This window comes from Athene noctua, chromosome 27, assembly GCF_965140245.1.
Source record: "Athene noctua chromosome 27, bAthNoc1.hap1.1, whole genome shotgun sequence".
NCBI classification, from domain to species: Eukaryota; Metazoa; Chordata; class Aves; order Strigiformes; family Strigidae; genus Athene; species Athene noctua.
Genome location: NC_134063.1, coordinates 2948959 through 3015574, shown reverse-complemented (window position 1 = coordinate 3015574; position 66616 = coordinate 2948959). Strand labels below are relative to the sequence as shown.

General features: G+C 52.7%; 4 protein-coding genes across 6 annotated transcripts; all 4 read left to right on the top strand.

Moving 5' to 3' along the window:
- Positions 1–1331: 1331 nt before the first annotated feature.
- On the top strand, positions 1332–3980 carry UQCR11 (ubiquinol-cytochrome c reductase, complex III subunit XI). Its single transcript, XM_074927974.1, has 3 exons — positions 1332–1461; positions 2187–2321; positions 3711–3980. The coding sequence occupies exons 1-2, from the start codon at positions 1370–1372 to the stop codon at positions 2305–2307; spliced, it is 213 nt and encodes a 70-aa protein (XP_074784075.1). The 5' UTR covers positions 1332–1369; the 3' UTR covers positions 2308–2321; positions 3711–3980.
- Positions 3981–9029: 5049 nt separating this feature from the next.
- MBD3 (methyl-CpG binding domain protein 3) lies at positions 9030–27128 on the top strand. 3 transcript variants are annotated; one of them, XM_074928067.1, is made up of 8 exons: positions 9030–9111; positions 13941–13997; positions 17004–17163; positions 18627–18764; positions 21444–21534; positions 22030–22207; positions 23430–23627; positions 25229–27128. In XM_074928067.1, exons 1-7 carry the CDS (start codon positions 9056–9058, stop codon positions 23620–23622), a joined length of 873 nt encoding a protein of 290 aa, XP_074784168.1. In that variant the 5' UTR covers positions 9030–9055; the 3' UTR covers positions 23623–23627; positions 25229–27128. The 3 variants fall into 3 exon arrangements, with proteins under 3 accessions (XP_074784168.1, XP_074784169.1, XP_074784170.1); XM_074928068.1 differs by lacking the exon at positions 9030–9111 and adding an exon at positions 9502–9626; XM_074928069.1 differs by lacking the exons at positions 9030–9111; positions 13941–13997 and adding an exon at positions 9502–9626.
- A 9295-nt stretch (positions 27129–36423) lies between these two features.
- Positions 36424–47603, top strand: MEX3D (mex-3 RNA binding family member D). Its single transcript, XM_074927864.1, has 2 exons — positions 36424–36962; positions 46175–47603. The coding sequence occupies exons 1-2, from the start codon at positions 36434–36436 to the stop codon at positions 47437–47439; spliced, it is 1794 nt and encodes a 597-aa protein (XP_074783965.1). The 5' UTR covers positions 36424–36433; the 3' UTR covers positions 47440–47603.
- Positions 47604–50211: 2608 nt separating this feature from the next.
- On the top strand, positions 50212–66351 carry LOC141970809 (unconventional myosin-Vb-like). The gene is made up of 37 exons (XM_074927693.1): positions 50212–50238; positions 52839–52949; positions 53391–53553; positions 53639–53783; positions 53916–54072; positions 54423–54563; positions 54785–54866; positions 55042–55149; positions 55346–55458; positions 55563–55828; positions 56018–56099; positions 56402–56542; positions 56639–56761; positions 57146–57229; positions 57817–57966; positions 58098–58195; positions 58354–58440; positions 58528–58639; positions 58852–59063; positions 59192–59348; positions 59439–59678; positions 60424–60633; positions 60796–60889; positions 61027–61172; positions 61409–61552; positions 61708–61935; positions 62020–62117; positions 63041–63227; positions 63421–63514; positions 63711–63866; positions 64038–64189; positions 64476–64565; positions 64772–64922; positions 65339–65609; positions 65686–65860; positions 66031–66111; positions 66193–66351. The coding sequence occupies exons 1-37, from the start codon at positions 50212–50214 to the stop codon at positions 66349–66351; spliced, it is 5235 nt and encodes a 1744-aa protein (XP_074783794.1).
- The last annotated feature ends 265 nt before the right edge of the window (positions 66352–66616 follow it).

The window sequence follows — 66616 nt, the reverse complement described above, 5'->3', positions numbered from 1 at the left end:
GTCCTGGTGAGAAAAAACAGGAGCTGGGTTTTTGCAACAGGCTCCGCTCTGTGAATCTCAGCTCCTGGCAGCTGGTGTAGGGGGTGAGGGAAGCCGACGGCTGCTGGCGTGGCTGCAGGACACTGTTACTGCAGGTGAAGGGGAGCTGCTACAAGTGTTCTTGAAATTGCTAATGTACAGGGACCTGTAAAATAAGAGATTTAGTTTTAATGTTAGACATCACTTATGTTTAACTAGCTTTTTATTTTTCCTGTATTTTACTGTAATGCGTATAATTTAATTTATACTTTCTCCTGGCTACCCTCTGCAGTCATTACCCACTTATAAGATGTTTTGAAACCTTTAACTCCTTGCCTAGTAAAGGTAAGATACACCTTGGACAGTCTGAAAAAAACTCCCCGAGTACATCCCCAATAGCAGGAACCTAAAGAAAACAAGTGTTTAAGAAGACACCAGTGTGAAGAGAAATGCTGAAAGTTGGTCTAAACGAACCTGCTTGGAACAAACAGGAGCTGAAGGAGCGGTGAGGTCGCTCTGTGACCAGAGATGGACACAGGAAACCTGAAGTTCACTGAGGGACGGTGTGAGAAAGGCTGTGGGGACCCCTAAGGAGGGGAGAAGACCCTCACTCTATTTTTACAACGCATGCTCGGACTATGTAAATGAATTCTAAACCACCATTAGCATAACATTTCTTTTGCTAAGAAATCTAATGCATATATATGTTTTTTGTGTATATTAGAGAGTTTTGTGAGTGAGTGCGGCACTTGTGGTGGAGCGATCCCCAGCGCTGTAAGCAGAATCCCTGCCGATCCGCTGTACCCAGTCCTGACTGCGGAGTGACGCTCTTTCTCCGCAGGTTTGCGCAGGGGAAGCGTTCGCAGCCCTGAGGCTTCGGCCGCGCAGCCGCGGGGCTCGGGCCCACGGACGCTCCGGGTTCCAGCGCCCCCGGAGGTTCACGGCGGGCTGAGCCGGCCTGGGGCGGAGCCTGGGGAACGCTATGGAACTGATGGTGGGTTTAGGACTCTCTGCTGAAAAAATCGGGCGTGGAACTCCCTCTCCTGTCGGGAGAGGCTGGGGGGCAGCGATGAGGGGGGTGCGTAGAGGCACCGCTGGGGAAGCTGCTCTGGGAAGGGGCCACTTTCCTGCGGCAGGAGAAGCGGTGCCAGCTCAGGACGAGGACAGGCCCCCAGGGCTCGTGTCCCCTCTCCAGGCGGGGCCGGGGACGCGGCGCCATGAGGGACGACGACCGAGGTGGGGATGTGTTGCCATGACAACGCCGCTTGACTCAGGCAGCGCCGCGGGCAGCCCCGCTCAATGCGCCCGCGCGGGCCGCGGGGGCCTTTGTGGCTCAGCGGCGCGCCCGCGCATGCGCGGTGAAGGTGACTTTGACGGCGGCGGCGGCGGCGGGATGCTGAGCAAGGTGGTGGGGCCGCGCTACGTCCAGCTGTTCCAGAACTGGTGAGGCCCGGCCCGGGGCTGCCCGCTCGGCCCCGGGGCTACTTCAGAGTGGGGTTTGGGCGCGCTTTGCGGGCCGCGGCCGGTCCCGGCGTCCACGGTGAGGAGCGCGCGGCCTGCTCCGCACGTCTCGCCGTGGACCTCAGGACGGCCGCGGCCCCCGCCGCTCACCGAAGGGGCCTGAAGAGCTTCTCGAGCCCTTTCCGTTCCCCTCCGCCTTGTTCCGCGGGTCTGCGTTCCGTGTGCGGTCCGCTGACCCCGCCGAGCCCGGCCCAGCGCTAGGGCAGGGTTTGAAGGGCGGAGAGGGGGCTGTCTGCCTGGCGGTGGTTTGCCTGAGGTGGATTTGCTCTCCGGATTGCTCTGGCTGTCGTCAAAGTGTTTCAGAGCTCAAATGTTTGTCACCGTGCCAGCGAGTGCTTGAGGGAGAATGAAGTAGCTGCGGGCCAGAATAAAGGGGACATGAGCTATAGCAGTAGAATAGGTGGACAAATAAGTGTGTCTTTGCTGAAGTTGGTGATGCTCTTTTTAAATAAAAGCGTATCAGCCTTTTCATGTAAAACACCTTACTGATCTTTTTCTGTGTATGTGAGATTCTTCCATGATTTCTGCCAAGCTTTTTTCTTGATTGAAATTACTTTCCCAGGTACCTTAGTGATGAGCATTTGCCAGACCTTTCACAGTGGAGAATTAATGTTGTTTACCTGCACATGTGTGTGTCTCCTCTTTAGGACTCCCACCCTCGTTACATGGGGTGGTGTAGCTGGTACTGGTATAATATGGCTCACAGACTGGAAGCTGGTCCTTCAGTATGTTCCCTACATCGGTGGCAAGTTTAAAACTGAAGACTAAGCTTCCCTCTAATGGTAAGTTTTGTTTGTGCATCTGTTAGCTTAAGGAGTAGCATTGTGGTTATGTGACAGTTGATGTGTCCTGTTTGTCCAGGGCACAGTCATATCATTGGTCCTAAACAGAAGTGCTCAATTCGATTGTTCAGGACTGACTTTTTTTTTTTTTTTTTTATATGGGGCTTCACAGAGTGCCAGAAGGATGTAATATTAATAAGAATATGTTTTTCAAGGGATTATTTTGCAAGCAGTGGATTTTTCAAAATGTAATGTGGATCTTGAGAAGCCAAATCAAGTTTTTTGTGGTAATTTGGAACTTTTGACAGATGTTCCTAGGTAGAACAGCTTCAAGCTCATGACTAGTTTTGTTGCTAGGCAAATTCAGGCTCCGTTCTGTTCCTTGTGACTGTTATTAAAAGTAAGTTGAATGTTCAGAGCTGGTGACTAAGTACCATGAATTCATTGGAAATTTAGCTTCTTCAGGGGTTGGTTGGGTCTTTTTCCCTCCTTTAATTGCATATGAAATATGCTGTTCTGAATCTTCTATAAGACTGACCATCCATAAAGCTAGAGCAGCAATTAGACAATGCCTTCTGTTGGGCCTCTGAATGCATATTTGTGTAGTAGGCAGGCTTAGAGCTTTTTTATTCTTTGCTGCAGACAGAAGGGAGTTAGGAAGGTGTTTGCCTTTCATGAAAGGATACTGATAGGAAAAGGTCCAGAGGAAACTATATACATCTCAATACTTGTTTCTTCTGGTCAGAGTAACAGTTACAGTTAAACGTTGATAAATGAAAGTAAGATAGTTGCCTTCAAGCCACACAGTGGTTGAGTCTGGAAGTCGCAAAGCAAATTGTTACTACTTTTGTAAGTCTCTTTTTCCATACTTGTTGCAGTTTAATCAATTTACTGTGTTTTCTCTGTTGTCAAAAAATGTATCACACAGATCTTTTATGTAACCGAAGGATGAAAGAAACTTCTCAAGAAAATCAGCTGCACTTGTAGCATCTTGGGTGACCATAGATGTTTATGGACGAGTCAGTGGAAAAGCTCTCAAGTCATGTAGAGGCAATTAAACTACCTAGTAAGGGCTTTCTTTACTTAAAAATTCTTAGTAGTAGGAATGCGGATACCTTTCTGAGACCACAGCGTGTGTCCTCTGTTTTGAAGCAAGAGCTTTGATGTGTCATTGGAAAGAGCATATTCCTCTACAGGAAGAGAGGAAGAGGATGTTTCTATGGTGGCCTGTGATTCCCTCCAGAGTGACCACAGGTCTGCCTTCTGCTGTGCCTGGACCAGCTTCTATAACAGAAACCTCGGGCTTTTGAACTCTGTTCTGTCTGTAGTGTTGGCTGCGTAGCACTTTGCAGGAAGCACTCCTTAATGACTGCTTTGTGTTTATTGTAGGAAATTTATTGCTGGATAGAGTGTTTTGGAGCCATCCATCCGCTGAGACCCTGCTTTGAGGTGAACTTGAAATGCCCAATACAGATTCTGCAACAGGTCACGGTGTCCCTCTCTCTCCCATGAACATTTGTGACCGCTTGGTTGTGAACAAATTTAACTTCACTGACCAGCCTGCGTTAGTACCCTTCCTCTGATCACTGTCACAGCAGAGCTTGTCCCAATGGGAGTAATTTATAAACCTGATGAATGAAATAAATGAAATGAATGATATTTTTGGGGTTTTTTGTGTTACCTTCTTAGTCCATATTAGACTAGACTCCTGGTTTGGGTTAGGCCTTCAGCTTGTTTGAACGTGTGTCCTAAGGAAGGCCTGCTGTGTGTTTGCCTCTCTTCCTGTGCTGGTTCCTCAGGCATCAGCCAGTGGCTGCTGGGATGCTGTGTTTGATGAGCCTTTTGTTTGTCCCTGGGTAGTTGTTGTTTATCACTCTTAATACCGCTGTAGTTCTTGAACTATTCTTAGAGATGTGTTGATTTTAAGCTAATCATTCCTGGGTCAGTAGTGACTGTGGACTCTTGCATGCAGTTCACTTTTCATAGCCAGTAGAGCAGAGTTTCATACAAGATTATACAAGATTCCTGGCTTTTAGTTTAAAGCAAGGTTTTGATTCTTTTTAACATCAGTTTGTGGACCTCTTAAATTGCCTGATTTGGCACACACCATTTTAAAGCAGTATATGCTGTCTGAGAACAGGCTGGCTTTTCTGGCTTAATCTAGGGGCTCAAGGAAGGCAGTCTGCAAACCCTGGGGGGCTTTCTGTGTACCAGGGTGGAAATCAGTTTAGAGAACTGCTCCATTACTTTCTTAATGTGGGTTTTGAGTAGGAAAAGAATATGTATCTATATGTCATAGGTATAGTTACATTTGTCAACATAAATTAGTGATGAAACAACCCACTATCAGAGCCCTTTAGTTGAAAAAGTCTTTAGCTGTTAGAAAAAAGGAAATCCAAGGGTTGTTCTTGATCTGGTTTCTGCCACTAAGCCACAGCAGACAACTTGGACTTAACAGGGAAAGTTCATCCCTTTCCAGAAAGACCAGAATTTGTAAACAAACTTACTTCAGTGTAAGAACAGGATCACTGCTTTCTCTTTGTTTAGTGTCAAATTTCACCTAGTTATAATTTTTGGCTGTAATGAAAGGTTTGAATCTCTTCAGGGAAAATTCTCAGTTGTAGTCTAAGTGCTGCTTGGGTGTCACCTTAGGGCTGAAGGCTTCTGAGTGATGTTTCTATGGAAAACTGTTGTAAAACCTGCCTAAACGCTCTGCAGGACACTTGAACTACTTATTTAACAGAATAATTGCTTTAGCAGCATCACTGATAATTAATTGGAGGGGTGGGGAATATCATTTTTGCATGCAAAACTTGCTGTGCTGCCCTGCTATGTCCAATCAGATGGGACAGAAGCTTAGGGTGTGATGGGATAACCGTGCTGTTCCCTCAGTCAGTCCCACTGCCCTGCTCCAGCAGTGCTCTTGAACTCCTGGTGACCACTGTAACTTGAAATGCTGAGAGTGTAGGTTTGACAAACAGCCTCGTGCTATACATATAGGGTTATTCATCCCTTTTTATCCAAAGTATGACTTGGAAGTGGACATTATATTCGCCGGTACTCGCACGTCATCAGGGTTGTAAGCTCAGCCTTGAGTAGATACAGTCTGCTCTTACCTGTTTAATAACACGTCTAGACAGGACAGGCATCACACACTGCTGCTGACTTCGGAAATGACCTAGTTTTGGCTGCTCCCACGGCTGAGGGTTCTTCAGGAGGCCTTGAACCCAGGCTCTGTCCGTGTTGCCCATTCCCCTGTGGACCCCGGTCTCCCCGAGCTGTCAGGCAGCAGCTCTCATTAGTGAGAATTACCTTTAGCCAAGTCCCAGCAATAGCGTTGTGCACAGCAGATGAGATTAGAAGATACTTAAAACATATTTAGAATACCACTGCCTGCACACGCAGGCGCTGCAAGAAATGCACGGACCTTGCATTTGTTTGCCCTTTGGTGATTGTTTAGCTCCTTGTGTTCTCTGCAGTGTTTCAAATGATGGCTTTGTCTCTAATTAACCCTAAGATTAGCATATAACTGATTTAATTTCTAGTATTTGTCCTTCCATAAGAGCGAGCACTCTTTGGAAATGCTCTATTAGAAAGATCTGCATTTTTCGGCAAATTTCTGTTAAAATTCAAATAAGTTACTGTTCAAGTGTGATGAACGATCTTTCTGGTTTTTAGTGTCCTAGCATTGCCTCTTTTATAACAATTGTTTTTCAGAATGAGCTAACCAAATGTTGCATACATTATATGAACAAATTAGTTAAAAGACTACGACTCGACAGAGGAGGAAAGGCTTCCCCTTCACAGCCGGGAGAGTCCCACTAGAGGGCACAGCGGCGGCCGAGCTCACGGGGTTTTGGATTTACAGAAATCAAAAAAAACCACCTTCAGCTCTGGCTTAATGATGCAACTTCAAAACCGCCTCTAAGAAAAGGAAGGCTTGTGTTCCTGCCTGTCTCCTCCAAGTGTTTCTCCACACTGGTACTTCCACTTCACTTTCATCATGAAAGGTGTAAGTGGAGACGGCACAGGGGGTCGATATCGCAGCCACCCTGTCAGTCTCTTCTCCCGCGGTCGCCTCCTGGACCAGCCCCCGATTCTGCCCCTCTGCAGGCCCTCCTAGGTTGGGTGCTGCCTAGTGAACCCTGCACTGAAATAAGCTCCTCTGTTGTGTCTGGGATCTTTGGCTGCGGAGCAGAAAGCTTTCAACGAGCATTATCTACAGGGCTAAATGGAAGAGTGTTTTCTATCAGGATATCCTGTTGCTTCCTTCCGTGGCTGACAACAACCGATTTTTGGTGATTTTTTTTGGATTATATGCTAGTCCTGGAACAACGTGGACTGTCTGGCAGCTGAATACACTTTCAGCTGGTGGCAGTATCTGCAGAGACCTTATCCTCTGTACCTTGGCTGTGTTCCCAAAGGAACACTGCAATATTTTCCCTTGGGCTCAAGAGATAGTTTCTACCCAAACATTTCATAGAGTCCTGGGAGAGTAAACGACTTGAATTCTGCAAGCTGTTGCTACACCAGCTGGCAGTGAAAACTGATTTTCAAACTACGGTTACCCTGAGGTTGAGGTTCAATGGATATTTAAGAGGTCACCTTCTCCATCCCCACCCCGCAGCAGGATCCGCTCCCCAGCTTTTCCAGTTTATTCTTAAAAAATTGCAGGAGATTTTGCAGTCCCTCTAAATGGTCTGTTTCTGTGCTTAACTTCTCAGTTTACATGTTTGGAAAAAAGAATTTCACTCCCCTCCTGCAATACAAGCCCAGTAATTCTTTCCCTTTTACATATTTGAAGGCTATTATGAAATGTCAGCTGTTTTCTCACAGAGACTAAACAACACTGGTTCTTTCCTCTTCCCTCACAGGTCACTCTGTAGACAGCTGATGATTTTCATTGCTCACCTCTTGGCTTCCTTCCAGTCACTCCCCGTCTTTCTCAAAATGCAGCGTACAAACATGGACGGTGTGTCTTGCACCATCTGATTTCTTGGTGAAAAGTTTGTTCCTTTTCGTGCCCTTGATTTTAATCAGTGAAAGAGGAAACAACCAAGTGGTTCGTGTGAAAGAGAGGGCTGCCAGGCTTCATCACTGTTGGAGTGGAGCAGCGGGATAGCTACGGGCAGGACTCTGCTCCTGCTTTTGCTCCCAGGTGTAGTCCCCGGCGTGCAGGGGTTGGGACGCTGCTTTTGGGTGCACAGTGCTGAAGTCTCACCCTTCCTCAGTTCTGCTCCCAGTTTCCCCGTTTGCTGTACCAAATGAGAACAAACTGCATCACTCCGTGCCTCAGTTTCCCTTTAGACACTTCATTTTTAATCAAGAAGCTGTGTTTCAGTACAAGTTTTTGGTTAGAATAGTATGAGTTTGGCTGGGTTGTGAGGTTTTGGTTTGTTTGTTGTTTGTTTGTTTTTCAAAAAGGGAAAGTGCATTTATGAAAAATAATGTGGTTTTGATCAATACTGGCAATGAGAACTTTTCATATCTGTGTGTTCAAAATTACAGGAAATAACAGCGATAGTAAAGTATTTCATCAGTGTGAGCCCAGAAGGAGACAATGTTAAACACAAACCAACAAAACCAGAACCAGTCCTTAGACAGAGTGCCTTCAGGGCAACAGAAAGCTCCGTATCGATTAAATTAAAGCCAAAATCCCCACTATCGCATATCTTAAATATAACAATTTTCCTGTACAAAGGAATTGTAACCCAGCACCTACAGGCACACCCAGCTCTGAAGTTGTTTTTTATTTCCACCTCTGAGTCTGGACAAGTGTGGGGGGGGACTCTGGGTTTCCTCTCGCCTGTGACATGCGTCTCTCATCCTTCCTCTGCTCCCTGCTGCTTATCCCCAGATAAGGGAGTCTGAAACAAGTGAGCGAGCCCTGTTTTGTAAAAAAACCAAGTAAAACTACCGAGAGATGTAGGCTGGAGGAAGCTCCGTAAGTTCAAACAAAGTAAGTTGGGTGTCAGAAGATGGCTGGAGCGTGTGCCCGAGGGCGGCAGCGAGACGCTGCCACTCTGAGCTCCCGTGGTGATCGCTTCGGGTCTGCTGGTCCGTGCAGGAATCTTAACCAAAACCCACTGTGCCGTTCATTCGTTAAGAGGAATTAATGTGACTCGATTTGGAAGGCGGGCTGCCGGGTGGCGCTTGGTGATGTTCAGCCTGTGGCTGCTGGCACGGCAAAAGGCGGGTGCTGGGTTGTGCGTGATCGGAGTTGGGGTTCCCGGGGGGGTGTTGCGGGAGGCAGCCCCCTCTCCCGGGGTCGCTGCCTGTCTGTAACAGGTTGTGGTTGACACTTTTTCCCGAAAAAACTTTTTATTGCTTTGCCTTGACGCCAGCTCCTCCAGAGCGCCTTTTCTTCCTTCTCGCTCCTTGGGTCTGTGTGTGCGTGGATCTGGTTTTGGACGTCGTCCCAGGAGAAGGGCCGCGGGGGCCTCCGAACACGCCAAGCGAACCCCGAAAAACCGCCGCAGGAGAAGCCCCGGCGCGCGGGCCCGTCTTGCGCCGCAGCCCGCTTCGTCCAAGCAGGGTCTCCCCGGGACACGGGCCTGGGCCCGGCAGCCCCCGGGGCGGCCGGTCCGTGCCCGCGGTGCCCGGGGCAGGGCGGGGGGTGCCGGCGGGCGGGCCCGGGGCTGCGCCGCGGGGCCGGGGCTGCAGGGGGCGCGAGCGGGCGGGGCGGGGGGCGCGGGGCCGGGCCGCCAGTCCGGCCGGGGCGGGCGCGGGGGAAGATGCCCAAAGCGGCGCTGCCGGGACACCGCGGGGGGCCGCGGCGCCCGGCGCTGGGGTGAGGCCGGGGGGGACGGTCTTGGCGGGGGGAGCGGGGGGCCGGCAGGAGGGCGGCGTGACCGGCTTCCCGCCGAGCGGGGCGGCGGGGAGGGACTATATACCCGCGGCGTGCGCGGGCGGAGGGATCCAGCCGCGGCGGGAAGGTGGGAGGCGGCGCGGTGGAAGGGGCGGGAGCGGAACCGCGGGGGCGGGCGGAGCGGAGCGGCCGCCTTCGGCGTGGAGGAGGCGGGAGGGCCGCGGCGGAGCGCGGAGCGGCGCCAGGGCCCGGCGGGCGCCCGCGGAGGCCGCGCTCGGGGCGGGAGCGGGACGAGCCGCGGCGGCGCCGCCTCCCGGGGCGGGCGGGGGGTGGGTGGGTTGGGGGGGGGGGGTGCGGCGGCGGGAGCGGGGAACAGCCGGCGGCGGGAGGAGAGCGCGGCGGCCGGGAAGAGCCGGTGGAGGCGGCGGGAGGCGGCGGCGGCCGGAGCCAGGAGGGAGCGGCCGCGGGCCGGGCCGGGCCGCGATGGAGCGGAAGAGGTGGGAGCGCTCGGCCGGGCTGCGGCGCCTCCGCCTCGGGCCCCCGGGGTGGGCTGGGGGTGGGGGGGAGCTGGGCCGCGCTTCCTCGCGGCGGGGTGCCGGGGGCAGGCGCCCGCCCGGTGGGAGGCCGCGCCGGGGCACCGGGGGAGGCGCCAGCCCTGCCTGTGGCTACAGGTGGACGCGCCGTGGGGGCCGGTGGGGCTGCGGGCTCCTGGAGGGGCCGCCGGGGCCTGCGCTGGGGTCTCGGGGGGCTGCCGGCCCCCGGCCCGCCGTGCTGTCAGCGACCCACCGGGAGGTGACGGGCACCGCGGGAGGGGGCAGCGGCCCTGCGGGAGCCCCTCTCCTCCGCTCAGCGCCGCTTGTGCCTGGAGCATATACAGTTATTTTTTTTTAACGTCAAATAAATACGGTGTTTGCGAAGTAGCCAGGGTAGCGGCGAGAGCGGTTGCCCGCCTTCTCGGGGCTCTGTCTGCCGCTTTTGCTGTGCATGAGGGAGTTTGGGGTAGGGTGGAGGGAGAAGCATTTGCCTGCCTGCGGTGATGGCTGTTGCTATAGATGAGAGGCCGGGGCAGGGCTCGGGATGCGTTATCCTGTGAGTATTGCTGTTGGGGGAAGCATATGGCCAGGGAGCTGCTTGCTCTGCCTGGAGGATTTCTATTAATATCGATGTATGTCTCATATGGCTGTAGGTGGGCCATATGGATCCTTCCTGCACCCATAAGAGGCAGCCTCAGTGCACCCGTGAGCTGATGTGTGAAACTTGGGTCCATCGGGAGCTGGAAGAGCAGAGCAGAAGTTACCCAGGTGTCCTTATCTGGCCTTTCTAGTCGGCAAAATGTATGCGATCAACTTCTGCACGTGCTCGGTTTCGTTGTTTTTTGTTTAAATCAGGTTACGGTTGTGAGAAAAGCGTGCTGTGCTGGGTGGTGAGTGAACCAGCAAATATCAGTCTCGAGAGCGTAAAGCTGGAAGTGCCGGCTCCACCGCTGCGGGTTGGAGTCTGTAGGGAGAAGGAAAAACCAGTGGCAGCAGCTGGAGGAGGTGCAGCTGAAAGCTTGAATGATCCCTGGTTTTCCCAGAACTTATTTTATTGGTGAAGTTGCAGTCCCAGTGTTGAGCTTTAAAAAGAGGGCGAGAGAGGAGAAGTAGCATATTTTTATTCCCAAATTATAATGGATTTTTCCCTTTATATCAATTTGGACAGAGATCAAAGGTATAGTAGGGCCCTGCTGCACTAATTTTTGGTTGCTGTTGCATTTTACATTACCTCAGAGTGGAAAATATGTGTGTGGCAGTTTACTAATACCTCTGCTATTTCTGCCTGTTGTTTACCTGGATGATTTTTTTGTCCAGTTACCCTGAATGTACAGATGCAATAAGTGTTTGTGGAAAATTGCATGCGTGGTTTGGAAATGAGCTCTCTCGTGTGCAATAACCAGCCTTGAGAATTAACGCTGAGCCGAGGTGCTCAGCGGCAGGGTGGCAGTTCCTGCTTTTCCAAACCGTTGTTTAGGGCTCCGGTGCTTTCTGTTTGGTGGTTTCCTTTTGTAACCCTGAGCACTAGCAGCAGATGCTTTCTGCACGAAGGTTTTTGTCGAATACGAGTTCTGCTTTGGGCGACAAGACAAATGGGTTTTGCTGAGTGTGTTCAGCCTGTGAGATGTTGAATCTGTGTGAGCCGGTTGCTGGCTGGAAATTAAACCCTGCTTGAGGTGTCTCTGGGCAGATTTTTAGAAATGGTCGTATAACCTCATGTTTACCAGCTGTTGATTGTGCAGAAATTTTTTAACTGGTCTCTTGTCTGTCTGTGGCTTAAGAGGTGGGAAACCCAAGAGGGCGTCTGGCTGATTGTGGTGGGGCTTGTGGTCCCAAATTTGAAGTGAGCAGAAAAGGTGCAGGGGTGCAGGATTTCAGGAAGGGAAGTGTAACGGAGATTTTTTGAAAGTGGTGGGCTGTTCTTGAGAGAGTTTTGGCTACAGACGCTCTCTTCAAACTCAGTGTTCTCACCTAGGGGAAGGAGAATTTAGTGCTGCTTTGTGTGGCTTTTCTGCTGAAAGTTTGGTGACCAAGGTCTGAGAAGTTTGGGATCGCTGCTGGTCTCTGCTTCAAGGAGTTGCTGACATCACTATTCTGGAAAACTTAACAGATCAGTGATTTTGTTGTGAATTTCTTACCTATGTAGCAGTTGTGTAAAAAATTGGAGAAAACATTTTTAACATCCCCCCAAGTATATTTTGGTCTGTATACTTTTTTTTTCCCCAAAAAAATGGTGGAGCAGAATGGTTTTACTGAGACTGTACTTTGCTCTTTCTTGGTTGTTCTGTTTTACCCACAGCTCCCCCAGGGAAGCTCTCATGGTGCTCAAGATGAGCCTTGTAAAAATGGCTGGTTATATTTGGGCACATTCCTGTGTTATGGGATGGCCACTCTGCTTCTTGTTTAGGGGCGGGGTGCTTCTGGAAATTTGAGAGATTTTATAAGTTCTTTGTTTTGGGTTTTTTTTTTTGTGTGTGTGGTTGGAGCCCAAGTTACTGAACAAAGACAACCCTGTTGCCCTGCGGGGCAGGGAGCATCCCTTGGACACTGCTGCTGGCAGTGGTGCAGGGCCTCCACGTGCCTGTAAATAATGCCTGGGACAGTTGTGACTAGGGACACCTCAACGCCCCAAGGCTGCTTCATGCAGAGCCAAGGGCACCCACTTACAGAGGGACGGGGAGATGCTGCTGCACGGATGTGTGAAGACGTGGGGTGGGTTATGGCAGCTGGAGGAGTCACCTGGTCTTGTGTGTTCACGCCGGTGCTTTGTACGTGCACACTGGTGGAAGCTGCAAGTACGTCTGTGCTGGCCCGTGCCGGGATGTTGGAGTGTGGGGCCACTGAGGCAGGGCTGGGTGCCGATGCTGCACCCAGGGATAATGTGAAGATGCTGCGAGAGAGGGGGACTAACGGTGGCAGCGTGAGGTGTTCCAGGGAATCGTCTCTCCCTCGGGAGCAGTGTCGGGGGGTGGACAGCACCCCAAGGGCCCTCGGTGCCGGGCTTTGCCTGGGCAGAGAAGTGCAGCAGAGGGATGCTGGGGTGGGCTGTGACTCCCCAGCTCCATGCAGGAGGGATCACGATTGAAATGGAGAAGGAAAGACATTTTGCATTGTGCCTGTCACCCCTCCACTGAGGAAATGAGGCTTTGGGCATACGTTATCGATTCCCCTGGGTTATTGATTACCTTAGGCATGTGCTGTTGATAACCCAGGTTTTGCCTGTCTCTCTTTCTTTGGAACGCAGGCGACGTCTGGGTTGGTCCTGGCTTTTTTTGTCTTTTGTCCCTTGCTTTCCCAAGTTGTGCAGATCCTGTGTAGGCTAAATGGGGAGAGCGGAGGGGAGGAGACTTGTGTAATGAGGGAGGAGGGGAGAGGGCCTGGGTTTGCAGTCGGTCTCTCCTTAAGAATATAAGGCAGGAAACAAAGGCTGAGCTGCACATGGAGAGCAGCGGGCACCTGGCAGCCCTGGCCCTTCAATAGGCTGCCACACATTCAGCTTAATCCGCGCCCAAAAAGTCTGTGAATAACAAGAGAGGGTGGCTTGGGTTTGGTCATACCACCCCTCCGTCCTCCTCGGGTTCGTTTTGTTAGCGCTGAGGCAGGCTGCACAAGCAGATAATGAGTTGGAGCTTTTGATGGATGAGCATGTAAAATCGTTTGCAACTTTGCAGTTGCCTTGCTTTTCGTAACATGGTGAAGTGTGAAAGACCTTAATTCAGGAACCAAGTAAACGCCGGCACGGTATCAGTGCCTGCAGTATTATTTAGAAGAGGTTGGGTTTTGCAGTTTTGTACCAAGATGTCTCTCTTCTGTGTCTCTTCAAAACATTTGTATATCAAGAACAGGAGCGCAGAGCAAAGCCTTTGCTCTGGAGCAGGAGATAAATTTCATATTTCGGGATATTGAAAGGACAAAGAAGCATTTTATCAACGTTTAAAATTCATAAATGCTGTTTTACTGTTTCTGTGCCCCGTGACATGCAGCAAGCAATCCCACTGCTCGAGTTTTGTGTGGTTTTGGCTGCCTTATTCCCCCCCCTCAGGTGTCTGTAGGTGCCCTCCGGGGCTGTGTCCTATGAAGCTCCTGCCAGAGGGACCCCAGGAGCTCCAGAGCACACCTACCCCACTTCCTTTCTGTTTTTGTTTACTGAGCAACTTTACTGTCAGCTTTGAGTTGTAGCTTTGTTCCCTGGTCTGCCATTGTTCCAGAGAAGCTTGGTGTGGTTTTGCCTTTTTCAAGACATAATCAGAATAAAAGTTTTTCTTCTGAACATTTCAGTGCTTTTCCTTTGGGCCAAGCTTCCCCAGGAAGAGACAGGACTCTGAGTCATTTCAGGTGGGTTTTTTTTAGACATACATGGACTTTGAGCAGCTTTTCAGATCCATTGCAAAATTCCTATAACGTATACTGAGAAAGCTGAAGGGCTATGTTCGTTTAAAATACTGTCTCTGAGTGTATCTGACTCTGTTTTTCTGGAAGTTACGCTGTGCTTCTAAGTGCACAATTCACTGTAATGCATTATTTTTAAAATTACTAAGACACTAAACTGTAAATTGGATCTGCAGATCTTGGAAGAGGAAGCAGCGTCATATTCTTCATATAGCATGAGTTTATCTTGGCTTTGCTGACAGCAGTGATGACTCTGGCCTAAAAGCTGCTGGAGTTGGTTATTCCTCTTTCTGTATTGAGGCATATAACTCCTTTTATATTTTTAAAAAGTGGTTTTAAATTTGAGTCTGGACCCAGTCTCTGTTCCTGTCTGCTTATTCCTGCTCTCTGTGTCGTCTTCTGGCCTGAGTGTTTGTGCAGCTCCCTCCCGAATGAACTGGTCCAGCTGAGGAATAACCAGTGATAAAAGTGTTTCTTCTTCTTCTCCCTTCCCTCTAAAGATGGATTATTTTCCCCATCTCGTTAACTGTGCGTTTGCATGAACGCTTTCATGCTTGAGCAGTGGTGGTGGTGGGGAGTAGGTACAGGGTGGGATGAGCAGCTTGAGAGCAGTCAGGGCCAGGAGCTTCCTAAGCAAATGCTGGGAGGGGGATGACCACAACCTTTTGGTTTTAAGTCCTTAAGAGACTTTTTCAGATTTCAGTTTAGTGTAATTCATATTAACCTTGTTTCTCAGTTTTTGGAGAGCTTTTAATACTTTGGTTCTTTTGGGGTTTTTTAATCTTTTTTTTTTTTTTTTTTCAGTCTGACTTAGACTAATCCGTTTCCCGCTGTCCCATACTAGAAATTTTATGCTTGTGCTGTTTTTTCAGACCTTTTCCCTAATAAAAGCTTCAGAGAAAGAGATAATGTGTTGAAAAGAGGCTTTTTCCTCCGAGCTTTTTTTCCTTTGAGAAAACCCTCGAGAGGTTGTTAGTATCTTACCAGTGTGAACAGCATCACTGTGGTAGAGTGGGATCTATGCTGATGAAGTAGTAACACTTCTTTCCTCTCATCCTGTGACAACTTTATTATTTCAAGTTATTCTTGGCCTTCAAGTAGAAACCTTGCAACAAGTAGCCTGAATTTCTGGCTTCAGGAATAACAGAAGGTAACCTTAAGCACAGAGCTCCAGCTGTCCTCAGAAAGCATTGGAACCTCATTGGTCTTGATTTGACTCCAGCAGGTATAAATTGGACTGGTACTATTTTTCTCCTCAGTAGAAAAAACAGGGGCTAATATGTAGGTAGTTCTTGTAATCCTCTGAAGTTCAACACTTGGATATTGTGAATTGCTTTGAATTGAGTTGTTGAACTCACGGGTGCCACCCCTGTGTACAACGGGCAACCTACTAGTGAGGTCTCACTGGGATGTGGCATTATATCTTCTAGATGAATGACAGAATCATATGGGTTGGAAAAGCCTTTGAAGATCATCTAGTCCAACCATTTACCTAACATTGACTGTTCCCAACTCCCCCAGATCCCTCAGCGCTGGCTCAGCCCGACTCTTCAACCCCCCCAGGGATGGGGACTCCCCCCCTGCCCTGGGCAGCCCATTCCAACGCCCAACAGCCCCTTCTGCACAGAAATCCTTCCTCAGAGCCAGCCTGACCCTGCCCTGGGCAGCTTGAGGCCATTCCCTCAGGGCCTGGTGCTGGGGCCTTGGCTTCAGAGACTCATCCCCCCTCTCTACACCCTCCTTTCAGAGGAGGTTCAAAGACCCTCAGTGCATCAAGAGCAGAGGGTATTTGTAGGCTGGGGAGGAGATCACCCTGCTTCCATACAGTATGGCTGGAAATGTTCTAACACTACTAGCTGCCCTTTAAAAGAAGAAAATGGATAAATAGGGGTGGGGTGGTAACTGGCATTTTGGTCTTAAAATGCCTTTCACCCAACTAACCTGTGTTTAGTATAATAGAAGTATGTGGAGTGAGCTTCTACTAGATGGGTACTAAGACCGAATATGCAAGTGCAAGATGTAGAAAACCAGAAATTAGAGAAATTAAGGGAATAAAGAGGCATTGTTAAGATGCTAAATGAGAACGCGTGCTTATTGTCTGTAGTTCTACACTGCAGTCATAATACATTGACTTATTTTTGCTTTATACATTAAAAGCTAGAAGAGCTTACTTAGCAGTGCTTTTTGTAGTAGTGCAAAAGGTTATATAATTTAAAAAAAAAAAAACCACCACCAATGAGGAGTTGGAGTAATTTGTGCCCGCTTGCCAGGTTGTAGTCTTTCATGTGAAATCAGGTGTTTGAAAAGAATCTCTCTTCTGGTTTGCCATTAATGGAGTTTTCCAAGGTTTTGACCTTTATTTTTGCATCACTTAAGCTTTGTAATTCTTTGCTTTGCAGCTTGTCAGCAGCTGACTTCTGTTCATTCTCCTTGCTCCTGTGTAACCCTGAAGTGTTCAGAAGGCTATCAAAGACTTGTAATCAAACCTGAATGTGCTATTCAAGGGGGGAAAGGGGGAGTCCGAGGAGACATTTGTGGTGCTAGTCAGATGTAACAGTGCTGGGAGAAGAAATTATGCTTGAAAATGGGCATTTATGATTTGAGACAACTGAGTGATAAGTGCATCTGTGCTGCTGTCTCCCATGCTGGTCATTGTGTGAAGTATGCTATGTTCATTTATACCTGGTCTGAATCTTCCTCTTTATGTATAAAACCATTTTAACGTGGGTTGCACTTAATTTGTCTCTTCCGCAGTAATCATGAAAAAGGAGTTAACAAGGAAGTAGTAATATCCATTTAAAGTTTAATGTGAGCCTCATTCTTGGAAGTTCAGCATACATTGTTTTTCATGAAGGAGATAAAAATTGCCTCTCCTTAGTTGCAGTGAGTGCTGGTATTTAAGTCCAGAGGGTTTTAATTTCCCTCCTTTTTTCTTTTTTCTGTTTTTTTCAGCCCAAGTGGTAAAAAGTTCCGAAGTAAGCCCCAGCTGGCACGTTACCTGGGGAGCTCAATGGACCTGAGCACTTTTGACTTCCGCACAGGAAAAATGTTGATGAATAAAATGAACAAGAACAGGCAGAGGATGCGCTATGACTGTTCCAACCAAGCCAAAGTAAGACTAAGATGCAGCAGCAGCTTTCTGCTTTCGTCTGCCACTGTACTGGCCAGACTGCCTCTCAGAACGGTATCTGTGGTAGCGGGAAAATTAAGCACTTCGTAATTAGAGGAGGGAAGAGTGGCATGGGGCAGCAAGGGATGAGGAGGTAATGCAGCCTCCCACAAGCGTCTCCCTGGAGATAACCACACTGGTATTGGATTTGGAGTAAGGAGAGGGGAAGCATTGTGGGCAAAAAGCTGAAGAGGCAAGGGGATGGCAAGGGACATTTGTAAAACAAAACAAGAGCCTGTGTTTGGCATCTGGTAATTTTGATCGTTAAGGTTTAGTCACGATTACAATGACATTGGTATACTGCCTGTCTGGATAGTTTGGCTCAAGTCATTCTTAAGCATCTTCATCAGATACTGAAAGCTTTTTCAGAACCCAAAAGCTTATGTCTATGTGTCTAAACATTAAATGTGGAAAATAGCGTAATGCTTATTTTCTGAAAATGTCAACCAGTCAAGAATCATCATCACTGGTGTGATTGGAGCATTTACTTACAGTGCTAGGTGCTGTAGTGATATTTTAGAAGAAACATGCCTTGCTGCAAGACCAGCAGCTAACACACGTCTCGTAGGCTAAAAATTCTGCCCAGACCTTTCAATAAATGTACGAATAGTTATCATTGCCTTATAAATGGATTAGCACACAGATGGTTCAGAATTATATTTGTCCTGAATACATCTTTTCTACATCTCATGAATAAATATGTTAAGCACATGCAGTGTCTGCATCCTCAAGAACAAAGTATGTCCTACAGCCATTTCAAGACTTGCATGTTAGATCTCGGGAACGAGAAATGGTCTTTCTGAGTTTCCACTAATGTAAAATGCAGTCATGGAGTGAGAACTTGATTGTTATGAGGTCTGTTTTAAAACTTGAGTTTTGTTAAGAACCGAAGGTAAAAAAAAAAAACCAAACAAACAATCAAGGTTCCACCTGTATTAATTTGTCTGTTGGTGTCCACAGCTGGATTTAAACAGAATGGTTTAGAATGGCTTCTGGATTCACAAAATGGTCTCTAAATCCCACTTCATCATTTTTCTAGTTATTACAGATATTGTGTTGAAGTCTCTGTTTTAGTGATCTACAAAGTGCAAACTCAGTGTTCTGACTCCTAAATTCTGTCAAAATTAGGATAAGACCAGTGTGTATAAAGTAGAATGAGAGGAGGCTAGTATGTTAAGTAGAACGTGAAAGAGTGAGCACTTTGTTTAATTTTGATAGGGCTAAGGCAAGATTTGAACGTGGTTATGCATTTTTAGCAGTCTAACTTGTATAGTTGAGATCAAATAAGTTTTCAAGTCCATGAACTCTTCTTTCCCTGCTGTACATCTTTATGGCTGTAGTAGCATTTTAGCAAGTTGGAAATGGTTTTGTGGGCTTTTCCCCTTCTTTTATTTGCAATTTTTTAGGGCAAGCCTGATTTGAACACAGCACTGCCTGTCAGACAGACAGCCTCCATATTCAAACAACCCGTCACAAAGATCACAAACCATCCCAGCAATAAGGTGAAGAGTGATCCTCAGAAAGCTGTGGACCAGCCCCGGCAGGTGAGGCTTGCATCTTAGTAGCTTCATCTCCAGAATGAAGAAACTCCTTGTTTTGCTGTTGGAAGGGTCCAAAAGTATACCACTTTCATTTTGTGGTGCTGAACGAATAGTCCATAGCAGTTTGAAGTCTCTGGTGCTTCAGAAACAGTAACTTAGAGGGCTCCTGGCTTTCAAAATCAGAACAAAACCCGTTTCCAATATAGAGTTACTATGCTGTCTGCACTGTGTTTTGTAACTTGAATCCAACCCTTGTTTAGATTACAATTCTGTTGTAGTTAAACCTTTGTTTCCTTAATGCTGAAATTAAGTATTATCTACAAATTTAGACAGATGTTGTAACCACTTTAGGGGACATTCGTATTGTAATTATAATCACTGTCAAATGTTCCAATTGTATAAGAATTCTGTGTTTCAAGAAATCTCTTCCTGTGCAGACCACATACAATGTGGCATTTGTGATGTAGTGCAAGGGATTGGACCCCCTGCGTGGGCCTATTTTCAGATGCATATATCATTAGTAGTTAACTCTACCTGTATGAATAGGGTCATAAATTCACTTAGAAAGTCATTATTAATACAAAATCAAAGTGTTTTTCTTATCATACTGTGTATTTGCAAACAAGAGAATACATCAAAATTAAAGGAAATCTTTCACTTAAATTCATCTAGTGAAGGGATGCAAAAAGTGTGCTTAGGACAAGTGTGGCTTTGAAGCTGGGCAGTGGTAAAATAAGACATACCTGTTCAAAGCAGCCTTTGGAAACATTCTCATTTCATTAATATTACTCGGAGCTGACAGCCTGTTGCCTCTGCAGAGATCACGCCAGGGAGCCTGTGAATCCTTTCCTGCAGTGAGTCCATCTTTATAACTTGGGGAAACTAGATGTTCAGCTTCATTAGTCTGTTCAGGTGCTGTCATCGTTATCAGTTACCAGTACATTTTAAACTCTGGCAGGTCTGGTGGAATTAAAATGTGTCATTCCAAGAGGGAAAGTGATTTCAATAAAATTTAAAAATACCTTATAAACTAGCCACCTTTCACACTGAAAACCTCTTCTGCAAACTTAAAAGTTATCTTTCTGAAGTATGAGATAGGTTCTATTTGAAATTGAGTTGGGTGGTTTGTTTTGGTGGTTAGGTTTGATTTTTTTTGTTGTTGCTGGTTTTTTTGGAGTTTTTTTTAAACAGGTTGGCAGGGTTTTAGCATGGTTTCCTAAGGAAGTAGAGCATGTATGTTCATAGTGTTGTTGCTATTCCTACAAACCCCTTGGCTAGTTAAGCCAATAAGAGAGGACACTAAAGATATGACATTGATATGCAAAACTCTGAGTTGGGTAGAGATTTGTATCCGTGTTGTGGAAGAGATTGATATGTGGGTGCAGATTGATGTGTGAATGCAATCTGTTACACAGCAGAATCAGCCCCAGTACACAAAGATGTTGTAATCTGAGCTGTGTTGTTTTGCTGCTCACGTTACTACTTGTTATAATGCAGCTTCTTAGACTCTACTTGTGTTTTCCTTAGGTAATCCTTTTTCCTTTTTTATGACAGTATCAGAGTCTTGTTTTCTGAGAAGGTCCTTTAGAGGTTTTTTATGTATATATGTATGCATATATATATAAAAATATGTAATATATATCATATATACATACACATTGATTTATATATTTCCTTTTAAATACCATAGATAGAGCAAACTTGCTCTTTCTTGTTTATGTCTCTGCATTATGCATCTAAGAGTCTGTTAAATTACAGTTTTAAAATATTTTACTGGGCTGCAGTATATTTTAACCTCTGGTCAGCAGATTCCAGATGTTTCTTCAAAATTTGAAAGCAGTGCTAAGTGCCATCATGTGCTGGCTTAAAATTCACCAATTTGAAAAATATCCAGCCTGTGTGGGCTGTGACTGTCCTTATTCCCCTTGGTGGGAGCTGGTAACTGGAAAAGTAACATGGGTTCAGTTGCTCTCATATTTTGACAGGCGTGAAAAGGAGATGTGAGTGGGCTGTTTGGGGTAAATTCTTAGTTTCTCAAAACCCAGATAAAATTGCTTTTTGCAGGACGAATGGTACTCCAGCTATTCACTGATCATCTTTATACATGTAGATTGAGAGTTGAAGGTGTGTCTAGGTAACGTATCTGACTCCCCACCCAGCCATGCATTCACATGGTTTTAAGCTTGAGGAGAACCTTGATTCAGATTACAGGAAAGAACTAGACGTGGTTGTTACCATGAGAAGCTGCTAGAGAGGAATAAAATAATGCTTTGCCTTGGGAAGAGCGTGGATAAAATTCTTGCATCCCTTAACTTCTGTGGTATATGTGAGACAGCAAGAAAGGAATAGGAGTGTAAAAAAAGGCTGTCTTACACTATGTGCACTTCGGTGAAAGTCAGCAAGCCTTGCCTTGCTGTTCCAGTTCAGAAGCAGTGAAAGCATCAGTCCCTGAAAGAAAAGAAAGTCTTTTTCAAGGCAGCAAATCAGGACAGAGTAGTTGTGGGACTGATTGCCCATGCAGATTGTTCCCTGCTGTCAGACATGGCAGACCCCTTCTGTTGTAAATCCAATATGAAATTGTCTGCAGCAGCGTTCTTCCCTCTTTTGATAGTAAGCAGGTGATTTGTGTAGTTGTCAATTCCATTTCTGTTTTGTGCCAATAAATGCTTTCTTTGATGTCAGCTCTTCTGGGAGAAGAAATTAAGTGGACTGAATGCTTTTGACATTGCAGAGGAGCTGGTGAAAACAATGGACCTTCCAAAAGGTTTACAAGGTAATCAGAGTCTGCCCTTAACTCCAGGGGTGTCATTTTGATACCAATCAGCGGTGATCTGGAGGTATTGTGTTTGACCTCCTCATTCTCCAGTGCTCCTCAGTGCTGTGAACCATTCCTGCTTCAGCAGGAACTGTTAGTACTCTGGCTGGAAGGCTCTGGTGCCCTTCATCCTGAGGAGGTATTGAAGCAAAGCTGCTTGACTTTTTATTTTTTTATTGTGTTGTTCATTTTCCAGAATCAGAATGGAAACAGCTTCCATTCCTAATTTGGGTTTTTTTGTGTAACAGAATGAGGAATTGATCTAGGCTTAAATAACCTTGGAGGGAGTTGTAAAGGTGCTGCTGGAAGTGTTTGGGATAGACATTTATGCTGTGTTAGCTTTCTAAACGACAGTACGTGATTTGCCATTAAAGTTTAAATAATGCCTGTTGTCCTGATTTGCTGTTCTTTGTCTTGTGCAATGTTGATTGTTGCTTTTCCTCCCATGTGCAGGGGTTGGACCCGGGTGCACTGACGAAACCCTTCTCTCTGCTATAGCTAGTGCCCTGCACACTAGCACCATGCCCATCACTGGGCAGCTGTCTGCAGCCGTGGAGAAGAATCCTGGAGTTTGGCTAAACACCTCACAGCCACTTTGCAAAGCGTTTATGGTGACAGATGAAGATATTAGGTATTAACCAGAAATATCACTTGCTGTCTTGGAACAAGGTTTCTTGTAGTAAAACAGTATACCCTGTCCCCCCTTTTTTTTTTTCCAAAAGTATGTTTAAATGTCTGATGGAGCACTACTGCTTGCTGAATTAATTTGAATGCCTCTATCAGTAGAGTACACGAAGCTGCTCTCATACAGGCATGTACTTAAAGCCCATTATTTTTTATTTTGACCATGCTCAGTTACCCTGAGGTTTCAGGTTCATAATTGGTTTTTGTGTCAGAGTATGTCTCCTTATATTGAAAAAGGTGTCTGAATTTGAGTAAGCTTGATTAAGTCACTTCAAAATAAAGAAGGGATTGGAGAAATCCTAAACAGTGCGATTGGATTCTCTTCAACTTGTGTCAGCACAGGACCAAACAGTACTACCTGCTGCAGTGGCAGTGAACAAGGATGCAATTTATTTAGGTATAGCTTGCTTTCAGTAATGAATTACAGTGCTAAATTAAGATAAATTCAGTTTCAGGCACTTGATAGAGAACTGAATATACCAAAGACACTAACCTGAAAACGTACTGCTTTGCATTCATTAACAGCATTTAAAAGTTAATACTTGTTTTGACAGATAAATCTTTTTGACTTACAGCATGACTTTTTTGTGCTTGATTTATACATGAGTGACCAGGAAGAATGGTCTGTTTATAACTTCATGATTTCCTGTGTCTGAGATTGAAATAGGAGTCCCACGAGCCCCTGATCACCTCTTTACTTTACTATGACTTCGACAGAAAAGGGGCTGTAAAATTTAAGGTTGTGACTTAAAAGGAGAATGAGCAAAAAGATTGAAATGGTTAGAAACTTAATTTTGTCTAGTTTAATTTTTGGAAATCTGAGGAGGGTAGGCTGACTTTTTCTTATTTAAATTAATATTAGTACCAGGAATTTAAAAAAAAAAAAGTCTTGAGTCAGATGCTAGATTAGGCAAAATTCAGCCAGAATTAAAAATGGTACAATCAATGCTAAGGATTTGTAATAGAAAATGTTGGACAACTTTTTAAAGTATTTCTTTCATCTTCACTTACGCTGTAATGCCAGGCAATTTTTTTACAATACAGTTCTTAGAGGGCTCTTCCAAAGCCGTGCTTGTCTGCCCAGCCTCATGTATGAGGGATTTAAGATTCCTTTCCCTTGAGAGAGGCAGCTTTGAGGATTGATGTCGGTGTTCGTTGATTTGGGGCAGGAAGCAAGAGGAACTGGTGCAGCAGGTGCGAAAGAGGCTGGAGGAAGCCCTGATGGCTGACATGCTTGCCCATGTAGAGGAAATAGCAAGAGATGGGGAAGCTCCTTCAGAGAAAGAAGGAGGTGAGGAAGAAGGAGAAGAGGAAGAGGAGGAGGAGGAGCAGGACCATGACCAGGAGATGGAGAATGTATAGTCCAGGTAGTGTGATGGCATCCTTTCTCACCTTAAACTGTACTTTCTTGAAGACAGAAATGTCTTCAGAAAGAATCTTAGTATATGTTGACATATCTTTGCTTTTTAGTGTGCACTTTTAAAGGTGTAGTAGCCATGCTTTTGGGAAAAAATGAAATATTTTGATGTGTGTGGTGTCTGGTGAGTTCTCTCATTGTCATGGAGTGTTCTGGGCCTTCAGGCCTAAATGTGTGGCCAGAATGTGTATGTAAGCACTTGAAGGATTCGATCTTGAAAGTGGATCAGTTCTTAAAAATTTGTCTTGTGAGGTCAATTTTTTTTTTCCCTCCCTATTTATTTATTACTTCCTACAATAGGCAAGAGGACACTGTGGGCAGAAAGAAGAGCTGCCATCTTACGGACTCAGTTTCTCTCCCACCTGCCTTTTCTCTCACTTTTGTGTTTTCTTGCAGGGCGTATTAGAGAGCACATTTGTGGAATTTTTTAAATATTTGTAGAAAGCTAGAAAAAGGCAACCTGATCATCAGAAGAGGGAAGTTCCTAAAAACTTTATATGTGGCAGGAACTTATAAACTGAAAGTAACAGAAGCATGTTTAGATTCAAAATCTGGAAATATCTGAAAAGTTTTAAGATGCTGTAACAGTAGTAACCACAGGATTCACAGAAATGTGTCTTTACATTGTGCATCCCTTAAAGGTATCACAAAGGGCTTGCTGCTTGTTTTCAAGTTTCTCTGACTTTCACTTGTGCAGTGGAACTTTTTAAAGGTGCAACTAGAATTTTTTTTTATGGTCTTGTAAACCAAAATAGTTCTGAATAATGAATCTTTACAATGTAGCAGTGCAGAAGAAAGAATTTTCTGCAGATAGACCAACAGGAGTTGCCTTAAATGTTGTGTGTTGCACTGTATAGGGGCAGTGCACCACGCTGAAGCAGAGCTTTTCCTTGCTGCGTTCCTTTGATGTAACCCTAGCCAGGAGCACTCTATGTATCATCAGTGGAGCTCATGCAGTGAGATGAAAACAGAACTCACTAATTTTAATTTTTGATCATTTTAAGTTTTAGCCTAAGAAAAGCAATTAGTGTTCTGTCACTGAAATAGGATAGCCAATACCCTGGGTGCTTCATTAGATTCACTCCAGAGCCCGTTAGGCAAGAACTAAGAATGTGGAGGGGTAAAAAATGACTTTTTAGGATGAACAGCAGAAGAAAAGCAAAGCTGCTTTGGAGGGAGTGGCAGCCGTATGTCAGGTAGAAGGAAGAGTGATTTATAGTAAGCAATCCTTCAAGCTGGAAGGTTGATTATAATGTGAAATCTGGCCCTTGGGAGATGTCATCTGATATCTGGGCGCTCTATATCTTCCTGTTTTACCACATCACTAACAGTAACTTTATTTGGACAGTGGATATCTTGCATTCCTTTCTACTACAAAGGTCTGGCAACAGCAAAGAACCAGAACAAACTGTCTGCTGAAGGCGATAAATGGGATAAAAAAATTGATATGTTGTGATTATGATGTGCTTTATTCTTTTCAGGGCTCACTTGTTACAAAGATAGAAAAAGTTCTTACTGACTTACAAGATCTTTTTTTCTCTTTTTTTCTAGGGAGTTCCATCTAAGAATTCCCAGTATAAACCCTATCAGCAGGGTCAGCACAACTATTTACAAAGCCAAGAGTGTCTGCCGAGTAAATTGCACCAACAATCCAACTGTACCTATGAGCATTTTGATGTACACTTCAGGAAACGTTGAGAAGCTGATGGTTCATTAACTGCTGGGTAGTTTTGAAGATGGAACTTAACTAAACTCTACTTCCCCTCCTTTTTCTAAAGGGGTAGGGTAATCGGGAATGCAAAAGTGGGAGGGAATAAAGGAATATAAAATGGCGGGAGGGAAAATACTAGGAACCAAATTTCCTGTCCTTTTTTTGTTGTTGTGGGTCAGTGATAGGTGATACATTTTTAAGCTTTTCTATCAAAGTACTTTTAACAGTGACCCATAGAAACAGTTTTCTCTCTAAGACAAGTGAGAGAGAGATGCTGTTTCACTCCTTGGCTACTCTGCTGTAGGCTACCTGTTTGTACCAGACTGTAGGGAGGTCATTTTATGTTGGGGATTGTCATTCCATGTGTCAATTTGGGTCACTGAATTTCCTTTTCCTCGCAAGACCACATTGGTCTTTGAAGTGTAGTCTCAGAGATGATCTGCCAGTGCCTCTTCCACCTGAGGTTTTGATTAGTAGGGGAAGTTACACTTGGGGAATTGGTCTTACATCAATGGCAATCATGTTTTTTTAGTTCCATGACCACACTGAATGCACTACTGTGCATCTTTTTGATACAGAGTTGTGTGTATGTGCAAGCACAGCCGAATAGAGCTTCAGAGATATACTCACTCTGGGGTATATTTTGCTTTGGTTAAGCCCGGTCAGAAGGACCTTCTCAACTCGGAATGGAAGAATGACTCATTTCTGATTGACAATGAGGAAAACTTCCTCCTTTCTCTTCTGGTGCCAAGAACCCTGACCTCTGTTTCTGTGTGTGTGGAGGGAAGGGGATCCATTCCAATAGGTGTGTCTACACATCTGCTTTCGTGTGCAGTAATGTTCTGACCTCTTTTAAAACAAGAAAGGAAAAAAGGTTGATTTTTCTATAATTGATATCTAAAAACGAATTTAAATCTTTTTATTAAGTATTAAATCTTTCTTATTTGCATGTGCAGTGAAGTGACCAGCATTTTGTGTCCAAAAATGAAATTATGTGAAACCTGCCTTAATGTGTTTATAAGTATTTGACTTCACCATGGGTACCTTGATTGATTCCTCAGTCTCTTCTAGTACATCTGTGAGCATATTAGGGTAACTTGTGGCTAAAAATGGATTTATCTGGGGAGGGAGGATAGGGAGAGGGGAGGAAGATGAGAGTTTATAGCTTGGAGAATGTGTTGACTAGGTTGCAAAAATTATTTTAGTCTTAGGGTATCCGTTGCATAATTCATGCGTGGATGTCTCAGCTGAGAGTACAGTATAAAGTGGTGGATTAAATATTGTGCCACTAACCAATTGTACAAGTTGTTGGTATCCCAAAACTTGGGGAAGAAAGTAGCTCCCAGAGCCTTTATCATGTAAGAATGATTAGCAGTGACAGCAAGGGACCAGGGGAATTGCCTGGAAAGTAATAGCCTTTGGGAGTAGTTCAGCTTAGTGATCTGAATAGGTTTAAACTCCTTGAAAAATATCCCATGCCAAAGTGATTGATACTGTATTAACTCTTTTCTTAAAGATTTGAAAATACAAAATTCTTTGATACTGCTCATTTGGAGTACTGCAAGAAGACTGAATTGTACTTTACTGCTGTTCTACCAGGTATTGCTTTGGGGAACCTTACCTGGTACTGCAGCCAGTGAAAATTATTTTCCTTTTTGAACAGTTTGTTATGGTTATTATTCTGTAAATCTGTCCTCTTGTAATTCATTGTGTTGAATTAAATGTTTCTCACAAAGTGGAGATTCTTCTAGTCTGCGTCAAGCCCTTACCTGGAGTTTTTGTGCTATGCCCCTTCCAGTTATTTCAGCATTTTTGTTGTGGGTTTCATTCTGAGCGTTGGGTCTTGATATTTGGGACCTGGCAGAGGGGGATACAGAGTGAAACTTGTGGAAATCCGGTTTGTTCTTGCTGCAGAGTCCTGTGACCTGACAAATTGCTGATACGGTCCTTAGAATTTCAACTCTTAGCAGTTTATAACCCATAATAGAGCTGGCTTTTTGACCACGGCAATCTTGTTCTAACACACTATTTCTTTTTTAAAACTTGCTTATTAGCATCTAGTGATGTCTTTATTTACTTTTATTTGAATCTAAATATATTGTAAGCATATGTAGCACCAGAACTTAGGTGATTGAGATGTTGTTACTAATATTTTGATGCATTGAATATCAGGTTTAAATTGCTTCCAACTTCTGTGCCAACTTTTTTGTTTTCAGCACTCTGCTTTCCTTGCCCAGCTCTCTCTCTTTCCTTTAGTCCTTTAAAAAGTTTATTAATGTTTTCATTCATATGGAAGAGGTGATTGTTCAAAGTACCAAAAAGGCACCCAGGACTCCTGTCACATCCAAAGAAATTTAAATAACTTTACCTGCTTATCAAGATAGGTAAGTAAATAAAATACTCCTTTTAAATGAGCTTGATGTTTTTCTTGTGTTGCTGCGATAATAACTGGATTAGTTTGTCTTATCACAGCCTACTGCCATGGATGTGACTGATGGGCATATAGTGGTCTGCCATCACTGAATATATCCCCAAGATGGAGAAAGCAGTTGTTACTTCAGGTATATCTTGTTAAGCAGATGACTAGTAAAGAACATACTTAAGCAAAGTAATTGAGTGGAATTGGGGCAAAACTTAGTTGTTGCAATGAGAACATATTAACAGTGGTGTTGTCCATTGTTCTGTCTGAGATCAAGTTCACCTGCTTGGAGCGGATGCTTTTGGAACTGGTAATTCTTCCTGTCAGTGGTAACGGCACCTTCCTATTGCCCTCAAACATCATAAATGTGTGTAATGTGGAGCTGCAGTGTGAAACAGCCTTAGGTTTGTCCTGCACTCTGTTTGCACTGGTAAGCTATTTTGATTATTTTCTGTTAAAACAATAGTACCAAGCTCTGTGCACAAACAGTTGTATTGAAATAGTTTAATCCTCTTTGGAGATAATTGTATTTTATTGGTCCTTATGCAGCTTCACTAAGGGGCAGGATCTTGTCCAGCACAGCTAAGGTTTTGCATCGTTGTCAGTGTAATTTTGGACACATACTACCTGAGTTCACAAAAGCTACATTTCTTACGCTGTGTCATGCTCAGTCGGGCTTTTCTTGTTTTATCTGGAAACAGCAGCCTGCCTAATTCTACAGGGCACAGGTTGGAGGAGATGGGGGAAGAACTGGTTTCATTGATGCTGGTAGATAGGATGGAAACCCTCAAAATGCCATTTTACTCTGCAAAGATAACTTTGTTAAAAGAGACTCCTTGTTATTTAAAACTTCTGATTTTATCTTGTGCAAAGTGTGTTGGAGCTGTTTCATTAAGATGGCTTGCTTTTTTTTTTTCTTTCTGGTTTGTTTTACAAAACTGACAAAGGGAATGTAATTATCTCCCTGTTTGTATTACCAGTGTTATTTTTACTGAATTCTAGTTGGATGAAATTTTGTGCGATCAATAAAAATAATGAATTTGCATGGATATTGGTACAGTCTGAATTTGGCCTACAGAGCTTTTGTAGGTGGTTCTGCCCAGGAAAAGTTAGCTTGATTCACATCTGAAAATGAACTCGCTGAACTGGCTGTTGAGCAAGAAAAGGGGAGGAGTTTTCTTGCTTGTAAACTGAGCACATCAGGCAGGGAACAGTCATGAATGACATGGCTGGACTCTGGGAATGCAGGCACGTTAAACCTGCCGGATGGAGGCCCTGGTGTCATGGCCGCAAGTTGTTTTCTAGTGATAATATTATGTCAGAAAGATTTTTGAAGTTATAATCCATGGATAAGTGTACACTCTTGTTCTACTTCCCGTGTGAAAGGAGGCTAGCTGAAATAAACTTTCCAAATCAGAAATGTGTTTGTATCAGTAAAACACATTTTAGTTACAGTGGAAACAACTGAAGGCTCTGCGTACAAGGCAGACTGCTGAAGGAAAGCTTTTCATCAATGCTAGTCAGTCAGCTACTGGTTGAGATAATTTTGCATCTTTAAAATTCTGAGAGACTGTCCTACTGCTCTTTTCTATAAAGTAAGAAAATGTCGAATGCAAGTATGAGTGGAGGCTTAAAAAAAAAAAAAACAACTCATGTATTTTGCAGCTGTCTTGCTGAAAACTAATGTTGGACAAGCTGGCTGTGGTAATTTGAGGAATAGAGGGAAGTGGCAGCAAGCTGTCCTGCTAAAAGTTTTGTTGTGTCAAATTAGTGTTTGTGCCAGTCCTGTGAAAGGCATCCAGTTGCACAGCTCAAGGCTGCATCCACATATTTTTAAAAGACTTTAAATCCACTGACGCTGCTGTACCCTCTTAGAGAGCAGCAGGATCATTCTCTGTAGTATGTGGTGTGTAGCTGTATAGTAGCAGTCGACCTGGTTTAAGACTTTATCCTTCAGAACAGACAAGCTGTTCACCTTGAGGCTTTCTTTTTAGGCTTATTTCTGTTGTTGGATATTACTTACAATCTTCTGTCCTTGCATTTCCTGACCTAATACTTTTTCATCCCTATCTAACTTTGCCTTGCATTCTGCTTATCAACTTCTAATTGTTCCTTTAAGACCATTATGATGTATATTCCTGCTTTTCTTCCCTCCTGTTTGAGTGTTATGTCTGTGACAGCTGTAATGCTTCTGTATGTGGAAATGTATTTTAGCAACTTACTCCCTTGGTAGCTCCTCCACAGCGACCTGGCGGCTCCCTCCAGGCTCCCCAGCAGCACTTAGGGGTTTGGAGCAGCTGTTGCAAATGGCAAGAGGCCCTGAGACCTCAAATGCCAGGTCTTGCACTTAAAAAGAGCGTGGCCATGTCATCTGCACCCAGATTTCTCACTGCCTTCTGTCTGGGTCTGTTCCTGGGCTCTGATAGCTTTCCTACACACTCAGCTCTTCCTTCTGACTCTACACCTGGTTGCTTGAGTTGGTTTGATTTTTTTTTCCAGTCCTACTCTTTACTACTTTGCAGGAGGTAGGTAAAGCAGAACATCTGAAGGGCTAATGAGTCTTTCAGCACTTCTGAGTCATGTCCTTTTTGTCTTGCATTAAAGAGAGCCCATTCTATCTAGACTCGATTGTCCCAGTCCTCAAAAAGAAGGTAGGATGACATGTTTGGGGCGGGGGAGGGAAGTGGTGGGAGAATGTTGTTTAATGGAAAAAAAAAAAGTTTTTCAGGATTAACTCTCCAGTCAGACAATCTTATTTATTTGGTATTACATCCATACGAACAGTCTCCAAATGCCCATGCAAATCTTTGTATGGTACCACTTGTTCCCAATCAAATAAAATGCACATTCTTAGCTGCTGTCACTCTGAACAGAAATTTCTGTGTACGCTGGAACTACTTCATACCAGACTTCTCCTTTGTGGTTGGTAGAGGTTTCTAGTGTTGCATATTTTAGCTCCCTGCTTTAAGTATGTGTACAGATAGCTGTGAGAAGGGGGTGTACTAATTCTGCAGCACAGAAAAGAATGTCCTGTATGGGATGCAGTGAGCTAAAAACTTGGATTTGTTCTCAGATTAGCAGGGATCAACTCTGTTCCCTTGAACTAATTAGGGAAAACCATTTACCCTTCAGTTTGACCCCATGACTAGCTGGAGTATATGAGAGAACAGCACAGAACAGCATTTGCTAAATGATGTTTACAGTGATGGAGCCTTTATAAGAATGAGGAGAAAAAAAAAAAATTGAATTTCAGAATGACCCACCAAATCACACTTGAAATTGTTAGGGTTATTGGTTAGCAATCTAATTCAGGATTGATGGGTGCTGATTTAACACAACTGTGAGTAATAAGTAATACTTAAGGAGAATGGTAAATTAATTTATTAAATAAATCTCTTAACACTTAGTGGATTTTTTTCTTACCTTGCAGAGTCACAAATGGAAATAGTTTCAGACCATGCAGAATTGGAATAGTAGGGCAGTGAACAACTCTGAAGTTGTTTGTCTCTAGTGGCAAGATTCAGGAACTGTTTAGCTGTAGGAATCTGGTTTCATTTGCATATACAAATCATGGGTCTTCTGATCAGTAGACCCTCAAGTTTGAGCTTTTGGAAGGAGATGAATACTAAAAAGTTAGTACTTGGTTTTGCTTGTAATTTGAGTCCAGCTCTATGTCCTGGTTAAGCCTATCAAGTGTGTTTTGTAGGGTTTAGTGATATGAAGGGCTGTAGAACTTTTCATGCTTTTGTCTGATCTGCAGTTAATTTTTAATTTTCATCAAGTGGCTGCTCCACAACTTCTCAGAAGTCACTACCTGAAAGCTAGATTCTTCATTAATCTAATGCTAATGGCTTCCCCCAAAGTGCCTGGTTTTTCGTGTGCTGCTGTAGTAGGGAAATATGTTAAGATAACGTGGTTTTCGTGGTGATACTAAGGCAACAAAAAAAAAAAAAGGCTGCTTGGCCGTTTGGTGCCGGGAGGGTCACAGTTGTCTGTGTTTCGAGTTATATAATAGTTGGTCAGTTGTGGCATATGCCTCTAATACAGTTTTTGCATGTCATGTTGACATTGAGCCTCGTCACCTTGAGCCATCTCCATATGTTGTTCCCTCAGTCAGCTACTTTGCGAGATGATTGATCTCAGACTTAGGTCATTTTTCAAGTTACAGATCTTGTCAATCTGTCTGGCTCCACCTACATGCAGTGATTCAGCTCCTGATGTGCTGAAATATTCCTTTAAGCCTTCCCACACACAAGTAAGGACTTTTTTATAATTCTTCTCCAAGCTGCACCACCTCTTCTGCGCCGTGCTGTGAGCCTGTATTTTTTGCATGATGCTTGCATGTGCTTGAAGAACAGTACATAAAACGAGAGTTTGATCCCCTAAAGAGTGACAGGAGCAACTACAATAGTTCTTTGAAAGTAGTCTTCCCCCCCCCCCCCCCCCCCCCCCCCTAAACTTTAGATCCCATTTATAGCATTTGACTAATGTGCTGTGATTTAGGCAAATGGATAACTTGTGGGTTTTTTTGGTTGGGAGGGACGATGACTTTCCTCTTTGTGTTCAGTAATCACCTCTTTAGGGGTTGGTCTACAAAAGGATGTTATTTATAGCAGAATAAATATCCTAGCTGGGCTGTTGCAACTTCTGCCTTTGCACACTTGACCTGGAGTAAGTGGCTGTTGCAGAATTGTACTTGGGAAGTTAGACTTGTATGGCTGTGGTGGTACTAATTACTCTGCTGTAGTTATATTGCTCTGTTTACCCATGCAGAGAGCAGCTTAACGAGCTGTTACACCTCTGCTTTGTTTTAGTACAGTGCCCTTTAATTCCCTGTAGGTATACAGGGGAGTGTATTGGTCGTTTGAGGGGACATTTTTGTTCTGGGGGTGGTTGGAGACCGACTGATTAGAGGCAGCACAAAGAGGCAGCAGAAGCAATTGTGAATGAGCCCTGCCCTGATAGGAAATGGGGAAACCACCCGGAGGAGTGGGCTTGGAAGCAGCAAGCAACCACCTTCTGTCTTCTCTTGTGTTCAGGGAAGTTGGATCTTCAGTGTGGTTTTGTTTTGGTAAAGAAACAGAGTTGTGCTAAAGAACTTCTCTAATTTGTGTAATCTATTTTCTCTGTTAGTGGAGAACATAAGTCTCTTAAAGACCTGCTAATTACTCAGGTTAAAAAAGACAAAGGCACCTTGGTGTCCTGAGTGAAATTAAGAATCTAAGAAGAAAGCGGGAGCAAGGTCTGCTGAAAATGGAACAGATCATAGGCGTAACATCTACAAACCAGGTTTTCCAGAAGCACTTAAAATAACAACTGGCAGTTTCTCTAGGTGTTGTTGGACTTGACACAGTAATTTCCTCAAAGGACTGACAGTACAGAGCAGGCAGAGACGGCAGTGTTTGGAGACAGCGTTGCAGTTCCTGAGGTGAGTTTTAAAGCCACGTACAACGCTTCTCGTGGGGCACTAGAGGTGGTGACGTGGTGGCCTGCAGTGACAAGGAGTGTGTTAGTCTGGATTGGAGTTGCAGCAAGGACATAAGGGGCCGTTCGGGCAGATTCAGGTACAGGTGCAGTTGTCTGCGTTGGTGCAGGTTGCCCAGAGAAGTTAGCAGAGACACAGTGTGGGTCATTAATGAGTTTTCTGTATTTTCTGGAAATGGGAGAAGCTCAGAAGGGAGGGCTTGTACTGTTCTACCTCAAGTAATGGAAACCCCACTATTTTTAGTAGCTTCGTGGGGTGTTTCAACTTACAAGGTTGAATATTTTGGGAAGTGAGAGGGATAGATGCCTCCCGGCCAGCTCGTGTGGCTGAAATCTGCTGGTTTTGCCGCGTCTGTCCCTGGAGGAGAAGCTTCAGCCCACAGTAGGTGCGAGCTCTCTGTAACCCACCTGGAGCCTGCCAGCTCTTGGAACAGCTCGTGGCATGGGCAAGATGAGACTGAGGTGGGAGAATTCCCAGAGCTGTACTCGTGCTGATGCCTCTGCATAAGCACCGAGGAGTCTGGATGGATCTCTGTGAAAGTGAGCCGTGAATGCTTTGGGGGAAAATGGAAGTTGCTACAGTCTTCTCTGCAGCAGCCCTCCGGAAAGAAAGAGCTGGTGGGAGCTCACTGCCAAGACCTCTGAAAGTAAAACAGGAGGAGAGGAAGCCTGTTACTTGTTTTCATGGAACTTCTTAGCGGTTGGAAGATGGTAGATTTGGTTGGGAGGTAAGAGAAATGGAAAGTAGTAAGGAGACAGTTCCTGGTGACTGTTATTTCTCTGGAAAGATCCCACAGAAGTTTGAGGTGACCCATTCAGAGTATCGGGAGGTGAAAGTCCTCCACAGGAGAGTCGCCAGCTGAAGAGCAAAACTTTAGAATCACGAGGACAGACCAGCGTGGTTTGTGTGTGTGTTTGGGCCACTGACCAGCAGGACTTAATGTTTCCCAGGATCTGTGAAATGTGAACAGAGTGGGTGTTTTCAAGTGGGGGTTTCTAGACCAAACACTGATGGTTCTTGCAATTAAAAACAATCCCAAGCTGAATGGTTGAACTGGTCCCAAAGACGGCGTTTGAGAAAGACAATTATGTGAAAATGGAGAAAATGAAGCTTGAGAATAGGATCTGTGGAATTTGAGCATCTGGGCATTAGAGGTGGGTGAGCTGGTAATTGGTCTCAATGTTCTAGTCTAGGGGTTCTCAACCTTTCCTTCACCATGAACCCCCTTTGAATACCTTTGTGGCTGTGGACCACCAAGAATTCAAGATTTAGAGCACTAGTCTGCATCAAATACTTATTTCAATTTTCTCATGAAGGGTCTTCAGATTTGAAGAGAAGGGGAAATAATCTGTTAATGCACACACTCGTATTACAGTATCTTTATTGCAATGATTCCATATGAATTTAGAATAGTAGCATCAACATTCTTCTTGATCAAATGGCCCATTTTATGGTATTTTAACATGCTAATTCCGAATTTGATGCCAATTTTTACATTAAAATTTAATGAAAAGTTTTTACAGTTCTTCTCACCCCCCCCCGGTTTGTCTGTGTTCAGTCACTACGTATTTTTGTTTGTGGGTCCAGGGCTCCCACTTGGAGGAACAGACTTCAGCCCCATTGTGGCCCCAACAAGGGCTGTTGGGTTAAGAAAATGTCTTTTAAGAGAAAAACTGCCTAGTTAAAGTGAGTCCTACCAACCAGACTAGCACTGAATGTACCAGGGCATCGGGGCAGACTTGGGGGGGCTTGAGTATGAGAGGAGCCTTGAGGGGAGGGGGCTGTGGGAAAAGGGACATGGGGTAGGGGAGAACTTTGTATAGTTGGGCTGATGGTTGGACTCAATGATCCCGAGGGATTTTTCCAGCTGAATGATTCTGTGATTCTATTCTATGAAAAGGGGGTGCAGTGCTTGCTGCAGGCCAGACCAAATGTTTCCGCGCTGGATGATCCCCACCTCTGCTTTGAGCCTTCACAGACCCCCGTGATGACATCGTGGCCCCCGGGGGGGTGTGGAGCTCAGGTTGAGAACCGCTGCTCTGGGGAAGCAGCGAGCGGTGCCATCGCCACCGGTGTCCCGTAACGCTTCGTCTGCGGAGCAGTGGCCCGGGCAAAGGAATCGGTTGGAGGTAAATCGATTTGCAGTGAACCAGCCGCCTTTGTGGGGGTAGAAACCATCTCAGCAGGGACCTGCTGGGGTGGTGGGAGGCTTGGGAGGGTGGTCGAGATCCCTGGATGTCTCGGGACATCCGGGCTGCAAAGCTGTTGCAGCTCTGAAGCGGGACGAGGCGAGCGCTTGGCCGCTGGGTGTGATGAATGGCGACTGACCCTTGTGAGAGCCATAAGAACCCGGGGAAAAAAGGGAGGAAAGGACAAAGATTTTCTGTGTTTTCTTAACTTTTGTAATTTGGGAAGAAGGGAGTATCCTTGTGTACCCAGTGGCTGTGCTGGAGCTCCATCCCCCTGAGTGCTTCATAAACTCTCTGGATGTTGGGGGGGGGGAGGGGGTGTCGCCCCGGGGGAGCCGCCGCGTCCTCGGCAGCCGCTTTGCTGCTGGTTTTGCTCTCGGCCGGCCCCGGCTCGTCCGAGCTGCCGAAGTTGGTGGAGACGGGACGGCCTGGGCGGGGCCGGGGTGCTGTGACCCACCGGGTAACGGCGGGCGGTAGCCGCTCCCCCCCCCCCCCAACTTCCTCGCTTTTGACTCCGGTTTTACGACGTCTCTGCCAGCGAGCGCCGGCCTCGGGCTCTACGGTGGGAAACATGCGGTGCCGGGGCGCCGCCGTGCAACCGGGACGGAACCGGGACGGGCTCCCCCCGCCCAGCCCCGCGCGCGGGTCCCGGCGCCTCCAGCCCGACACCCCCCCCCCGCGCCGTTTAACTCCGGGAGGGGCGGGGCCGGCCGTGGCGCGAGGCGCGGGGCGGGGCCGAGGGGGGCTCCGCCCCCTCCCTGCGGCGGGGCGGGGCCGCCTCGCGGCGGGCGGCGCATGCGCGCGGGGCGGGGCGCGGCCCCATTGTCGGGGCGGGGCGGGGGCGGCGCGGCGCGGCGGGGGGCGCGCGCAGAGAGGCGGCGGCGTGCGGCGGGCACCGGGCACCGCCACCGCCCCGGCCCGCTCCGCTCCCGGCCAGCCCCGCTCCGCCGCCATGCCCGGCTCCATCTACCAGCCCGAGGGCGGACAGCCCGCCCGCGGCCCGCCGCGCTGCCTGGCGCTGCTCAGCCCGCCGCCGCCCGCCGGGCAGGAGCAGCCGCCGCCGCCGGAGCCCGAGCGGGAGCGGGAGGGGCCGCCGCCGCCGGCGGCGGCGCAGGACGAAGCCGCCGCCCTGAGGTTCGCCCTGGACCAGCTCTCGCTGCTGGGGCTGGAGGAGGCGGGCGAGCGCGGGCTGCGGGCGGCGGAGGCGGGCGGCGCGGGGCCGGAGGAGCCGGAGGCGGCGGCGGGAGGCGCGGGGCCGGGCGGCCTGCAGGCGCGGGAGCGCGGCGGCTGCTCCCCCCCGGCCGCCGGTGCCGCCTCCCCGCCGGCCGCCTTCGGCAACTTCGCCCCGCACCTGGCGCCGCCCGCCGCGCTGCTGGCCGAGCCGCTGGGCGCGCTGGGGAGCAGGAAGAAGAGCGTGAACATGACCGAGTGCGTGCCCGTGCCCAGCTCCGAGCACGTCGCCGAGATCGTGGGCCGGCAAGGTAACCCCCCGCCCCGCGCCGGGGGGGGAGGACGGGGCACCGGGACACGGCAGGGACACCCCGCACCCCCCCTTCTCCCCACCTCGGTCCGCCTCCGAGCGCCCCGCGTCTTCCCCGGGGCTGCGGCGCCGCCTCCCGCGGGATGCGCCGGCCACGGCTCGGCCCCGCTTTATTTGGGTCAGTTTTGGGGCTTTGTCTCCGTGCCCGGCAGCGCGGAGGCGGAAACTTAACGGCGACAAATCCCGCGGCCCTGAAACTCCTCCCGCGGACGCGCCTTCGCCGTGGGTTTCAGGAGCGAGCTGCTGCTCTTTGTGCCTTTCCCCAACGCGCCGTCTGTAAATATTAATTAAACTATATAGGGCAGCGAAACGGCACGGGGGGGATAAACGCCTCGTGCCCACGGAAACTTCCCGGGAGCCACGCGGGTCCGTGGGAGCTGCCAGGACACGAAGTGCAGGCGAAAGCTTGGATTTTATTGTAGTTGAGTGCCTCTCTCCTCCCCCTCCCCTCCAGCTCGGTGTCTCAGACTTGGTGTGTAAATGATACTCGATATCTCGAATGCTTCATTTATAAACGATAATTAATCCGCTCGTTTATTAGGTGGATGAAGCTCGGCAGCAGAGGGGCGCGAAGCCCCGCTCGCACTCAGCTGTCACAAAAGGACGCCCGGGCACGCCTCAGCCCCAGCCCTCTCCCTGGGTGGGTGTGCCTGGCACAGGCTTTGTCTCAAGGAAATCTGAAATAGCCTTTAACCAAAGTTTCAACCTTTAGGAAAAAAATAAAAAAATAAAAAAATCCTAGAGAGTGGGATTTAAGGAAAAAAAAAAAAAAAATTAAAAAGGAAGGGAGCTGCTGCCCGCAAGAATCCCGGTGGCGATGGGCACTTGGGTTCGCGGGGAGCCTGATCTCCGGGGCGTTTTCGCCACGCAGGGCTCTGGCACCCCGGCCTTGCCCTCGCTCCCGCGGCTCCCATCTCCCCCTGGCCGGGGGGCTGCGGGCCGAGGGGCCGGGGGGCATTTTTTTCCTGGGGGGAAGCGGGGAGCTGGGCAGCCTCATTGTTCTCTTTGTTAGCCAGAGCCATGCTGTGATGAGCGCGGTGACATCATGCTCTGCGCTTCCCATTGGCCTGCGCTGCCTCCCAGCCGGCCCCGCTTCCCGGCCTCCCAACTTTCCGCGCACCCCTCGCCGGTCCCACCGCCCTGGCCGCAGGGTCCCCCCGGGCTGGCGAGCCCGGCCGGGGCGCCCGACCCGCGCGGCAGAGCCCGCTACGTCGCCGGAGGAGAGGAGCGGGGTGCCGCGCCCTGCTCGGGAGGATCCTGCTTCTCCCTGGCCTGGATGGGCACCTGGATTTGGTGGCCTCGCTGGCCGGGCTCTGCAGAACCCCCAGGATCTGGCAACTCGAAAGCAAACGGGGTCTGGCCTCCACGGGGCACGGCGCTGGCTCGGCGAGTTCAGGGAGGTCGGAGGAACGGCCGGCTTGGGGCCGGCGAGCTGCCGGCTGGCCGGGGCTGCGTGCTTTGGCTGTGGTGAAGCCCCGGTACCGCGCCTCCGGCACCCCCGTGAGTTAAATACACCCGGGTACCTGCCCCAAACACCTCGGGCTGAGTTTGGGTGCTCGCTAAGCTCCACGGACTCGTGGGGCTCCTGGAAAAGAGCTGCAAAAGGAATTGTTTTACCAGCTTAAGGAGGGGTGCTGAGGGGGCACCGAGTCCTGCCGGTGGGCTCGGGGGGGACCTGGGGCTGGCGATGGGCTGGAGCTGCCTGCTGCTGCCTCGGCCTGCAGGCAGGAACAGCTCTCCCTGGGGGTTTTCCCCTGTGTGTTTTCTGCCCCTCTCCTGGTTTCAACTTTTCTGCAGCTCCCAGCCTGTTGAGAGGCTGTGCTCTGGCTCCGCTGTGTTGGGTTTTTGGCGTGAAGTGGGGCTCAGCATTTGGCACCCCCGGTTTTTGCCGGTGGGCGGTGTGGTTGGGCAGCATCCGAAGGGACAGGGCTGTCAGCAGAGTGTCTTTGTGCTCTGGCAGCTCTCCGGTGCCCCCAGCAGCTGTTTCAAATCCGGGATGTGCGAGGCCAGTGCAACCTAAGCAGGGTGATACTGAGGTCGTTCACAGCTGCCCACTTCTCTGGGTCTCACACCGAGCTCGAAGATGAGCAGAACCTGTCTCGCTCGCCTCATCCTCCTGCACCTGTGCTGGCTCCTGGGTCCTTCTGGTCCCCGGGTTCCCCCGTGCGAGTCTCCCGGGGTCTTTGTTAGCCCCGTGGCAGCAGGGCTCTGGCTGTGCAGCAGTGTGGGGCCGAGCCTTGGGGTGCTCCATCGGATCTGGCATCATTCCAGCAGCAAGATGTGCTGCTGGTGACGCTGCTGGGCTTGGTCAGGCTCCCTCAGCCCGTGTCCCTGTCGCTCATGTTTTTCCTGCACTGCCCAGCCCAGCTGTGACCTGGGAATCAGGTGCTTGGGGTGCCACCGCCCTTGAAAAGTAGGAAGGGATGAAGTCCTGGGTATCAGTGCCCTGGAAGGGTCTTGAGTTAGGGCAGGGCTGGGTTTCTCTCCCGTTACACCGTGTGCTGAGGAGCGGCTCTTGGGGCGCTTTGGGACTGGTCCTGCCGTCCCAGAGCCCGGCAGCCCCGCTGCCATCGGGGTGAGCAGGGACGTGGCTGGGAGGTCCCAGCAGCTGGAGCAGCGCTGTCAGACCAGTGCACGGCTGTCCTGCGTGGGCTGAGGGGAGACAGAGGCTGTCGGATGCGATTTCTCCTACTTCTCTTTTTTCTTTATCTCCTTTGGATCCACTAATTTAACCCTTGATAGAAGGGCGTAGCAGCAGCCCAGCAAGTAAATCTTTGTTGTGTAAAACAAATCTGTGTTTTCTTGACTGAGCTGGAGAAGAGGTGGTTGCCACGACCCCTCATCCAGATCGGCACTGGAGCAGCATCTGCCAGCCAGGATCTGCGGCTTTTCTCCTCCCTGCCCACATGGCTACCGAAAGGCAGCGTGGCCTGGCGGGATTACATGGCCATGCCTTTGCGTGCAAGCCTGTTCATGACTCCTGCCGTGGGAGGGACTGTCTCCAAAAAGTGCTGTGGCCATTGATTGCAGCGGTGTGGGCTGATCTTGCTAACCAGCAAAACGAGAGGTGGTGATAACGGAAATGGCTGGGGAAAAGGGAGATGGGGCGGGCTGGGTGTTAAGAGTTGCCCTGGCTCTTGCGTGTCGGCACCGTGCTGGTGTTGCTCCCTGGTGTCCTGGCTTTGGGGGCGCATTTCCAGCAGCTTCTGCCCCGACAAGGCCAAGAAGGTGACAGGCGGCCGGTGCAGCAGAAAACCCTGGGCTGCACTGCCCTCCTACGCCACGTGCCTCTCGTGGGACGGAGCCAGCCACAGCTCCTCTCCTGGGCTCTGCTTCCCCATCTGTGACACGCAGGGACCGTTCGCAGCTTTGCAAAGGATTTAGGAAAGTTGCTGTTTATAGAAGACGCTGGGATGCTCGAAGGGGAGATCCAGGGAAGGATGAAATACGGCAGCTTTCCTCCCTGCCAGAGCGTGGCCGGTGTTTTGGTGCTTGAAGGATGCACAGGGACACGACAGGCCCCCGTTTCTGGGCCAGCCCGAGCATCTGTAAACTTGCAGTGGGTTGCTGGGGCTGCGATGGATCCTCTCATATTTCTGAGCCCTGGACTGCTGCTCTCTGCTGTCCTCTGCCCATCATGCCACGTCCTTTGAGGCTGGCCTGGCTGCCTCCTCCCACCTCGCTGGGTCGTAGCAGAGCCAGAAACTCCTGAAGTCAGTCGCACAGATTGATCTGATCGCTGAAGTATCTGCCTGCGCATCTTGGCTCTGGCACCGGCTTCCTCCTCTCTGGCCCGAGGCGAGGAGCCCAGCCTCCCTGCCTCGCTTTTCCCAGTGTCTGGAGAAGAAACAAAGGTGTGATGTGCCTGCCTCCCGCAGTGTGGTTGCAAGGATGAATTAATTACTGTTTGCAGAGAGGTGGGAAGAAGCTCTCAGCAAGAGGGGAGCTGAGATGCGATGGAGGTGCAACGTGTTCTCCACGTCTGGCCCCAGTCCTGGCACATCCTGTGCCATTCGCCTGTAACGAGGGGAACTGGGAGCACCGTACTGCCGGGTCTGAGACCAGGAGATGCTGCAGAGCTGGGGAGGAGAGGAAGGGCAATGTCTGTCTGCAGCAGGTAGCAGGCTCCAGAGGGCTGGGTGCAAGGCATCAGCCGGCTCCCGGGCTGCGGAGGCTGTGGTGAACACAGTCCTCCTGGCTGGTGCCATCCAAAGCTCCTCCAGAAAAGCTCCCTTCCTGGGTTTTCATAGCTCGAAGCGGGGCACTGCAAACACAGAGCTCCTTGGGCAAATGGAGGTGGCCGAGGGGATCAGCTGGCTTTGTACCTATGTGGAGGAGGCCACCTTATGTCAAAGCAGGAGCTGGCCAGGCTGTGCTGGGGATCAGCGAGCGGATGAGCTGTGTTGGGTCTCTTATCTCTTGCCTGGGCACCAGCAGGAGCACAGAGGATGGAGAGGCACTTCCCAGCCTGCACTGTACTGGTTTTCATGGGCTCTTGTGATAGTCACACCCCTGATCCGACTGGGGCTCCTGACAGAGGGTGAAGTCCTCTTTGGTGGTGCCAAGAGAGGACATTTAGGGAGAGAAGCTGCCTTTCCTGAGGTGCCGCCTCCATCACTGCATCATTCTGGGGAGAATCCCCTGGGATTCTGTTTCTTGTCTGAAACGAGTGATTTCTCAGCCCAAGGGCCGGAGGGACAGGGACAGCCAGAGCACTGCGGCTCTGTGGGGCAGCTTTGGAGTGTGCTGGGAGCTGTGTGGGTGAACAGAGCAGCTTGGAGCTGGCGAGGGTGGAAGAGAAGGGTGTGGAATCTGGAGACAGGAGGGTTTGAGAGGAGCTGTGATTCGGTGGGTTGCGTGTGCTTGAGACCCCCAGAATGAGGGTGTTTGCTTGCAGCTGAGCGTGGCCACAGGTTGTCATGAAGAGTTTGGGCCCACGGGGACTCTGAGCTCTGCCAGAGAGCCGTAATGTGGCGACTGAACTACTCCAGAGCCCTGCTGAAACCTATTGGGGCTGCAGCACGCCTGGGGCTGCCACCCCCCCGTCCCCCCACTGCTTTTGGGGGTGTTTTCTTTTGAATCTGAAAACTGCTTTTAAAGGCACCTTGTTTATAGACTTGTGGCAAAGTCTGGCACCTTGTTTTCCTCCTCTCTTGTCTTGAACACTGCGTGTTTGGTGAGATAAAACACGGGAATGCCAGTGGCTGCTGCTTGCTTGAGGTGAGGGGCTCGATCCGGTGGTGCCGGGGTGAGGCCGTGCCTGTGGTGGGGTTCACGGCAATGCCGGGAGGCCCGTGGTCCTCTCCACAGCCCTGTCCCAACAGGGTTGTGCTGCACCAACTGCAGAGGGATGCTGCCGTCCGGGATGGCGTTTCCACAGTGTGCTTGGGTGGGGGCTTGTGGAAACTCATCTTAAATATCTTCCACCGGTGTGGATCGTTCCCCCTGTTGTAGGCTGCTGGTTAAACCACCTCTGTCATGTGGTGCGAGTACCTCTGGCTCCTGGGGGGCTTGGCTGTCAGCATCTCCCTGAGCGTGGGCAGGAGCAGCCTTGGCTCAGCCCCATCTTGGGTGCAGATGTGATGGAGGACAGGGGTTGGTCGTACTGCTGCGAGGTTGTGTCTCTTCCCCAGTTCCCGGTGTTGCAGACCTGTAGCTTGGGGTGCCGTGTGGGATTAAACCCTTCACTGAATTCCAGCCCTGGGATGGTGCCCACCCTTCCCGGTCAGGGCTTTTAGGACCTGTTGCTTGGGAGTCCCAGTGGCCTTAGGTAGAGTTTGGGACTGGGGGCAGTGGCAGGACAGGTTGGTCCCTGGGTGAGGCCGTGGTGCTGTCCTGGCTCTGCTCCCACCACGTCCCCGATGTGCCCATCTGGGAGCACTCACTGGTGTGTCGCAGTGGTGGAGGCTCCTCACACGGTTCCTGCTGCAGATGCCAGCACGTGGCCTTGGGCAAGCGGCTTCCCCAGCCGATGCCTTTATTTCTGCAGTGTTTCCCTGCAGGCGGGCAGGGAGGTGAGCCAGCACCCTCCCTGACCCAGACCTGCCACCATCCTCTTTTACACCAGGATTAGAAAAACCAGCTCCGACCGGTGCTGCACTTTGCTGTGCCACAGGTGGCCCCGGCACAGCGCGGGCGTGGTGGCCCCAGCAGTGTCCAGCAGCCACGGACTGTGCGTTTTTCCTGCCCTGCTTGTTTGAGGAGGGCGGAGCTGGCCAGGTCAGACACCTCTTTGATTTTTAACCCAGGTTGCTGGCTTTGCCCCTAGGAAGGGCTCGCAAGGAGCAGCCGGATAAACTTTTCCTCCATTTCATGCTGCTGTAGCATCAGTTTGGTCCCACCAGTGCAGGCGGCAGAGCAGGGCAAGGAAGAGCCTCGCAGTGCTGTGCCCCCTGCGGGACATGGCTCCTGAGCAGCTCCTGTTCGCAGCTCCTGGCAGCTGCTGATACCTTTGGATCTTGAAATTGCCACTTCTTGCTGCAAAGGTGAATTTGGGACCTTGGGTGTGAGGCTGGTGTCAGCAGGAGGCCCTTACAGAGTCCTGTGGTGGCTCCCAGCCCAGCTGCCCTTGCCCACTGCCACTGTGCCCATCCCAGTTTGCCAAGCCACAGAGCAGGGGAAGAGTTATAGCAGGTACCAGAATAAATCAGAGAGAGAGAAAGACATGGGCGTTGTAGGCACCTTGCTCTGGACACACTTGCAGAAGCTAATACATGCTTAAGAAACTTCACCGTTGATGGTTGCTGGTTCTGCCCTGCCCCAGTGACTGGGCCGTTGCTTTCCCCACCATATGCCCCCAGCCATAAATACACCTTCCAGTTGTTGTCCTAAATTAGGAAAAGCCTGGACAAACTCTTCTCCACCCACATTCCTCCTCCACATGTCCCCCGCAGCCGCTCAGTGGCCTCCCTGGCTCTGGGTAGTGGGGCAGCTTTGTGCCGTCCCCAGCCCTGCCTCTGCCTGACCGAGCCTGGCCGCTTGCACCAAGGGTTGAGCTGGGGCTTGTGCCACTGCCCCAAGCTGGGAGTGAAGCCCTGGGGCAATGCAGGGTGGGAGGAACATTTGTTTGGTTGCAAGAAGGGCTTGGATGTGGCCTTCAAGTGCTTTTGATCTGGCTTGTACGAAATCTAGGGGGTTTCCCTGCTTAGGAGGGCGATCTCAGCAGGTCTCCTGCCTCCCCAGCTCGGTCTGGCTGCTCATCTATCTGCTCCCCCCCTCAACATTCCCCTCCAACCTGCCTGTCGCCGTGCTGGGACCTTTGCAGGCAGCAGGTAGGGCATGTGTAGAGCTGCCAGCACCCAAGGCAGCCTGGAGCTGGGCAGGGCTGTGCTGGCTTGTGCAAGCTGCTTTAGAGGTTTTTTTCTGAGAGGTTTTTCTTCTGTCCTGAGAACCAGTATCATCACTTGTCAGCTCCCCGAATGTGGCTATCGGAGGGGTTAGTGCTGCCAAAAAGCCAGGTTGTGACACCCAGGACAGCTGCTGCTCACTCCTTTGGACAGTTTTTTACTACTTGTGATGCTTAATGCCCTGGTGAAGGCACCACGTTCAGGTCTCCAGGAAAATAGTGTGGCCCCCGTTAGGGCTCTGCTCTCCAGCTGTTAGCGAGCGCGGGCTGATGCGGCTGCTTGGGACAGACCTGCCTGAGCGTCCTGTGCCACACCACCCCTGGCTGAGGCCCTTCCACCTCCCAGGGCTCTCCCTTCTGCAGCCTTGCGGCTGGAAGAGCTGCCCTGCCCTTCCTCAGGGAGCATCTGGGAAGAGGAGGAGGAGGAGTGCCCCGAGCGAGCCCTTTGTGGAGGAGCCAGCCGGGCGCTTGCGGGTGCCTTGGCTCTGCCAGCGAGCAGCCGCGCTCTCCCTGCCGGTGTGCGGCGCTTTATCTATGTGCGTCTGCAGCAGCAGCGTTCGGAGTGGACAGGGATGGTCTCGGGGCTCTGATGGCTCAGAATCCATCCCTGTGGGCTCCCAGCTTTGCTCCGGGTGTGCTGCAAAGCTCAGGAGGCGCGTGGGAGGTGGGAGACGGGGTCACTGGCCCTGGTGTGCCGGGAGCGGAGGGCGGCCGGCCGGGCTGAGGTCCCGGTGCGCTGCGCCTGGCTCATGTGAATTTAATTAAGTGCGTGCACTGGAGCGCGGGCAGAGCGGATGCAATTAGCAGGGCAGGGGTTGCAGGGAGCGGTGCTGCGCTTGCGGCCGGAGGCAGCCCCTCGGCGAGAGCAGCAGTGACCCGTCCTGAAGGAGAGCAGGAGCCTTTCGCCGGAGCCTTTCACCGGACAGGCACTGCGGGGACTCGCAGCCAGAGCCCAGCTCGCCCACGGCAGGAAAGGGGCAGGGACTTGCCCGGGGTTGTGCGAGGCAAAGGCAGAGCTGGCAGCAAAGCCCCGGTCTCCTGCGTCCCAGCCTGGGCTCTGCCTGCTGAATCATGTTCCTGGTGCGGGGGAAGCAGGTCTTTCCAGAATGGGGAGAGCTGGTGCCCTGCGAGCACCCCTGCCCCAGCCAGCGAGGGTGCAGCCTCTGCCCTGGGGTTTTCTCCCTCAGGGCAGGGCAAGGAGGGTGGGGGTTGCCTGTGCCGCCCGGCCGCGGGGACCCCCAGCGCCCCTGCCCCTCGCTGCTGCTGTTGGGGTGCAGCCGGGGCTGTTTCTCCGGTTTAGCTGCTGGCTGAGAGGTGTCGACAAACCTGCAGGATCCAAACAAGCCTTTTCCTTCCCTTCCATCTTCAGTGTCTTTTTTTTTTTTACCTCGTATCTCCTTAAACCCCTTTTGAGTAAACTTGGCCTCCCATTCCCTCAGTGGCCCAGAAAGTGCCCCCATGGCTGCCTGCCCTGTCCCCGCTCTGCCCACATGTTGTCCCAGCCCTCGGGAGCTGGGCTGCAGGCTGAGGGGTTCCCGTGTGGCACAGAGGAGGTGGTGGCAGAGGGTCAGGTTGGTGCCAGGAGCCTGGTGTGTCTTGGACGAGCCAGTGCAGCCCCCCAGCACCAAACTGTGAGCTCCTGGCTGCCTTTGAGGCGGGAGGGACCCATCTCTAAGGGTGTCTGTGCTGTAGGTGCAGACCCAAAGGGACCTGCTGGTCCTGCATCTTCCCACCCTGGGTGGGCAGGGGGTCCCCGTGAGGTCTCAGCTTTGACGTGTCATTTTTTCCCCCTTCTCCTTGCTCTGCAGGCTGCAAAATCAAAGCCCTACGTGCCAAGACCAACACGTATATCAAGACACCAGTCAGGGGCGAGGAGCCCGTTTTCATCGTGACCGGGAGGAAGGAGGACGTGGAGATGGCGAAAAGGGAGATCCTCTCGGCTGCCGAGCACTTCTCCATGATCCGGGCGACGCGCAACAAAGTGAACGGGCTGACGGGAGCCATGCAGGGGCCCCCCAACCTGCCGGGGCAGACCACCATCCAGGTGAGGGTCCCGTACCGTGTGGTGGGGCTGGTGGTGGGCCCCAAGGGAGCCACCATCAAGCGGATCCAGCAGCAGACGCACACCTACATCGTGACGCCCAGCCGGGACAAGGAGCCCGTCTTCGAGGTGACGGGCATGCCCGAGAACGTGGACCGGGCCCGGGAGGAGATCGAGGCCCACATCACCATGCGGACAGGCTCCTTCATCGACGTCAATGCCGACAACGACTTCCACTCCAACGGCACCGACGTCTGCCTCGACCTGCAGGGCAGCACGGCCAGCCTGTGGGCCAAGGCCCCGCACCCTGCCCGCCGCCCCTCGGCCGCCCTCCGCAACGACAGCCTCAGCTCCCTGGGCAGCACCTCCACCGAGTCCTACTACAGCGGGCGGGTGGCGGACGCCAGCCCCACCAGCCCCTACAGCACCAGCAGCGGCTTCACCTTCAGCGAGCCCCCGGCCCCGCTGGGCTCGGAGGAGTGCGACTTCGGCTTCGACTTCTTGGCCCTCGACCTCACGACGCCCACCACCATCTGGTCGCCCTTCGAGCGCTCGGGCAACCCCTTGCAAGCCTTCAGCAGCTGCTCCTCCATCAACGGCTCGCAGAGACGCAACAGCGGCACGGCCACGCCGCGCCACTCGCCCACCCTCCCCGAGAGCGGCGGCGTGGCCCTGGACCACCCCTTAGCGCGCCGCATCCAGAGCGACCCCGTCAGCACCTTGTCCTGGCTGCCCACCCAAGGCTCGCTGTCCTCCTTCTCCAACAGCACCGGCTACTCCTCCTCCTCCTCCCTGCCCGGCAGCATCTCGGCCGCCTCGGGCTCGCCCACCGACTCCAGCAGCTCCGACGGGCACCGCAAGAGCTCCCGCGAGTGCATGGTGTGTTTTGAGAGCGAGGTGATCGCCGCCTTGGTGCCCTGCGGCCACAACCTCTTCTGCATGGAGTGTGCCATGCGCATCTGTGGCAAAGCCGAGCCCGAGTGTCCCGCTTGCCACACGCCCGCCACGCAAGCCATCCACATCTTCTCCTAGCCGGGTCCGGCTCGCCAGGGCAGCCAGCCCTCCCCTCCACCCCAACACAGCTTTTTAAGGACTTAAACTGTTTAAATCAACATTTTTATTTAATAACGGATCCGATGGGTGCACGGGGTGGGGGGGGGAAGGAGAGGCTGCTGCTTGCTGGCTGGAGAGGTAGAGAGGGCAGGATGGTGGGGCGGGAGGGTGGCCAAAATACAGGGGGTCGGGAGGGGTGGGGAAGAAGGGGCCGAAGACAACGAGGAAGAGGGGTGTGAAACTGCAGAGAGGGGGAAACTCCGATGTTTACAGAATAGCTTTAACTCTTCACCCGGCTGTGGCAGCTGGGAGGAGGAAGCCCAGCTGTTCTTCAACAGTCCTTCCCAAATAACAGTATTCAGTTTGCAAAGTTAAATAAACAGAAAGAAAAGGTCCGGTTGCACTTTTTATTTTAGGACACGCAAGGGTTGTCTTTTATTTTTTTAAATCATTCTATTATTATTATAATTTTTGTTGTTGTTGTTTTTTGTATGTAGTTATTTTTTTGGATGATTCTTGATGGTTCTATAAATATATTAATTTTTTTTTTTGTAACACAGGTCTATCTTCTGTTTTGCCAATGTGAAAACTGCCCAAAAACGTGTGACAAGAGGTTGGAGGTCGTGGTTGGAGGGGCTGGTCTGGGTGGGAGAGCTCGCGGGACAGAGGGGGCACTGTTACAACGCCATGTCGCAAAACCCAGACAGATTTCTATCTCCTTTTTATTTTGTGGGTTGTTTTTTTTTTTAGTTTTATTTTTTTATTTTTTACCTCTTTATGTATATGTAGGGAATTTATAGGAAAATATGTACTTTATTGAATAAATTTTAAAAACTAAAATATATTTTATTTTAAAAAGAAAATAACGGACCTTTAACCTTACATGGCTAAAGTACTGATTATATATTTGCTGAGCTGACTTGACGGTTATGAAAATTGTATCAAGAGTTTTATTTTTTGACTTCAAAGCCTTCTTAATAAAGACTTTTTACTATATATGAATTCATGTGCTACTTACGGTGTCTCACTGCCTGCAGCCTCTGGGCAGCGGTTCCAGCGTCCTCGGGACCGGCCACCCCGCTCTGGTTTTGGGTCGTTCCTCTGCGGGTCTGTACATCAGCTGGTGGTTTGTGGGTGGCCGAGCCGTGACTCCCTGGGGCAGCTGGGGTGCGATGTGGGATGGGGTGATGGGGAAGACGCACCCCTCGAGCGCCCCGGGGCCTCGGTGCTTCCCTGGGTGCCGTCAGCTGGCATCAGGCCACCGTGGCGCAGTTTCTCACCGCGTCTCGTCGTGCCGGAGCTGCTGCACACTCCGCTGCCACGACTCTCCCCAGCTGAGCTGGGACTTTTGAGGTGGCTGTTGGAAAGTGTCATCGACCCCTTTGGGGAACGGTAACTCCTGCCTGGGCGCCTGTTTTCTCCCGGGCTGAAAGCTCAGCTCTTAACAGAGCTCCAGTCTGTGTCCATGGGCTGCAGATGGCGTGAACCCGCCTGCGCGATTTGTTAATGAACCACGTACCCCAGAAAACCTTTGGGCAATTAGGGAATCCTTACTGTTTTAATCAGAAAATGTGTGTTCCCTGTTGCAAAATGTGCTCACCTTTTGGGGGCGAGGGTGGGGTGGTGAGGAAGGGTGACATTTCCATGGCCCTGCTTGCCATGTTGCACTGAAGGGTGTGGGTTTACCAAAGCTGCCACCTCTGGGGTGGCTTTAGCCTCCCTGGAGCGGCACCGGCTCTGGGGCCAAGGCTTGGCAAAGCCAGCTGGGGTGCTTGAGGCAGGAGCAGGAACTGATGGGGACATTGGCCTCCTCCTGTGGGTCTCATCTCCTTGTCCCCACGGCTGGTCCTGCTCCTGGCAAGGTGGTGCTGCTTGCCATCCCCCACCTCTGGCCCTGCTTGGGCATCCCCTTATCTCTCTGTCCCCAGCTGCACCCACCAGCAGCCACCTCCACGTGGTAGACAGTCACCCAGGCTTTGTCCCAGCTCTGCAGGGCTGGATGGGCCACCACAGGACTGGGGGACAGCAGGGACACATGGGCAGTGAGGACCCAGACAGTGGCACCCGCAGACAGCAGCACCCATGGGCCACGGCACCCACAGACAGCTCTCAGTACACTGCTGGTGCTGTGGCCACAGGTTTTCATCGTTACCGGAGTTTCTCTAACGAGGGGGGAGCAGGGGCCTGTGCCACGGGGCTGTGGTGGAATGTGGGTGCTTGGAGTGCCCTGGATGGGGGACCTGGGGTGCAGGTGATCAAGGCCCAGAGTGGGTCCAGGGTGCCCTGGATGAGGGCAGTTTTGGGGTGCCCTAGATAGGAGGGGTCTTTGAGTGCCCTCGATGGGCTTTTGGGGTGTCGCAGGTAGGGGGGAAGTTTGGGCTGTCCTGGGAAGGGGGGTGTGTCCCAGATAAGTCTTCTAAGGATGTCACAAGCAGGGTCCTGGGGTGTCAGTTCTGGGGATTCTGGAGGTGTCCTGAATGGGGGTCTCACAGTGCTCTGCACAAGGGGCCCTTGGGGTGCCTGAGCTGGGAGGGATCTTGGGGTGCGGCAGCAGGTGGGGGGAACCCACACAGTCCACACACCCCCCCTCGGGAGCTGCTCTGGCCCGGGGAGGGGCTGTTGGGCGGAGCGGGAGGTGGAGTGGGGCGGGGACCCCTAACCCCCATCCCCCTCCAATTAGCAGCAATTAGCGGCCATAAAGGGACTGCGGGCAGGGGGGATGGAAGCACAGGCAGCAGCGTGGGGGGTGCCATGGCCTCGGAGGACCTGTACACTCAGGTGAGGGGACCCGGGGGATCCCACCCCGGGGTGCTGCAGAGGGAGCTGGAAGGGCTTTGTCCCCCTGCAGCTGAGGGGGGTGCAGCAGCTGGGGGGGCCCTGCCCATGGGCCTGGGGTGCTTGTTGCAGACCTGGGGGATCTTGTGCTTGCCCCGGGGGCTCAGCACACGGGGTGGCTGCAGGTGCTGTGGCCTGCATGTCCCCCTAGGTCACCTCCCTGCTGACACCCGGCTTGGTGGCACCTTTCAGGGTACCTGGTGGCCCATCAGCCCACCCTGTGTGTGACACCCAGGGGCCCATGGCCTAGAAAGTGCAGCATCTTGCAGGGGTGCTCATCACAAGTGAGAACAAGGGTTTGGTGCTGCCTGGCCACCATCTGTCCTGCTTCTTGCCCACCTGGCCTGGCTGCCTTCATCCCCTTGATCCTGGCTCACATCCTCCTCCCTCCACCCTGGTCCAGCTCTGCCTGTTGAGGACAAATCCGCTGTGAGCAAGTGGCAGGACAGGCTCTTGCTTTTGCTGCTGTGTATCAAAAATGATTGCTACAGCTTAGGGAAGACCCTAAATGTGGTCTTTTCTCCCTGGGTGTACATCAGCTGTGGGGCTGGAGGGTACCAGCATCTCTGCAGAGGTCAGAGGTGCAGCAGCCGTCACTGTAGTGACTGAGGTGCTGGTCTGGGCAAAACAAGGGGGTCATTGTGGGTTGCCTCGTCCCAAATAGCTAGCCAGGCTGGGACTGGAGTGGCTGCGTGACTGACCCAGCCAAGTGCCCCGAGGAGCCCTGAGGTGACCATCCAGGTTGTGCCCACACGAGTGTCACCTGGACGCTCCCTCAGAGGAGAGCTGGGGAGCGGCTGAGAGATGCGCTTTTGTCCAGCTGGGTTTTCAGACTCAAATCCGTTAGTGCCTTGCCGGGAAGCTGTACATCGTGCACTTTTCGCTCCCCCCAGCGGCTATTGTTCATAAAAAAGATAATGGCTTCCTATCGCTGCCGCCCTGCTGAGCGGCCCCTGCAACCTGATCCCCTTCCTGCCCTCTTCGTTCCAACTGCAAAGTCAGACCTTCAGTTCTCTGGTGACTCTTGGATGTGAACCCAAAGTTGGGGCCCTTCCTTCCCCCTCCCCAGATTTCCAGCCTATTCAGGGCTTGTTTGACCAACTTCAATGATGCATTAACACATGTGCTTTGCACACTGCAGACCTGGAAACATTTGCTGCCAGCCAACTTCCCTGGATTTGCAAAATCAGCAAAACCCGGATGGTTTTTCAGGCCCTGGTTTCTAGCTAGAGGCTGGCCCCAGCCTGCTGGGGTGGGAACGTGATGTGTCAGAGCCCTGTCGCTGCTCTGCAATAGCTCCCAGAGTTTGGGGAAACGGATGCACGCTCCCAACTCAGCCTGAGAGCAAAGCTGCAACCATTAGATTTCCTCCTGCCTCTTTAAGCTTGGGATGCGGCCTCATCTCTGCCTGCTCGGAGCAGCAGGAGGAAGCAGTCCCTGCTCCCCACAGCCTGACAGAAGCTGCCAAGAAGGTGTCTGACAGCTCAGCACAGAGCGGGGCCGCGGGCACCCGCGCCAGGAGCGGGGGCAGCAGGAGCTGCAGCTCCCTGGCCTGGGAGCGTGGGTCACCCGGTGCCAGCTTGGGCTGGGTATTCACCCTCTCGTCAGTTGACAGGATGCCTGCAGCAGGGTTTGGAGGGTTTTTGGCCTAGTTTTTACCTCTTTACCCCTGTGGTGGTGTGTTGCTTCGCTTGTGCTGAGCGTGGGCTCCTGCTCCCTGCAGGGTGGCTCCGAAGAGGCTTTTTCCAGGCGTGAGGAAGGTGTTAATGCTCAGGGTTGGGTGCAGAGGGAAGTCAGGGCTCACCAGGCTGCAGAACTCCCACTTCAGCATCAGAGTCTGCAGAGGGAAACCGAGGATGGCAGGGGCGGGGCTGGAGGCAGGGAACACCGGTCCCATGGGGGCCAGCTGGTCCCTGGCACAAAGTTACCCTGTGGCTGGCCCCAGGGAGCTACAAATCTTGGGGGGTGAAAAGGGCATGGGGTGACTTGTCTTATCACTGATGCTGCTGGGTCTGCAGAGCTGGTGACAGTGTCTGGATCTGCTCAGTAGTTGGCAAGGGATCTGTACTGCACCCATCTGCTTTCAAGCCTGGTATCTCTCCCAGCTGAGCCATGGTGCTCATCCCCAGCGCAGTGGGTGTTTGGGAAGGCCCGTGCTTGGCATCTTCAGTGTTTCCAGAAACCTCCCCTGCAGCAGCAGGAGCGATCACACCCTTGGGTGGGGTGGAGGCAGCTCCCCACGCCGAGGGTAGGAGAGGTTCTGATCTTGCTGGGGTGGGCAGCACTGCTGGGGAGAAGTGAGGTTCCAGCAAAGGCACCTTCCTGCACGTCTGGAGAGCAGCTGAGTGGGACCCCTGACTGCAGGAGCCAAGGGGCCATGGGGTCTCTAGCAGGGTGCTGGGTCCCATGGCAATGCTGAGCACTGGGTGGACTCTAAGTGGGGAGGGCTGTGATGTTTGGTCCAGAAGCTGGTGGCCAGGTGCTTTCCCTGTCTCCTGGTCGTGGCTCTCTGCAGGGGTCCCTTCCCTTCTGTGTCCCTGCAGGGTGCCCGGGTGTGGATCCCTGACAGTGTTGAAGTCTGGAGGGTGGCAGAAATAACTAGAAGCTACAAGGAAGGAGATGCTATTCTCCATCTCTGCCTGGAAGATGGCTCGGTAAGGCTGGAACTGTGCAGCCCAGCAGGTCCCTCCTGTGCTTGCCAAGTGGCTGGGCATCCCCACATGGGACATAGTTCACCTCTGCACCCCCAAACCAGCCTGGGCTCCTCAGCAGGGTGTGGAGAGGCTCAAACATTGCCTGGATATGTCCTGGCTGGTGTCTGAGTGGGAGCCCAGACGGCTGTGGCTATGTCTGGCTCCCTATGTTCCCTGACTGCCCAGTGAGCTGGTCCTCACTGCCTGCTCCTGCCTGATTTCCCAAAAGGCCTCCAGCTCAGCTAGCCTTGCTGGCTGGGCTGTGATTCCTGGTGACTAAGCTCAAGCACGGCCCACAGACAGCATCCTTCTTACTGTGCTGCTCCCCGCAGACCCATCCTGCCTTTGTGGGGCCACCTGACCCTGCTCAGCTCTTGTCCTGCTCCATCTCCATCCCTGCAGGCACTGGCTTACCCCATCGAGTTCCAGCTTCCACCTCTCTGCAACCCCGACTGCCTCTCAGGCGCCGATGACCTGGTGGCCCTGAGCTACCTGCATGAGCCGGCTGTGCTGCACTCGCTGCGCCGGCGCTTCCTGGAGGCCAACGCCATCTACACCTACTGTGGTGAGCCCCGTGCACCCCCTCTGCCTCCCCATCACTCCCTGGGACAGGTGCTCCTTCTGCCCTTTACACCATCCTCTTCCTCCAGGTATCATCCTTGTCGCCATCAACCCCTACAAGCCGCTGCCCATCTATGAGGAGGAGGTGATTTATGCCTACAGCGGCCGTGAAATGGGGGACATGGATCCCCACATCTTTGCTTTGGCGGAGGAGGCGTACAAGCAGATGGTGAGGTGAGAGCATCATGTGGGAGCATCCCTGGGGCTGCAGTGGGGAAGGGCTGAAGCCCCTCTGGACTGTGGCCTGTGTAAGGAGTGGTCCTGCTGGCTCACAGGCGGTCCCCAGCTCACGTCCCTCTCTGGCAGGTTTGGGAAGAACCAGTCCCTCGTCATCAGCGGGGAGTCGGGCGCGGGGAAGACCGCGTCGGCCAAGTATGCCATGAGATACTTCACCACTGTTGGGGGCTCTCGGTGCAACTCCAGCATGGAGGAGAAGGTGCTGGCCTCCAGCCCCATCATGGAGGTGAGTCCCCCTGGGTCCCCAGGCTCTGCGTGGGGATAGCTGGGGTGTCCCTGCAGGCTCTCCCCATGCTCCTCAGGGCCTGTATCCCTGATGTGATGCAATGTCTGTGTGTTGTCCGTCCCCTCCCTGTAAAATGGGTGGCAGGGACTGAACTTCTCCAGAGCACCTGGAGATCTGGGGACTGAACTTCTCCAGAGCACCTGGAGATCTGGGGACTGAACTTCTCCAGAGCACCTGGAGATCTGGGGACTGAACTTCTCCAGAGCACCTGGAGATCTGGGGACTGAACTTCTCCAGAGCACCTGGAGATCTGGGGACTTCTAAAACCACCTGCCCTCCTTCCCCACCAGGCCTTTGGGAATGCAAAGACAACCAGGAATGACAACAGTAGCCGCTTTGGGAAGTACATTGAGATCGGCTTCAGCCAAGCACATGTCACAGGGGCCACCATCAAAACCTACCTGCTGGAGAAGTCCCGTGTCACCTTCCAGGTGACTCTCTGGGGTGCCATGGGGACAGGGCTGAGTGGGAGCCCCAGTCCTTGGAGCGGGAGGGTGCTCCTCCTGGGGAAGCAGCCCTAGAGCTGCTGAGCTGGGAGAGGGGAAGATGTCCCTTGTCCCTGCATCTGGGGCTGCAGCACCTCTGCAGGGGAGCAGGGTGGCCTAAAGTGTCCTGACTTCTCGGTGACTATTTTTTTCTTTCTCATCCACAGGCGAAAGCAGAGAGGAACTACCACATCTTCTACCAGCTCTGTGCCTCAGCCACCCTGCCTGAGCTCCAGGGCCTGGGTCTCCGTGAGTGCCCCCACAAGCCCCACGGCACAGCTTGCTGCCAGCCCTTCCTGCGCTCCCTGGCTGGGTGCTGGAGGAGGCTCTGCTGCTGCTGGGCACCCCAGGGTGGGATAAGGGCGGTTGGGACCCCTGTGGGGTGCATTGTGCCGCTTTACAGCCTGATACATCTCGTCCACAGGTGGGGCAGAGTCCTTCCACTACACCTGCCAGGGCCACTGTGCCACTGCCCAGAGCACCAGCGATGCCGCCGACTTGGACAGCACGCGGCATGCCTTCTCGCTCCTGGGTACTGGGCGGGCAGGGCTGGTCCCCGGGGCTGGTTGTCCCACTACCCTCCCCCTGATGCTGGTGTAGGAGTGCTGGTGTCAGACATCCCAGTGCTGGGAGCCCGGCTGTCTCCTGTCCCTCTGGTTTGCGTGATGCAGGGGGCTCAGACCAGTGCGGGGTGGGGGGAGCCCCTCATGTCTGTGCTGTGCCTGCAGGTGTCCCTGAGGCCGAGCAGCTGGAGCTGTTCAGCATCCTGGTGGCCATCCTGCACCTGGGCAACATCGTGGTCAGAGGGAGGGACCGCCGTGGGGATGGCTGCTTTGTGGAGGTGGGTGAGAGCTGCCCACACAACTGCATCCTGTAGCGGCCTTGGAGCTGTGCTGGCTGCAGGCGCCACATCTCGGCAATGCTGCGGTGTCTGTCCCTTTGCAGGCTGCTGATGAGGCCCTAGGGCTGTTCTGCAGGCTGCTGGGCCTCGAGGCCTCGCAGGTGATGCGCTGGCTCTGCCACCGCAAGCTGGTCACTGCTGGCGAGACCTACCTGAAGCCCCTCTCCAGGCAACAAGCGCTAGACTCCCGGGATGCCCTGGCCAAACATATGTATGGGCAAGTCTTCAGATGGATGGTGACCAGGGTCAACTATGCCCTGCGGTCCCTGGAGGGCCACCATACCTCCATTGGCATCCTGGATATTTATGGGTAAGCAGCTCCCCCCTCCTGGGCTGCCTGGAAGAGCACAGTCCTGCTCCTGCATCAGCTGTGGGTCTGTGGCCACCAACTGCTCCAGCTGGGACATGGGACAGTACCTGTCCCTGCAGTTGCGTGCCTGTGGCTGGCTGGGGTGGCTCTGCCTGGCAGCTGCCTCAGGCAGGTCTCTGCTGCCCACAGGTTTGAGATGTTTGAGCTCAACAGCTTTGAGCAGTTCTGCATCAATTATGCCAATGAGAAGCTACAGCAGCTCTTCAACCTGGTGGGTACCACCCAGATGTGTGTCCTTGCTGGGACCTAGGGAGGGTGGGGCCTGTCCATCTCTGCTGTGCTGTCACTTTTGGTGTTCTCTGCCTTGAATGTGGCTGATGCTTCGGTCCCTGCAAACATGGGGCTCTAAGAGTCTGCTGGAGCTGGACATGGTCCCCTCCTTTCTCCCAAAGTGCTCCTGCTCCAGGAGAATGGCTGCTTATGGAAACCAAGCCACTGCCTGCAGCCTGCGTGGTGGCTGGCCACCTTTGTCCCCTCCTGGCTCAGTCCTGCTCTGCTCTCCTTGCCTTCCAGCATGTCTTCAAGCTGGAGCAGGAGGACTATGTGACTGAGGAGATCCCTTGGGTCTTCATTGAGTTCTGTGACAACCAGCCCTGCATTGAGCTCATCGAGGGCCGACTTGGCATCCTGGACCTGCTGAATGAGGAGTGCAAGGTGGGAAAAGGGTGCTGGGAGCAGGCTGCAGAGGCTACCCAGAGCTGCAACACTTCCCCCCACCCCCCTGCCTCTTCTGACCCATTTGCCTTTCAGATGCCCCAAGGCAGTGATTCAAGCTGGGCCCAGAAACTTTACCAAACCCATCTCAGCAGTTCCCACTTCCAGAAGCCCAAGAGGCCAAGAGATGCTTTTGTTGTCTGCCACTTTGCTGGCAAGGTAGGGGAAGCTGTGGCAGCACAGCCCTTGGCGGGGGGGCTCGGCAGTGGCTCCGCACCAGCGGGCACCTGGCCTGCCCTGTCTAGAGCTGCTGGTGGCAGCTCCTGCTGTGTCCCGCTGTCCTGGGTGCCTGTGGCAGCTGTCTGCACCCTCCCAGGCTGGGAAGTGGATGCTGCTGGCTCTGCTGCAGCTCTTTAATTGAGGGTAAAAATATGGAAACTTTGGCTGTGATGGTTCCCATCAGCAGCCTTGCAGCTGGGCTGTGTGGCCACCACTCAGATGCCTGCAAGGATTTCTTCCAAAAACCTTGGACTCCGTCCAAGCGGAGCACTGACCAAACCAGTTTGAGAATCTGCAGATTAATGCTGCTGTGTCTCCTGCCAGGTGGAATACCAGTGTGATGGATTTGTGGAGAAGAACAGGGATGCTGTCCCCAAGGAGCTGGTGGGGCTGCTGCAAGCCAGTAAGGTGAGGGCCACCCTGAGCAGGGGCTGTGTAGGGCAGAGCCTGGCTGGCTTGTGGCCCTGGGGCTGAGCAGGACTGATGGAGTAGGAGGTATGAACTGTGCAGGGTAAAGCCGTGTCTACCTGCTGGCACAGCCCCATGCAGTGCTGGCTGCGGTCAGGGTGCCTGGAGATGTGGGTGCTCCCCACCACATTTCCCTGCTTTGGGCTTTCCCGTCCTGGGGGAGACCTTGGCCATCGCCCTGCTGGGAGGGCTGGAGTGTCCTGCTGCTTCCAGGTCTGTAACACTGTCCCTTCTCCTTCCATCCTGCGTGGGCCTGGCAGAAGGTAAGGGACATCTTGGAGGGCTCTCGAGCACATCTGGGCAGGTGCCTGTGGCTTGCACTTGGTTTTTCTTGGGAGAAGCAGCAGGCAGGGGCACAGCTGGACCTGGCATACCTGGGCTGTAGCAGGACAGAGGACCGTGCACTGGGCTGGCCTCTGTGGAGCCATGGTCTCTTGTGGCTGTGTCTCCTGGGTGGTGATGGCTCTCTGGGTGTTGGGTGGTGCTTGCTGCAAGGTGTGCCTGGCTCTCAGCTCTGCTCTGTGCAGTGTGCCCTGCTCGCTGAGCTCTTCCTGGAGGAAGGGGATGGCCCCACATCCCTGCAGTCCCGCAGGTCCGGTGGGCCCAGGATGGCTGCTCGCCCCAGCCGCAGGTCACTGCCCAGTAGTCAAAAGAGCAAGAAGACCATTTCCAGCCAGGTATGTGGTGGGTGGGGGAAATACGTGCTGGCCCTGGACAACCAGGACCCATCTGTGTCCTGGCCCAGGGGACCCCACAAGCCCCAGGATGTTCCTGCTGGCCCTGACCACGCTTGCCTTGTCCTCTGCAGTTCAAAGCCTCCCTGAACCGGCTGATGGAGATGCTGGGCAGCACCACAGCGCACTACATCCGCTGCATCAAACCCAACGACGGCAAGCAGCCCTTTGTGTGAGTGCCTGGCCAGGGAGGCTGGAGGGGAGGGGGCTGGGGATGCTGTGGGGCAGTACTGTCCCTTCGGTCTGTGTCTCTCTTGCCCCAGCCCTGCACAACTTGAAGAGTGCCAGGCTGGCTGGGACCCGTTCTAGACCAGCCCCTCTTTGCCCCAGGTTTGACTCCAGGCGAGCAGTGGAGCAGCTCCGAGCCTGTGGGGTCCTGGAAACCATCCGGATCAGTGCCTCAGGCTACCCCTCCAGGTACCCCCCTGCTTCAGCAGCACCCTAGGCCCTCCCCAACCCCCTTCTGTAGCCACAGCACCTCTGACCCTGCTCTGTCCCCCACAGGTGGACGTACCAGGAGTTCTTAGAGAGGTACAGGGCTCTGTTGAGCAGAGAGGAGCTGATGGGCACTGATGAGAAGCAGATCTGCAGCCTTGCCCTTGAGAGACTGCTCCAAGTAAGGGTCCTGCCTGGGGGGTGCAGCTGTGGTACCAGAGTATCCCTTGCAGAGGCTTGTCCCCATGTGTCGGTGCCCAGTGTGGTACAGAAGTGGGGAGATGAGAGATGGGAGGCTGGATGGGGAGATCAGAGGCATGAGGAGCATTGCTCCTGGGGGAGCCTGGCTGGGGTATGTTTTGTCCCTGGGACTGACTCCACCCTTGCATGTAGGATCCCAGCAAGTACCAGTGTGGGAAGAACAAGGTGTTTTTTCGGGCTGGCCAAGTGGCTTACCTGGAGGAGCTGCGGTACCAGCGGCTGAGGGCAGCCTGCACCCTGCTGCAGAGGCACCTGCGGGGCTGGCTGGCACGGAGGCGCTTCGGACGGGCCCGTGCTGCGGCTGTCTGCCTGCAGTGCCATGCCCGGGGCATGCTGGCCCGGAGGTGAGCGGGTCACAGGCCTCGGGCAGGGGGCTGCAGGGAGCAGAGACAGAGCTCAGCCTTGCTGAGCTGGCAGCTCTCCTGGCTCCAGGCTTTGCCCACCCCCGCCCAGCACTCTGTCCTGCCTGCAGGTTCACCAGGATGCTGCGAAGGACCAGGGCTGCTGTGACGCTGCAGAAGACCCTGAGGATGGTTCTGGCCCGCCGCTCCTACCTCCACACACGGAGGGCTGTCATCACCATCCAAGCCTTTGCCCGGGGCATGTTTGCCCGACGTCTTTACCAGCAGGTAGGAGCCTGGCAGGACAGCGGGTGTCCCCGTCGCCCCTGGGGGGACTGTGCTGCCGCCAGTGCCACTGCTCCATCTCTCCCTCCACAGATGCTGTGGCACCAGAAAGCTGTGGTGATCCAGGCTGCTGTCAGGGGCTGGCTGGCCCGGACCCACTACACCCGCCTGCGCGGGGCCGTCATCTACCTGCAGTGCTGCTACCGCCGGGCACGGGCACGCCGGGAGCTGCGGCGGCTGCGTGTCGAGGCGCGCTCGGTCGAGCACTACAAGCAGCTGCACAGGGGCATGGAGATCAAGGTGATACAGCTGCAGTGCAGGCTGGATGAGCAGGTGGGTGCTGGCTTCAGCCCTTTGGGGGTCTCGGGGCATGGGGGCAGCTGACTTTTGCTGGCCACTTCTTCCCAGTCCCTGTGCAGTCAAAACTATACCTGCCCTTGTTTTTCCCAGCCCTGGGGCGGGTGCTGACCCTGCCTGACACGTGTCCCCAGGCAGGAGTTGTGCGTCTGGGTTTTCACTGCTCCCTACTGGATGTGGGGCTGGTGGCCGTGGGGATGGGATGGGCACCCTCCTGGGTGCTTGGTTGGGTGCAGCCTTGCAGCAGTGTCAGGTGCTGGGAACAGTTGTGGCACGATGTGTTATCCCACCACATTCCTGCTGCCAGCATCTGCCATTGCTATCTGGGTGTCTCTGCTTTGGCTGTCACCACTCCCGGTCTGGGGGTGTCTGTGGAGGGGGTGGGAGGGTTCCTGTGCTGTGATCCTGTCTCTGGGGGTTGGGGGGTGCAGGGATGGAAAATTCTGCTGTTGGGGCTGGCCAGGACACGGGTAATGGGCTGTGAAGCCATGGCAAAGCTCGTGTGTGACCCCATGTGAGATGACACATCATGGAGAGCTCTCCAGGCCTGAGCTCTGTTTGAGGTGATGCCAGAGGCTCAGGGCTCCAAACGGGTGGGTGGGAACTGGGGTATCCAGGTTCGTTGCAGAAGGGCAGCCTGATCATGCGTGGGTTCTCACTGATGGGAGGCATGTGGGGATTACTCCTGACCTGCTGCCTGACGTGCTCTGTCTGTCTCAAGGCCCAGGAGAAGCAGCGGCTGGCAGAGCAGCTCTCGGGGCTGAACGCTGCCCATGCTGAGGAGCTGCAGCGCCTGCAGGCCGAGGTGCAGCGCCTGCAGGAGGAGGTGGCCCGGGACAGCCAGGTCCATCAGCTGCAGGAGCGGCTGGCCGAGCTGGAGAGGAACAGTGTGAAGGGCTATCTGGGCCAGGAGGTCGAGGAGCTCAGGCAGGTCTGTCTGTCCAGGGGATGCTCTTGCTCTGCTGGGGCTCTGCGGTGCTTGCGTGCAGCATGCTGCGCTTCTTGCCGTGGGGTGGTCCCTGGAGGAGACCTGGCAGCCAGGGCTGGCCCCGGGCAGGGCTCGGGCTCTACCTGCTCTTCCGCTTTCCCACAGCGCTTGGCGGAGGTGGAAGCCATGAAGCTGCAGCTGGCAGAGGAGAGGGATACCCTGACCCAGCGTGTGTTGGAGCAGTCGCAGGACCTGGAAGGTAAAAGGGGTCCTCTCATCCCCTCATCCCATTCCCCTGGATATGGGACTGGTCCTGCAGGCTTGTTCCTGTGTGTCCCCTCGCAAAGGGGTCCTGGCTTTGCCTGTCTCCACTCCCTGCTGTGTCTGTCCCCACAGAGCAGCACCAGCGTGCGGCGCGGGACAGCCAAGAGCTGCTGCAGGAGCTGGAGGAGGAGCGGGCACGCTACCAGAGCCTGGTGCAGGAGTACGCCCGCCTGGAGCAGGGCTATGAGAATCTGCGGGATGAGGTGGACTTCCACAGGGTGAGGGGCTGGCAGGGACACGGGGAGGCTCAGGGCAACTCCTTCTTTCGCTCCCTGGGGGGAATAGGCAGTGCTGGCTGGTCCAGGGCACCTTCTGCAGGAGAATGGTCTCCCCAGCTCATGTGCTGGGGGATCCCTGAGCCAAGGTATCGTCCTGAGGATGCTCTGCCCCAGCTGATGTGCCAGCAGGTGCTTGGGGTGCAGGAGAACAACCTTGTCTTTCTCTTCCCCACTAGCAAAGCACCCTGAGGCGGTCCCCTTCATCAGAGAGTTTCTTGGGCTCCGAGAGCAGCTACTTGTCCTCCATGTCCACAGCTCCCTCACGAGATGGCTCCGACCAGCAGGCTGAGGCTAGTGGTGACACTGGTGGGGACAGTGGGGTGAGGGTGATAAGTGGACTGTCCCTTCCCCTGGCTATGGGGACAGCTGTGCCCTGGGGCTCCTGGCTGGGAGCTGGCCCCATTGGGGAGGGGCTCCTGCAGGATTTCTGGTGCCCAGCAGTGGCTGCTGTGCCAAGCCCTGTCTCTGCGCACAGGGGCAGGAGGAGCGCTGGCAGCAGGTGCCAGAGGGGCCACAGCCCAGCGGTGAGATGCTGCTGAATGGCACCGTAGGCCAGGATCCCTTTGAGAAGGCGTACCTCCTCCTCCTGGGGCAGCTCAATGCTGTCAATGAGGAGCTGGCCCGGACCCGGGAGGAGCTGCGGAGGTCTAAGGCTGCAGCAGAGCCAGAGGAGAGGAAACCGTTGGACTTCCTCAAGCGCAGGGTAAGCCCCTGCCCCACTGCTGTGAGCAGGGGGATGGGTCCAAGCTGGCGGGGCTGGCCTCATCCTGCTTTCCTCACCCTGCAGAACATAACTGAGATGCTGAGGCTGGGCAGGAGCCCGGAGAAGGTGGCAGTGGATGATGACTTGAAGCACGCATATGATGCGGTACAGGTTGCCAATAGGTGAGTGTGGCCCCAGGGAGATGGTCCCCAGCTGAGGCTGGTTTCCCCACAGAGGGCTGCTGGGGGGGCTTTCCCTGGGGTTTGAGCCAGCCACAGTGCGGGTTGCAGCTGCCTGGACAGTGCTGTGATGCTGGGCTGCTGCAAATCCTCTTTGAATCAGCCACCTCCTCACCCTCTATGGGCACTGTAGCCCCAGCTGGGCTGGGGGGACTAAGGGCAGCCTGCCCCTTGCTGCCTAGCTGGGTGTGGGGCAGCCCTGGCTCTCCTGCCCTTCTCTCCAGCTGTATTTTCCTGGGTGGCTGGAGCAGGTACTTAGCAGAGTCCCTGGCAACCTGCAGGTGAGGCCTCAGGAGCCGGCGAGTGCTGCTCAGGGTTGAAGAAGCATCTTGGAGGAGCTGGGGAGCAGGCAACTGCCCCGTGTCAGGTGTCAAGCAAGGGGGCAGAAGGGGGCTTGGCCGAGCAGGGACCTGCTCGCTGAGCTGCAGAGGCAAAAGGAATTGCACCATCTCTGGGAGCAAGGTCAGGCCTGGCAGGAAGGGGCAGAGCCGTGGCGCGCACACGCAGGGAGGAGAGAGGAGAGGCCAAAGCTCAGTTAGAGTTGGAAGCATCCAGTGATGTGTCTGACAACAAGAAGGGATTTGTCAGTAGGATTGTAGCAAGAGGAGCTCTGAAGAAAACATCAGTGATACTTGATGATGGGGTCACCTGACACATAGGTATAAAGGCAAAGTGAGACTGAACTTTGCCTCAGTCTTTAATAATACTCCTAGGCCATGTCCTGCCTCCAGGGTGTCTGGGCAGGTGGAGAGTTCCCAGCTCTGATACTTCAGGGGAGAAATACACCTTCAGCTGCTTCCCCATGGGCTGGGGTGTGGCAGCTGAAGGAGGTTGGTGCCTCAGTTTCCCCTGGTGCATGTCTGCAGGCTGCTGGCAAGTCAGCTGCGGGAGGAGAAGCAGCAGCATGAGGAGGAGGTAGAAGGGCTGCACCTCAACATTTCCTCACTCAAGCAGCTGAGCCAGCAGCAGGCAGCCCTCATCAAGGACCTGCAGCAGCAGCAGGGGCAGGAGGGGCTGCAGCACCATGTCCTGCGGCTTAAGGAGCAGAACTGGGTAAGGAGTGGTGGGCAGGACTGGGCCTGGGGCTGATTTCCACCCCCTTGCCCTGGGTGAACTGTAGCAGCCCCTTCAGGAGCAATGTGGGGGACCCAGCTGTATCCCCAGCTCTGCTCCACTTGGTGGGTGCTGCTGTGGGTGTCCAGCTGAGGGAGGCTGGCTGACCCCAGCTGGGACTGTCCCTGCTCAGGAGCTGGCCCAAAAGCTGGAGAAGCAGGAGAGGACCACACTGAAGCTCCAGAAGCAGCTGAGAGCCTATGCAAAGCAGATCCAGGAGCTCACAGGCAAGTGCCTGCATGGGAGGGGGGCAGTGGGCCGGCTGGAGCATCATCCAGCCTCAATATGGGGAGCAGAGTTCCCCCACCTTCCTGCCCCAAACCAGAGATGCTGGGCAGCATCTATTTGTACTGAGCTGAGGGACCTCCTGTGGTCCCACAGCCCAAGACACAGCAGGATGTGACCTGTGCTTCTCTCCCGCAGTGAAGAGAGGGACGACCAGGCCAGTGCAGGAGTCAGCAGAGTCCGCTGTGGTCCTGTCCCACTCCACCATGGTCCCATCCCTGTCTGGGCGGTCCCAGGCCATGCTAGCATGGAGGATGGAGGACACAGGGCGCATTATCAAGGCCATCATCACGGGTAGGGTTGGGAGAGATGGGGACTCCTTACCCCAGCTTGATCCCTGCTCGTGTTCCTTGCACCCCTCCGTGGGTGCTCACCCTTTGGGTGTTGCTGGGGCAGCATCTTGCTTGGCTCAGGACCAGCTTTCCATAGCTGCCTGGATCCCAACTGTCCTGCTTTCCCCTGCAGACTACAAACCGCAGAGTCGCCTTGGGGCACTCCCAGAGCTGCCAGCCTACATCCTCTTCCTGTGCTTCCGGCACGCGGACCACTGCTGTGACGAGCCACGGGCCCGCTCCCTCCTGGACGCAGCCATTGATGCCATCAAAAGGGTCATGAAGGTGCTGGGCTTGAGGGGTGTGGGCTGGACCGAGGAGCAGGAGCTTCCCTGGCCAAGGTGGGGGTGGCAGTAGGGGGCAGTGCCTGACTGTAGTGTCTGGGGTGAGGGGTGCCCCTGGGTGCTGCAGAGCACCTGCATGAGGGTCTGGCAGCTCTTTACCCCCCCTCAGTCCTAACTAGGCTGCAGCTATCTCTGTGTGGCTGATGGGGCTACTGTGGGATGTGAGGGCTTGCTGCGGGAACTGCCAGAGCCCTCCTGACCCCGGTGCTGTCTGTTCCCTCCTGCAGAAGCACAGCGATGACTTTAACACGGTGGCCCTCTGGCTCGCCAACACCTGCCGGCTCCTGAACTGCCTGCGCCAGTACAGCCAGGACGAGGTAGGGCTGTGCTGTAGGGGGTCTATCACCTCCCTGGGAAGGGAGGGAGCTGAGGGGGGACAGGGTTTGCCCCCACCTGGGGCTGCACCCTCTTTGCCCCATCCTAGGTAGCCAGGGATGTGTGGGGCTGACACAGCTCCATGCTTGCTTGGGGACCCTGCTGGGTCCCCGGGTACTGCTGGTTCTCACCCAGCCTGTGCCCACAGATTTACTGGCAGGGGAACACAGCGCGGCAGAATGAGCATCGCCTGCAGAACGTGGACCCCCAGAGCTCCTGCCACAGCCTGGGTGCCCTGGCTGTCCAGCTCTACCAGCAGCTTATCCGCACCGCTGAGAAGTGCCTCAGACCCATGATTGGTATGGCCTGGGCTCGCAGGGCACTTGTGGGACAGGGGCTGAGGGAGGGAGCGCTGTGCTCAGCTGGGTGAGCTGCCTGCTCTGTTACAGAGGCAGTACCCAGAGGGGGAAGGTCGGGTCTGAACTGGGGGCCCCCTTCTATGGGGGACCATCTACTCCTCAAGCATCCTGGCTTAGTCTCCTAAAGTGGTCTCAGCATCCTGGGGACCTTGGGCTGCAGCCATGGGGACCTCTGTTACCCCATGCCCCACTTTGCAGCCTAACGGAGCAGGGCCAGCCCTTGGGCTAGCCTGGACCAGCTATTCTGGAGGTGTCATTGGCCCCTGCGTCCCCAGCTGGGCCACAGAGACAAGGAGCCGCTTGAGGCATCATGCGGGGTGTCTGCCTTGTTACGATGAGCCTTTTCTACCCTTTAGTTGCTGCAATGCTGGAAAGTGAGCCCATACAGGGCTTGTCTTCCTCCTGCCCTCCTGGCCGCCGCCGGTCCTCAACAGCCCCTGCCCACACCCTGCCTGAGCTGCTGCAGCAGCTGGGCTCCTTCTGTGCGGCCATGGACCACCACGGGCTGGCCCCCAGTGTGGGGCACCAGGCCCTGCGCCAGCTCCTCTTCCTGGTCACTGGCACCACCCTCAACTACCTGCTGCTGAGAAAGGACACATGCTGCTGGAGCCGTGGCATCCAGCTCAGGTCAGTCCCCGTGCAGCTGTATCTGGGGGAGCTGGGGCACGGCCCGTGCCTGCCCCTGACTGCGGCTCCCTGGCAGGTACAACATCAGTCAGCTGGAGCAGTGGCTGCGGGCAGAGGGGCTGCACCAGAGCGGGGCCTGGGAGATGCTGGAGCCCCTGGTCCAGGCTGCCCAGCTGCTGCAGGTGAAGAAGGTGACAGAGGAGGACGCTGGAGCTCTCTGCAGCCTGTGCACAGCGCTCTCACCCCAACAGGTACTGGAAGGGTTGGGGCTTGCTGCCTGCTGGGCACTCCTCCTGACCCAGGGCTGCTTGGCCTCCCTGGGTGCACTGGGGATGTGATGGCACTGGGGTGGGGGCCACACCATACCCACAGGTGTCTGGATGTGCCCTTCCCTGTTCACGGTTGCCGCCATCTCCTCCAGGTTGTGAAGATCCTCCGGGCTTACACCCCGTCTGCCGGGCTGGAGGAGCGTGTCAGCCCCAGCTTCATCAGCAGTGTTGAGGTAAGCGGAACCTGGGCTCTGGTGCTGGGGGGGGCTGTCCTGACTGGGGCAGCCCTGGGTGTGAGCACTGTGTCCCTGCAGAGGCAGCTGCAGGACCGGTATGGAGAGGGATCCAGCCAGCTCCTGGTGGACACCAGCCACCTCTTCCCTGTGCACCTGCCCTTCAGTGCCTCCCCCCTGCACCTGGATGAGCTTTGTATCCCCGATGGCCTTGACCTGGCCTTCCTTGTCCGCCTCTGAGCCCACGTCTGGCCCTGGGCTGCTACCTGTGCCCCATTGAGGGGTGTCTGAACCCCCTGAGGACTGGGAAAGCCATGAGGGCTGGGGGGGCAGCACTTCTGATGTGTGCTGTCCTTCTGGGAAGCTGTTGGTTTACTGAAACTTGGGTGCCTTGTCTGTGGCACAGCCAAGGGCCCACAGTAGTCCTGTGCTGGGGGTTTTGGCCACTTTTTAATCCTTTGAAGCGAATAAAAGTCTTTGCAGATAGCTTTGGAGTCTGCTGCTG

Coding starts and splice junctions, on each gene's coding strand:
- UQCR11 (XM_074927974.1), top strand. CDS start 1,370: ATGCGCGGTGAAGGTGACTTTGACGGCGGCGGCGGCGGCGGGATGCTG. Junction 1,462..2,186: donor GTCCAGCTGTTCCAGAACTG/GTGAGGCCCGGC, acceptor TCTCCTCTTTAG/GACTCCCACCCTCGTTACAT.
- MBD3 (XM_074928067.1), top strand. CDS start 9,056: ATGCCCAAAGCGGCGCTGCCGGGACACCGCGGGGGGCCGCGGCGCCCG. Junction 9,112..13,940: donor CCGCGGCGCCCGGCGCTGGG/GTGAGGCCGGGG, acceptor TGAACATTTCAG/TGCTTTTCCTTTGGGCCAAG. Junction 21,535..22,029: donor CCTTCCAAAAGGTTTACAAG/GTAATCAGAGTC, acceptor TCCCATGTGCAG/GGGTTGGACCCGGGTGCACT.
- MEX3D (XM_074927864.1), top strand. CDS start 36,434: ATGCCCGGCTCCATCTACCAGCCCGAGGGCGGACAGCCCGCCCGCGGC. Junction 36,963..46,174: donor CGAGATCGTGGGCCGGCAAG/GTAACCCCCCGC, acceptor CTTGCTCTGCAG/GCTGCAAAATCAAAGCCCTA.
- LOC141970809 (XM_074927693.1), top strand. CDS start 50,212: ATGGCCTCGGAGGACCTGTACACTCAG. Junction 55,829..56,017: donor GGCATCCTGGATATTTATGG/GTAAGCAGCTCC, acceptor TGCTGCCCACAG/GTTTGAGATGTTTGAGCTCA. Junction 66,112..66,192: donor GCTTCATCAGCAGTGTTGAG/GTAAGCGGAACC, acceptor GTGTCCCTGCAG/AGGCAGCTGCAGGACCGGTA.